The sequence below is a fragment of the Crinia signifera genome, chromosome 1 (assembly GCF_055691185.1).
Source record: "Crinia signifera chromosome 1, ASM5569118v1, whole genome shotgun sequence".
NCBI classification, from domain to species: Eukaryota; Metazoa; Chordata; class Amphibia; order Anura; family Myobatrachidae; genus Crinia; species Crinia signifera.
Genome location: NC_139217.1, coordinates 299,702,107 through 299,774,195, shown reverse-complemented (window position 1 = coordinate 299,774,195; position 72,089 = coordinate 299,702,107). Strand labels below are relative to the sequence as shown.

General features: G+C 44.1%; 1 long non-coding RNA gene across 1 annotated transcript; it reads right to left on the bottom strand.

Annotated features, from left to right (window-relative positions):
• Nucleotides 1–18,443: 18,443 nt before the first annotated feature.
• Nucleotides 18,444–36,863, bottom strand: LOC146028820 (uncharacterized). Its single transcript, XR_014455273.1, has 3 exons — nucleotides 36,765–36,863; nucleotides 28,204–28,268; nucleotides 18,444–18,726 (listed from the first exon to the last, which is right to left on the bottom strand). It is a non-coding gene; the product is annotated as an uncharacterized LOC146028820 (long non-coding RNA).
• Nucleotides 36,864–72,089: the final 35,226 nt, after the last annotated feature.

The following is a 72,089-nucleotide window of genomic DNA, read 5'->3' as shown; positions in this document are numbered from 1 at the left end:
ATTATTAGCATTTACTAGTGCTACTTCAAACTTACATCTCTTAATGTAACCTAGTGCATATACTACTATTCACTACAGTGGTAAAGCAAGCCCATGGGCTACCCATGAAGAGCTGAATGCATCTTTAAAATACTGCCAGCTGTTCACCCCAAAAAAGCTACCTTTTTTGGGGTGCATGTTGTGCAACTCAACAAAAACCCCAATTAGATTAAACTGCTCTATGATACCAACACTGCTTCCATAGGCGTGCGCATCTTAGGGGGTGCACCATTGGAGGGGCATGTCCATCACTACCTACTGGGCGTGTCCGTCATCGCCTATGCAACACACTGTGATGCCCATTAGACATAATGCCACGCACAAAAATGCCCATCACACATGCCACACACAGTAATGGCCATTCCACATTATGCCAGGGCTTAAATTTTTTTTTGGAAAACAGGGACAATAGGGACTACCAAAAATGTACACCGTAATATATATTACAGATCACACAGCCATTACATAGTATACCACATTCCTTAATGCCCATTACACGTTGCGCCTCACACTGTGATGCCCCTTACACCTCACACCGTGATGGCCATTACAGATTATGCCATGTGGGGGAAGGGGTGTGAATTGCTCTTTGCCAGGAGTCACATGCACCTTACCATGGGTTTCGTGCTCCCTGGGAAGGGGGTGGTTAAATGCTCGTTGACAAGGGGAGTTTCCTGCTCATTGCTGGGGGTGCGACCTGCACGCCAGCGCTCCCGGGAATCCGCACTTCTGGGTAGCGCTGGGTGCTCTTCTTATAAGATGCCCACCGGAGCCACAGCCTCCTTCCCTTTTGAGCCGCTGGCCGGATGCTGCACGCCGCACACTGAAGCTACTTTACTTGTCAGTGGCAGGCAGCATGCGGCCAGCGGCTCAAAAGGGAGGGAGGCTGTGGCAGACCGGGGACACTTGTACCCCAAGTACCCAGGGGCAAATGCCCCCCCCACACACACATAGTATACCTATACACAGCCCTCTATGCATGCACACACACAAACACATATATATACAGAGCCCCCACACACATAGTATATAGATATACACATACACACACAGCCTGCACACATACAGATGTAGTATATACATACAGAGCTCCCACACACATAGTATACATATATACAGCCCCCTACAGTATGCACACAAAATATATACAGTATATATATATATATATCCATACATACACACAGCCCCTCTATGCACACACACACACACACAGTATACATATACACAGTTATACACAGCCCACACATATACACATAGTATACATACAGGCACAGCATGCGCACACACAATGTACTGTAGTATACACAGAGCCCCCTCCCACACACATAGTATACATATACACAGCCCCCTATGCACACACACAGTATACTTACAAAAAGCTTACACACACACCTTTATGACATAACAAAAAAAGCAGCCAGCATTATTAAAGATGGGAGGAGATTCTGAGGGCAGTGTGTGGTTTTTTTAGGGCCACTCACAGCCGACAGGTACTGGCGCTTAGTATTGGGGTATAATAAAAATATCAATAATTGAAATATGTTGTACCAACGCTGCTGCAGATGAAAAAAAATGAGTTAGCTAGAACTCAATATAGGGAAAGAAAAAAACTTGGGGAGTTTTTATCACCTTGCGCTGTCAGGTGGTTCTATACTCTGAGAGAAATACCTCTGAACAAAATGAACACCGGACACACCTTATGGATTGAAATATTTATATAGATTGCATGAAAAAAGATTATTTAATATTTACATGAACTAAAAAATGAATGTACAATATAACAATTCTAAAATCAACACATAAAAACTTATCAAGCACTAGTAATATGTGACATCATGTAAGTATGGTAGTCTCCGTGAATGAAGTTTGGGGAGAGGGGGGGGGGGGGGTTAGTAGCAGCCAGTAAGCAATTAGTGGGGGTAAGCTTGTTAGACCAAACCAGTAGGGAGTCAGTCAAAGTCGCCAAGCATATGCACAAAAAGCCGTTTTTAGCATGTGAGCTTAACACGCATAGGAAAGTCAATGGCAGTAGCACAGTCTCATGGCAACAATAATCTCACCCTTTTTAGAGTTGGTTGTGGCTTTGGTTTTTTGAAGCTGGGGAGCCGGATGATCCGATGGCTCAACCCTCCTGATAGTAGCGGGAGCCCGAATGTGAAGCTCTGGGTGGGCGGAATCAATGTGGCCGGAGGCTTGGTAACACACTCGGTTAGTGTGTCCGCTGGCAGGGTTTACAGAGCGAAAGATTATCCGGGTTTGCTGGATCCAATAGCGGGACGGGCAGGTGGCTGCATCTCGGAGGTTGGGGGGTACAGCGTACAGCTGATTATGCGGCAGCTGGGAACACGGAGATCATGGACGTGATGTCATAGAAGCGGAAGTGACGGATGTCAACGCGTTTAGTTTCCAAGGTAACGAGAAACTTTTATTGCATATGCTTGGCGACTTTGACTGTCTCCCTACTGGTTTGGTCTAACACGCTTACCCCCCACTAATTGCTTACTGGCTGCTACTAAACCCCCCCCCCCCCCCTTCCTCTCCCCAAACTTCATTCACAGAATGTCACATATTACTAGTGCTTGATGTCACATATTACTAGTGCTTGATAAGTTTTTATGTGTTGATTTTAGAATTGTTATATTGTACATTGTACATTCATTTTTAGTTCATGTAAATATTAAATAATCTTTTTTCATGCAATCTATATAAATATTTCAATCCATAAGGTGTGTCCGGTGTTCATTTTGTTCAGAGGTATTTCTCTCAGATTATAGAACCACCTGACAGCGCAAGGTGATAAAAACTCCCCAAGCATTATTAAAGACCAATATACCTTCCCCCTCCCCCTCTAAAACAAAGTCATAGCCTCACATAACATACAAACCCCCCCTGTTCCAGCTCACCTGCAGCAGATTTTAAACACCAGGAAGTCCTCACTCCCGAGTCCTCACCCGGCCACTCGGCCGGGACTGTTAAGTAGGGATGGCCATCGGCCATCGATGATTCGAAATCATTGATGGTTCATGGCCGATGTCGAATACTTTAGCCATCGATGGGGGAGAACCAGATGGTTTCCCTCCATTGATTTTTTTTTTTAAGTGTCGGGGCAGCCAGGGTCCTCTCTACGATGTAGTGTATCCTGCTGCAGTTCTGATGCGTCTGTCTGCAGCCGGCTATTCAACTGTGATGTCGGACCTGGCTGCAATCGTGCGGGGGGGGGGGGGGGGTGCCTGTCGTTAGGAGGTGCCTGTGAACCCCCGCACCCCCCCTGCGCACGCCTATGACTGCTTCCATTCCATCCCTCACCTTCTGCATACCATTTGGCATCCAGATAGGGTAGACCCCAAGTCTGGTAAAGTACCCCAGGCAGATCCTCCATTTAAAGCGCTTATATATTCTTCATGCCTATATATCTATATGGGAGAACTTGGGTTTTTTGTAAGTCAAACATAGAAACTACACAAATAAGTAGTGATGAAGAAAAGCAACACATTGGAAACCTGGAGGAAATTAGATGTTTTGGAGCTATATGTTTTGGAGTCCACAGTAACTAAGGGACTATTTTGGACTAAAAAAGGTATGTCTATATGTCCCCTTTTTATGTATAGGCTGCAAATGTGTATGCAATTGGGAATGGGTGATGGCTCCCATGAGTGTCTCTTTTCATTCCTGAAACAGCAGCATCACTTGCACACATCATCAGTTCCGTAGCCTAGAAATCACTATTGCATTTACATACAAACACATATTAGTCCCTAGTATGTCAGGCAATCGGACAACTAAAATTTAACAGCATATCTGTTAATAATGACAGAGCATTGAAAATACAATGCATAAAATATTAAACTTGGAAAACATTTGATCTAGTGCATGAACTTTATAAACTGCATTTGATGTCAGCTACCACCAAAACTGCAATTATGTAAGATGACAGAGTGTGTTCTATATAGCCGGAAGCTGCAGCTCTTTAATGTTTCGGTGTTGAACTGACACATTCAGCTATATGGTGTTTGATCAAAGCCATCAACTTCTTATGGAAAAGCATAGGATTAGTAATACATAATGATGTGTATCCATAATAGGAAAAATATAGCACAGGAAACCCTTATCTCCCGGGTTTCACTAAGCCACATATTGGCAGACGAGCTCTGAATAAATCCAACAGGTAACAATAATAAACAGACATCCCATTCTCAACCCCCCCCCCCATCCCAACACACACACACACTAAAATAATGACGCAAATTAGATTGATGCTTAAAAGTTGCTCATTTATTAGATTAGGGGTGGCTAATGAAGTACTGTTAACTTAACCATCAGCACCATAGGAAAGTAAGATGTAATACAAGATGTACTTCGGCGACCATATGAACTGGATTACAAGGAAGGAAATACCTCCACTGGTACTTGTTTCCTAGAAGGGCGCCCATCGCGGGCATCGCATGCCATTATAATGGCCGCGGTTTTACATAGAAATGCATGGTAAAATGTAAATCGCGTCGGTCGCATCGCATGCGGCCAAAAAACCGCATGCGATGCGACCGACGCGATTACCGATTTTACATAGGGAACAGTGTTAAATGGCCCAATTGACCCAATTTTACATAGGGAACAATGTTAAATGGCCCACAGACCCCAAATAGTCACCCTGAAGTATGAAATGGCCCCCCCAATTGTTAACGCCACCCCACGATCAACGTCAACCCGAAGCGTGGCGAGCGCAGCGGTACGCGTCCTCCGACCTTTTCATACCCTCACTATCCACGTCGGCGTGGAGTTGAGAATAGAAAGTGTGGCAAGCGCAGCGAGCCACCGAGCCCGAAGCGTGGCGAGCGGACGCGGAATACGAGCCCGAAGCGTGGCGAGTGCAGAGAGCCCCGCGAGGGGACGCGGAATACATGTAAGTAATCCGTGTCCCCTCGTGGGGCTCGCTGCGCTCGCCACGCTTCGGGTTGACGTTGATCGTGGGGTGGCGTTAACAATTGGGGGGGCCATTTCACACTTCAGGGTGGGTATTTGGGGTCTGTGGGCCATTTAACATTGTTCCCTATGTAAAATCGCGGTAATCGCGTCGGTCGCATCGCATGCGATTTTTTTTGGCCGCATGCGATGCGACCAACGCGATTTACATTTTACCATGCATTTCTATGTAAAATCGCGGCCATTATAATGGCATGCGATGCCCGCGATGGGCGCCCTTCTAGGAAACAAGTACCAGTGGAGGTATTTCCTTGCGATGCCTAAGATCAAAATCGTGGGCGCCCTTCTAGGAAACAAGTATCCCTCCACTTACTGGACTAGACTGAAATATTCTCCAGTCTCATCTCAAGAACAGAATCACTCTGTTTACTTCAGACTGAGAACATCTTAGAATTCTGGCCAATGAAAAGCAATGCTATCCCACCAAAACCTAGGTTTAAAAAATAATCCCCATACCCAAATGATCTAAAACAGCCAAAAAGTTAAACACACCAAATCAGCTTCATCAAATGGCTTGATCAAGCCAACATCAACAAAAGACAAGAACATACAGATGGAGCTGGCTTTATCTTTGCAGGGGCTGGCGATTCTATCAAAGATAAGGCCGGCTCCATCTGTATGATAAATAGCCACACCCAACAGCTGATTCACAGCCTCTACAGCCTCATCATTGAGAACAGAACCATGTGGATACCTTCATACTAGCCTGGAAACAAAGTCAGGCCATATGATTCACACCTTACCCACTGTCAAAGAAACACAGGTTTAAGTAAATGTGAAAGATGTTCTCTATGCTTTCTATTTAAATAGACAAACAGCAATGCAGTCATACCATGGTAGGTAGCTATTGCTGACACACCAGGCCCTAGAAAACTAGCAATCCTTCCAAATGAGTACTTTCAAACATCCCTCCACTAAAGTGATCCATAAAGATATAAAGCTACAAATTATCAATGAACATTGACCTCTTAGCAATGAGCATTGATCCGTGACAACAAGCATTATCCCCTGGCATTGAGAATTTATCCCTGGCAATGAGCTAGTAATTTAAATTGTATTCAAAGCCTTACTGTGGGGCACAGTGTGCAGAAAATTGTGTCAGGAGCAATGTGGTGTGCAGCATATTGAGTCAGGGGTGCTGCAGTGTGTGGCATATTGTACCGGGGCATTACATTACATTTCGGTGTGTATTATAAATTAGTAAGCAGATTTTATTTTTGTAAAATGTTAGTAGCTCTTCAGAAGGTTTATTTTGTCTCGAGTAGCTAATGCCCAGTTGAGGTTGGACTGGAGACCACCGGGCTAAACCAGAGCTGAATTATGGGGGGGCCCAAAGGGACAAAATCCCCAGGCCCCCTCTCTCAAAGCCCCCCCCCAGACAGATCTGCTCTCATTCTCACCTGATTCTAGCCTCCACCGCAGACAGAAGCTCTCCTGGCAGCAGCGGATGCTGGAGATTTGCCTCCAGGCACCTGCTGTTTAATGGGACATTAAAGAGCAGGGACCTGGGGATCACCGCCTGCACCTACGACACAACAGTTATCATTTGCATCCTGAGCAGCACACACCTTGTCCTGCTGTTATAATGTTGCCTGAACCATGACTTTAGGGGATGCAGCAGTATGATATCATAGGTCACACAGCCATCTTCTGTCCCACCCATGCACAGTGTGCCGGGGATACCTTGAGGATGTAGGCAAAGGCTGATAGAGAGCATATCAAGGAGGGACTGATATTTTTTATGGCTTGGCAATTAATGCATATATGTTATTTATTTTTATTTTGATGTGTTTATTTTTCTATAGTGGATGTGTTTGTTTTTCTGTAGGGTATAATGTATTACTATATATAATGAAGATACTATATGCTTTTTTTTTTTTTATGTGGTAGTTTTTTTTTTTCCTATGGGGATGATGCCGTTTATTTGTAGGGGAAAAGGTATTGCTATCCCGTCGAGTTTAAAGTGTTTTTTTTTCTTCTTTGTAGTGGATACTGTAATGTGCATTATATTTTATTTGAAGGGAATAATATATGGTTTTTTTTTGTGAGGGATAATATTCTTTTTTTTATGCTTTATATAGGGGTAGTGGCCGTAGTGTACTTCATTGCGGCCAGCTCCCATTAATAAAGATTTGTTTATTTGCACTGTTTGTTGAGAAAGGGGACTTGTCCTCAAGGTCACTAAAGAGTAATGTGAGGCAATCTGCCTGCTTCAGACCATGATCCCCTCTCCCTGGTCAACAAGAAATTACAGACTACTGTGCATGAGACCTGTTGCCGTAACTGCCCAGTACTGATAGGGCTATTTCACACGCTCCAACTGACCCCGGACAGCGAAACTTTGCACGGCCAAGAAGCTGTGTCTTTCACAGTAGTTTACAATGGTCGATATGGCCACAGACCGTCCTTTCCAGTGGTGGCATCCGACTGCAACCGTGCGGCTGGTCCTTGACCGTCCCATTTGAATGTACACCATGCTGTCCATTGTTAACTACTGTGTACTTGCGAGGTTTCGCCGCCCAGTGTCAGCCGGAGTGTGTGAAACATCCCTTAGTGAGTGCGCCGCACAGCTGGGGGCATCTGTCTTGAGTGCCCCAGGCCCCACGAGGGCTTAATCCAGCCCTGGGATAAACCCTTATTGATTTGATTGTACTAAAAACCTTATTGATTGTACTAGATACCATGATCTTGTCGCATATGTCCTTTCCAAATGCCTCTCCTATGTAACATGTAATATTTTATAATGTACTGTATATCACATTTCTTCAGATTATTATCCTGTAGATGATATACATCATTGTGCTACTGTACATCTTTGTTATGTTTGTTTCTGTTCTAACAAGCAGATGCTATAGACGTTTAGTACTGTGTTCTGCAATTTAATACATAAAAACTAAGCTGATTATTATTTATAATAATCCTCAAAAACAAACAAAATGAAATGTTGCTAAGACATAAGTAATTGCATCTGCTGTATAATTTCATATCTTTTGACCCAAAGGATTGTAGCAAGAGTGAAAGCAAGATAAATGAATTTCATTACAATATTAAGGCTGTTTAGTAATCTATAGTTCCCATGAAGCCTGCAATAAAATCACTTCACTTGTGTTTTGCATAATAATATTATACAATTGGTACTTGTTTAGTTTCACGGCGGCCGATATATCGGATGTGATATTGGGCGATATATCGGCTAATCCGATGCGATTTTTTACCTGTTCATAACCCCACTATCTACTACGCATGGAGTTGATTTTATATAGTGTGGCGAGCATAGCGAGCCACAGAGCCCGAAGCGTGTTGAGCGGACGCGGATTACTGCGCTCGCCACACTATATAAAATCAACTCCATGCGCAGTGGATAGTAGGGTTATTAACAGGTAAAAAAATTGCATCGGATCGATTGTCTATCAGTTACAGTCTGAATCCATCCTCCATCTCAGGGGCGCCGATTTCCTTTTTTACCGGTGGGTGCTCCCACAGACTATCACCCCCCCCCCCACTGCTCACCGTCGGGGGGATCCTGACAGCGGCAGTGCCGCAGCGGGTTCCCAGCAGCGGATATGCCGTCAGCAGCAGGGTCCCTTCGGAAGATGGGAACTAGCAGCTGTGTTAATACTGCTACTAGTTCCCATCCGCTGCAGGGACCCCCGCTGGACCCCCGCTGCTGACGGCATATTCGCTGCTGGGACCCTGCTGCTGTGGCCCGTGCCGTGGGTGCTCCTCACTTTCCGTGGGTGCTCGGGCCCTGGGGCACCCACGGTTTCGGCGCCTATGCTCCATCTACATCTGAATGAAGACCATAGTGCACAAGCTTGCCGCTTCCACAGCCTCATGCACACATCAGGTGGAAGTGTTGCATTCCCTGCCTGCTTTTATCTAGCCACAAGTAGTACCCAAAGATAGGACTGTCCCACCAAATCAACATGGTTGCTGGGAAAGGGATGCGGTCAACATCCCGGCTCTTATGATGCCAACCTTTAATATACCATCGCTGGTATCCCGATTGCAGTCAGAAGACCGGTGCGAGAACCTCAAATAGGATCAGAATGATGGCACCAGAATATCAGCTGGCATCCCGATCACTAAGTATGTGGGGGCGGGTTAGCGTGTGGCAGGGGAAGGGGGTAGGTTTTAGGTACTAATGGGGGACTTAAGCTGCAGGGAGAAGGTTAGGCTTACCTGGTCATTACCATGGAGGTTGCATGCTTGTTGCCAAGGAAGTTTCATGCTTGTTGCCCCTTGTTGCCAAGGGGGTTTCATGCTTGTTGCCAAGGGGATTTACATGCTCATTGCCACGGGGGAGCCAGCGTCAGTGGGGTCTGCAGTGGGCACATTGAAAAACTGAAGCAGTCTGACAGCCGTGCAGAGAGCGGTGGCCTGCCTTACTGTCCATGGCTATGTTAAATCTTGCGCCGGATCGCATGCCAATCAAGAGCCACCACTGCCTCTCCTGATTGGCTGCCGGACCGCAAGCTCCTATTTGCTGGCGGCCCAGCACAAGATTTCAAATAGCTGTGGACCCGCTCTGAAGACAGTTGGGTAGCCCAACACTCTCTGCCCAGCTGTCATACTGTTTCAACTCTGCTGGTCGGGTTTTCTAATGTGCCTGCTGTAGACCAGGCCGGCTTCAGGTATATTGTGGAGCAAAATGGCGTGCCCTTTAGGCCGCTGCTATGGAATGTGCCTCGAGCCGGCCCTACACTGGCCGACTACTGGCCGACTGGGTTAACTGCTGTATAGGCAGTGTGTACAGTACCTACTCAGGTCTCCTCCCCTCCCTGCTTTCACATGCCTTGCTGCAACACTGAGAGTACAGTGCAGTGCAGCTCTGCCCCAGGCCCTGCCCCTCCCCTCTTCCTTGCAGTTTAAACAGATATTACTGCAGATGTTACTAAAGTTAGTGGGCCCCCATAGGAGCAGGTTAGGTACCCCCTCAGCCCCCTGGTCTTATTCTGTCTCTGTCCAGGCTTCATCAGTACTATTGTTAAAGACCAGTTCCGGTATATTCCTTTGTCTTATGCTACTTTTATTCTACTTGGTTAAATAAAAGTAAGACCTGGTTAAGTTACACCACATGCACCAAACAACTGTGTAACATATTAAAAACCTTTGCACTCTCTGAATTTTCTACCACCTATAACTTTTTCAGATCGCACTAAAAACCCAGATTATCAGGGTTGCTGCCATATCAACCCAGGTCAAGGTGCCTTGCATCATTATAGCCCCGCCCCTTCTCAGAAGACCCGCAAATAGCAGCGTTTGCCTTGGTGGCAAAAGCGTGGCTCTGGGAGAATGCAGGAGACTTAGCTACCTTCCCAGGGGAGCCTCTTGGCTGTTCCTGGAGGGTAGGCAAGTATGATTGTATCTTTCACACCTGTTTTTACAAATATTCATGTATTATGTAACTTTCTTTAATTGTGTGAATTCTGAAAACCAGCCTGCAGAGACATTACGGTGTATATGGAATTTCTATACTTATGGGATAATTTGAAAAGCTGAATGACAAATTACTCACAGGGAGAACACAAATGCTCCTTTTTTGTGTAACTGAATGGCATTTCTGTCCGCATGACAGCTAAACACTGCATGTACAATTCCTCTTATTTTCTTACTGATCAGCTGTGAATCACAGTCTGAATGAAGTGCTACTGTAGCAGCTTGCTTTTATACTTTTGGAAGTATACTGTATCAATGATTTTTACTTAAAAGCCTGTAAATAAACACTGATCTACTGTATATTGCATGTGTATACATATTTAATATTTTATAAATTACAGCAGCATGTTCACTTTGCAGAAATGATGGATATTCTAGCCTGAACGCATAAAGAACATAGTGTTTCAGTGCGGCCATTTTTTGACTTTTGACATCCCTGAAAGCACACATACTTGCTGTTACATAATAGACCTCATTCAGAGTTGGACATAAACACAAGTTGTGTGTTTTTCTCCTGCAATTTGCTTTTTCTTTCCTGCTGATACATTCATTCACAGTAACTAAAGTTATGACAAATAGTCCATTTCATCTCATGGCATCAGGTCCCGGATGACTCAGCCGCACGAAAAGACTTTCTCACTTAAAATGTGCATCTTATTCGCGTTAATAAAACGACTGAGCTGCATAAGCTTCTGTTTATGGTGTGTGTCTTTTCTCTTTCAATTCGTCTGCATGTAACAGATGCTGTTCCCTATGTGAGGGGGTTGAGCTGGGGGTGAGAGGAGGCATATAGACATGGCCAACATACATTAATGACATGACAAGCCAAATGATCGCCCCATCTGACAAAGTCAGATTAACATCCATTGAGGCCCAAGGCAAGTTAATGGTTCAGCCCCCAACATTGACATGTCCCAGCATAGTGGCAATTTTAAACATAAATACATTTATTTTTTGTAAAATATGTGTACATAAAAATGCTTTACATAAAGATACAAATCATTTGAAATGTTTCTAATAGAGAACACCAAATCTCCTATTGAGAGTGAGCTAGTAAACTAGTGATAGTGTGATTTATGTGCACCTTATCATTCAGCTAGATCCCTCTGTATTTAATGCACACATGTTTCAGCTATTCATACTTGAGATGTGAACCCTTAACCTACTACATTGCTGTCAGACACATAACTGATACGCTATCAGCTAACACCCCCCCCCCCCCTTCCTTCATGTTGTGTTCCTGCAGATAATACATCTCTGCCTTTGCCATCTGATACTATATGCTGAATACCCCTGGCTTCCCATATACAGATAGATATTTTAAACAATATGGCCATTTTTCGACCAGTTGGAATGATCTGTGAGTGTGTACATGATAAGGATGCAATGCGTGTACTCGCCGGTCGTTCACCTTGCTTGCTGATCCCATCAGCATGCAGAAAGATAATGACCTGTCTTTCACGATTTAGCACACATCGTTCCATGTGTAGTCATGATGAACGATGCGACAATTATGTTTTAATGATTAGCAGTTGTTAAATGACCCAACAAATCCTCTGATTCTTTACACAATCGTTCTGTGTGTGTGTATGATTTTGTTTGGCCAGTAGTGTTCTGGATTTCATAAAAATGTGCCGTGTGTGGGCACCACTAAAACTACCCTGGAAGTCTAGTATGCTCTCTATCCTCAGGTGCTGGATGTATTTAAATGCTTTGGTAATTGATCATTCTGCACACTGCTTTAGATATCAGAAATGTGTTTTTGACAAACTTAATTTTGCAAATTAAAAAGCAAATCTCTGTTGCCTATGTGAAGGGAGGAATATCTTATAACTAATGACACATGCTATCTTGGAATGCATGGATGTTTATGTAAGCCCCTTTTATTACCATTCATTGTAGTAGGGGGATTGGGTGGGGAAAGTCCAATTAATGAGTGTAGATGCATTAAAAGATCATTACATAGGCTGTGGCCGAATAGGCTGTGTGCATGGTTTAGCTGTGTGCATAATAGTTTTGAAGTGCATCATTTTTAAAGTGCGGCATAATTTAAATATAACTGTCGCGTTATACTGGCGTTACACTGAAGTGAAACAGAAGGACAGAAATAACAACTGAGAAAACCAAAGACTGCTTTGAGTGAGTTCAATTTATTCTCACGACATACAACTCCTGGCTACTTAATCTGGCTATTCAACCATAACATCATCATTTTTACATCTGCAAACAACTTTTACTATCACTGTTAATAATTGTATTTGCACTGTCAGTTTTGAAAATGCCCAGCTGTACCTCTAATGACTTCACCTGTCCTGCTCTTCCATTGATTTTAGGTGTCCCCCAAAATTTTATTCTTGACCCTCTTCTTCTCTATCTTTATACGTCCTCTATGGGTGAGCTTATTTGCTCACTCGACTTCCACTATCACCTCTATGCTGATAATACTGAAATCTACCGCTCCTTTCCTGACCGCTCTCCCTCTATCCTCACTCATATCTCCAACTGTCTCTCTGCTGTCTACTCTTGGATGACCCAGCTCTTTTTCAGACTTAAAATATCAAAGACTAAGCTGTCATCTTCCCACCCTCCTGCATAAAACCCGACCATCTCTCATCCTAACCTACTGTTTATGCTCACCTCTTTCCCTTCTGTGTCACCCCTGTCTGTCTAACCCTCCCTTTTTAGAATGTAAGCTCTCACGAGCAGGGCCCTCTCTCCTCATGTGCCTTTCTTAGAATATATAAACCTCTGCCACCCTGTTGATTGCTTCAGTGTCCTGTCCCCTGATGCAACTATCCATATTAACCATGTACTTGTCCTAAACTGTCTTGTACTGTAATTTGTTATGTGTTTTTGCTAATAACTATACTCTGTAAAGCGCTGCGGAATATGTATACGCTATATAAGAAACTGTTAATAAATAAATAAATAAACAGGGCTTCTGAATTATTGTGGGAGGGACTTATATCGGATCCAAGACACGCAAGACCCAATGCCAGGAAGATGACATATTGCCTCTTTTGAAAACCGAACCTGGAAAGCGAAGCTTGGGTCTGCTCAGTTTTCAGAAAACCAAGCCCACACATCTATAGTTATAAATGCTGCAGTTGCAGATAATAACAGGATTTTGGTGCACTTAATACTCATTTTCAAAAAAGAGAACATTATTCATGCATTGTTTAGGAAGAGGATGCTGCTGGTATGTTTATCAAGTATGATTAGATAAATAAATAAATTCCTTTGTGTCCATCCCCAATCCTAAACAAATGTATTTATCTGTGATAAAGCCAAACTGGTGCTGTATTTCTTGGTAGCTGCCCCGCCCCATGGGTCAGCCATTTTATTGCAAACACTGTGTGGATCAATCCTGGGTTTACTGTATTCCTACTGAATTTATGAAAAGACAGACCATGTGATCAAAAATAGTTAAATAGTTTTTTGTGTCTGACTTCTAAATCTGTACATAAAATGTTTATATGCACTAAAAGCCATTTCTTAGTCATTGCTTTTATTACCACATATTCTGTAGGACAGTTTGTTGGACAGAGATGCATCTTGGAAGATTACCACTGGTTTAGATTTTGTAAATCCCATATGACCTATGCACCAAGTGGCTAAGGGGTTCACTTAATTTAGTCATTTAAATTATATGGTACATAACCATTATCGACACAGGTTGATACAGTAGATTCACCTGTATTATGTGTTACATAAGGGTTATCATTGAGTGGTACAGTAGTCACCTGTATTATACGGTACTGTACATAAGGATTATTGGCACAGGATGATACAGTAGAGTCACCTGTATTGTGTTACATAAGGGTTATCATTGAGTGGTACAGTAGTCACCTGTATTATACGGTACTGTACATAAGGATTATTGGCACAGGATGATACAGTAGAGTCACCAGAATTATGTGTAACATAAGGGTTACTTATCAGCAACGAGTGGTACAATAGTCACCTGTGTTATATGGTACATAAGGATTATTGGCACAGGATGATACAGCAGTCACCTGTATTGTACATAAGAGTCTTCAGCGCAGGGTGATACTATAGTTGCCTATACTGTTGTCTACACTGTAGTGTTACTAATACTATAAAGCAGGGGTGACCAAACCTGTCCTCAAGATCTACCAACAGTGCATGTTTTCCAGGCAACCTGTGGATCTATAGTAGGAATGAATGCAGCATGGTTTAAAATGTGACAGTTAGTAATGACTACAGCTGTGCACCAGCTAGGTAACCGGGAAAACGTGGACCGTTGGTAGATCTCGAGGACCGGTTTGGCCACCCCTGCTATAAAGGTACAACAGAGATAAATAAGTTATGACATTACCATGTAATATGTTTCTGCTTTGTTAAATGTATATTATGTGTTGCATATAACCTAAAGAGGCTTTTAAATCAAATAAATCTTTTTCTTTTTTTGTCTGGACTGTGAAATCATATTTTAAATAACTTTTATAGCTTGCACTGTGAGGTGTAAAATGCAAAAATGTTTTTCATTACCGCCTGTGCTTTAGAATCAATCTTAATAATTAAGGGCGTTTTGTCACACTGGGAAAATAGTAAAAGAGATTTTTCAGTGAAAGAGAATATTGCTTCAGAACTCTACCCACTGCATTTTCAATATTGCTCTTTGCAACGCTATTTGAATTAAACTTTTATTTTTATGAGCAGAATATTAATCTATATGCAAAGAGTAACTGAAGATGTTGTCTTAATTGCTTCATAATTTACCTCTTGAAGAATTACTACAACAATTCCTCTCAAGTATGCTGAGTTTGTTGACAGAAATCCCAGCTACAGTAGTTCATGTAATGAGTCTATGTAAGATGGATGGGACAAAGCCTGGAGCACTTACTAGGCCCTGCCACCAGACAGACACTAGCACAGTACCCCAGCTTATTTATAAATGGCTTTATGTTGTTTGTTTTATTATTATTATTATTTTTTTGCTAAGAGCAACTTATTTTCTGCATCGTTGAACTATTATGTAACATAAAACACTAATATATAATGTATATATTATTAGAGATGTGCAGGTTCGGATTTACCCGGATCTCAAAACAGGATCTTATTGGCTATCCAGCTGTCACATGTTTTGGAGCAAAAACATGTGACAGCATATAGCCAATAAGATCCCGTTTTGAGATCCGGGTAAATTCGGACCTGCACATCTCTATATATTATGTGTTCCCACTGCTTTCAGTGTTTCTTTTAATTTTACATTGGACCATCTGCAAATTAGGACATTCAATGAATGTAGTGCAGTGGCACATGTGGGTGGGAGTTTTGAGAACCCAGTACCAGTCCTGGGAAACTATTTTATTTTCACAATAGCGATGTGTTGCATATTAAGGCTAGATGTATGAGGGGTATGGGTCATAGGGTTGACTAAATTAAGGTCGACATACAGTAGGTCGACCCCTGAAGGTCGACATGGCTTAGGTCAACACCAAAAATAGGTTGACATGGCTAAGGTCGACAGACAGAGTTGGAAGGTCAACATAAGCATTCAGTCGACAATGGGAAGGTCGGCAGTCAAAGGGTCGACGTGACTGTCACATTTGTGTGTCCCAGATGTCGACATAGTCGACATGGACACCGTCTAAGTGTACCGCACTCGCCATGCACACTATTATATTCTGTTTAGTAACCGCAGTGAAAAGGCACAAATATACCATATCAAATTGTTTTGCCACAAATATGGCCCCGTCGTTATGTATCAATTTTAGAACAAATGTATTTATAATCCTAAGTACATTTTGTTTTGTGTAAGAGCAGCTGTTCTACAAGTCCAATCACTGTCACTTTCATGCATCGATATGCCATATGGCGCTAGTATGACACTCAGTGTGTCTGAGATGTTGAGAGGTGGAATGTACTGTTTTTTTGTTGCATGTAACTTTTTTAATAAAAAAAATATAATAGTATCACATCATGAAAGCAACAACACAGGTAGATAGGAGATGTGTTCAGCATCCCAGCAGTATGGAAGTGGGTGTTTACAATACCGACGCCAGCACCCTGACTATTGGGCGGAATCCCGACATCAATTCAGATGCCGGTGCCATAATCCCAACTGCCAGAATGACAAAGGTAAGTATATGACCTGCGTTAGGGTTAGGAAGGGGGGATAGGTTTAGGCACTATGAGGACGGACAGTTAGATTTGGGGGAGGGGTTATTTTCTGTGGCAGTCTGCACATTTGATGATTTATGTGTGGTGCCATCTTTTTGATTTGCAGGTCTTCACCACAAGAAACACCAGCACTCTCCGTGTCCAAACCTCTGCTGGCATAGCTGTAGATGTTTGGTGGCACAGCTGGGGTGGTAGTGCTTGTTCCTAGAGTAATAGACAGGCAACAGTGGCTTTAATAGCCATCTTGTGTAGGGGGATCTCTAAATGCACAGCAGGCCAAATCATGAAGTGTCTGGCATCATTAGCAGATCATACCTGGTCAGTCTACTGTCTTCTAAGAACAATAAACTGAGGACACAACAACTACATCACAATGGGACAGTTGAAAATTGGAGACATTTTGCTTTATCCAACAAATCTTGATTTTTTCGGCAAAATCAGAATTTAAGAATTTAATAAACATCACGAATCCTTTGGTTCACCACAGGCTACCTGAGTATTATTGATGACTATCATTTAATGTCCACAGTCTACCCATCTTATAATAGTTACTTCCAGCATTATAATGACCATTGAGAAGAATTAGCCAGAATGGAAGGCAGAAGGGAGCGTGAAATTAAGGGAGGTATTCAATCTGGCGTCACGACTGTCAGGCTAGCCCGACAGTCATGACCGGTCCCCTTCTCTAATGGGTGCTTACAATGTTAAATGCACCCCCACGCCACCCCCACTATCAACGTGAACCCGAAGCGTGGCGAGGGGCAGCGGTAAACGTCTTCCAACCTTTTCATACCCCCACTATCCACGTCGGAGCGGAGTTGATTTTAGATAGTGCAGCGAGCCACCGAGCCCGAAGCGTGGCGAGTGCACTTGTATTACTTTACACGTATTCCCCGTCCCCTTGCGGGACTCGCCACACTTCGGGCTCGCTGCGCTCGCCACACTATCTAAAATCAACTCCACGCCAACGTGGATAGTGGGGGTATGAAAAGGTGGGAGGACCCATACCACCGCCCCTCGCGGTCTCGCTGCGCTCACCACGCTTCGGGTTGGTGTTGATAGTGTGGGGGGGGGGGGGGTATTTAACATTGTAAGGACCCATCAGGGTGCTTGTACAATAAAAAATTGCATACCATTGCATTGTATGCCATTGTATTGCATACGATGCCATACGATTTTTTATTGTACAACATCGCGTCGCATCGCATACAATCGTATACCTTATTTAGTCTTATGGTATACGATGCGATGGGCGCCGTGCTAGGAAACAAGTACCTTCTTTTCTGTAATTCCCATTGATAAGCTGCTCAGCTGACATGATTTCTGACACTCTTTTAGTAATATGAAGCTATTTGTATTTTTTAGTAAGCCCATTATGTGTGAAGAACCAGGTATTTTGATTACTATGAGTTTATTGCACTTCCTCTGTTCATCTCTCTCCTGGTTATTATACAGTAATGGTGGAATGGTTTTCAGACGCATTCGATGCGCAACCCTGCGGCATCGAAATCAAATAGAAAAATAGACTGTGCAGGCAAGACTATATAGTATAAATTTGTACAGTACAAATCTGTACTATATAGTCTAAATCAAATGTGTACACGGCGCCGTTCGATTTGATCCCGATCAAATTTTTTTGAATAGAAAATGAATTGCACAAAGTGTATCGGGCTTCATAGGTCTATGTACTTGGAGCAACCTCCTAATTGCCATATCTCAGGCTGGGTTTGAAAAATGACAGTTAGGAGTGTATGTCTCTCAAACGCTTAGTACATAGACCCCTTAATCTAAATACATTCAACTATTTGTGTCATTGAAAAATACATGTACCAAAAAAATATTTTCTAAACAGTTTATTTATTTCCCAAGTAATGGCAATGAAACTGTGCGTAATATTACGCTCTTATTTCTACATTCTGTATCCTATAAATTCTTGATTGAGGTCCACTCACAGGAACAGCATCCAATTTGGTTCATGGGGATATTGTCTGTAAACACATGACGTTGCTGCTGGGATTTCCTCAATCTTCATACTGCTCTCTGGAGACAGTACAGTGAATGCACAAGTCCTGACCTAAGCATTTTGGCAGGAAACATCAGAGCAGGATCTTGCTTTGTTGCCTGGTAACGACAGAATATAAACCAAAAATACACTGAAATGCCATTTTAGATGTTGAATTTCTGGTTCTGTTACATGAAGATAAAATAATGGACATTTCTCCATATATTCAGATATTTAGAAAGTAAGATGTATATTTTTGGCATGTTCAGATGAACAGCAAGAGTGATGAGCCAGTGAGGTCCTGTCTGAAAAAATAATGATCCTATTTTCCTCAATGTTACTCTGCCTTCTGATTGGTCAGAAATGTTACTAAGCAAATGTTTCTACATACTCCACACATTCTTAAATGTTGCTAGGCAGCTGCCAGAATTCATTAGGTAAAAGCCTAAACATATAAAGCATTGAACACAAGTGAACCATACTACAGACTGTGACTCAAGATAATAAAGGACTCACATACAGTGAATAAAATAGACGTTTTCTCATACACTGTTGCTTCAAATCATCAAAAAGGCCCTCTTAGCATACCATTTCCTGGGTAACTCAGCTAAGCATAGCGTCTCCCAAAATATGTGTCTTATTCACATAAATATAGCAACTGGAAATTACTCCGATAGTTTACACCCCGTGGTGTATCTAATCATACCTGCCTCCTTTTTATAACACCTCTCTGGGAGAAACCCAGAGAGGAGTGAAAGGGGGCGGGACGAGGCTACATTTTGGGGGCGGGATGAGGCTGATGTCACCAAGCCCTGTCCCCATGACAGCCAGCAGCGGTAATTTGCGGGTCCGTGGATTGGGAAAGGGGCTAAAATTTACACAAAATGATGCGATTTGCATAATTTTAGCCCATTATTTCAATTTTCCAGAATCCAGCGGTACCATGGAAGCCGTGCAAACTCATCAGTGGCCATTTTCCTAGAGTTTTGCACATGTGCAAATGAGAATAATCACTGTGAAAATGGCCGCTGCACATGCACAATAGACTCTATAACTACTGGAGTCTACTAGTGCATGGTGCCATTATAGTGACTACACTGCCTGGCTACCGGTGAGAGACAGGAGGGGGATCCTGCTGGAGAGTGAACATGGGCCCTCTGCTCTCATAAAATGCCAATCATTACACTGATGAATTTGTGACATTTGTAAATCTGTGTACGAATGAGTCTGCATCTGTTTACAAAGTTATGTGATACTGTGGCCATGTTTTTTTTTCCTCACACCAAGTTTTGCTTTATGTGCCACTTTGTACTTGTGTTAACCTAATTCCTGGCAGTTACAATTACAGGTCAGTGTCTCTAGCATACATTTAGCTGTGTTTCGCTGTATCTGTGATGTGAATAAGGCAATTTTCTTTGACAGAAATCGTGGTACACTACATGCTGGGCATCCCATTGTATACCAATTCATATTTTGTGAAGAACAGAACTCAACGTAAAACAGATTTCTATGAGCCAATACAGTAACAGTCACATAGCTAGACCATGAAAGGCAGCTGCACAGGACCTAGGTCATTCCATGAAGCTACAATATAATGGATGTACTGTATTTCCATTCCCTTTTCTTTCCAGGTCCGTTTGTGTGGACCAGTGCTGGGGCTCACAGAGGAATGAGAAAAAAAACAGACAGCGCAGCTAATGATAGCAATATCTATTTGCTATTGTACTGTAGATCTCTGCTCTGTATATTGGATATCAAAGATATTGTGCATTGTGGTATCCAGATGATAGATTAGCAATGTCTAGCTAGACAGTCAATAGGTTAGCACTACACAGTCAACATGCATTGGGTCAACAGGTAAAAAAAGATCAACAGTGCTTAACCCCTTCACTAGTAATCCCGGAAATTTTCTAGGCTCTGCGCCAGTGCTAACACTGGCATTCCCAGAAAATCTCCAGCATTGCCACTGTCTCCCCCTCCTTGCGCTGGGCATCACCACTGAGCTGAGCAATGAGCTCAGCTTCAGCCACTGCCCGACTGCAGCTGTCCATCCCTAGCTCATTCCTCCTGGCTGTGTACTTACCTTGCTAATGTCACGCGGGGCGGCGGGGGACGCGAAGAGAAGCCCATAAGCTTCCATGGGGTTACGCCATATAGAACTGGCGTAACCCCCCGCAGTGAAGCCCCGGCGGTGGGGCTTTGCTGCATATGGAAATGCGGTAAAAACCCGAAAATTGGGTTTTTACAGCATTTTCAGTTTGGTGAATCTTGCCCATAATGGTTACCTCTTCCCTTTTGTTATGAATGCCCTCTTCTTCTCACATTTCACTTACAGCTCTCTCCTGCACTTACATCTAAGCTGGTGTGTGTACTGAATTGTGGTGCCTGTACTCTATTTTGTTATTTATTTACTGTAATGTTAAATTCTGTCTCCCTGTACCGGTATATGGTATGCAATTTGTATGGCTCTGTAAAACACATGTGGCACCTTATAAATAAAATGTAATAGTAATAGTAATAATAATAATTATACCCAAACCATTGTTGACCTTTTATCTATCAACATTGAATACCCGTTGACCTAATGCATGTCAACCATAGGTTGCTGATCTATTGACTGTCTACCCAGAGATTATAGTTTTATAGTAACCCACTAACCCATGCACTGTACTCTGGTCATGTGGATATTGGAGGTTATTCTGATTGTTCGGGGGGGGGGGGGGGGCAATGTTTTGCGCATGTGCAGACGCTGTATGCAATTGTCAGGGACTCCAGTTCTCGCTCTGCTCACGTACGGCACTTACCGGCACACTAGGGTATTCTGCACCGCAGATGAGCCATTAGTGCACTCCGCAGTCCCTGGCATGATGTCTCGGTGTCACAAATCCTGTCCTCTGCCACATGATCTAGAAAACTCCAGGGGCGAAATGTAATGGGAGGCGATTTTTTTTTTTTGCGTTTTTTTTTCCGCAAAATATGCCGTTTTCGGGCATTTCCCGAAAATCGCATATTTTATAGGGTGCGATTTGCGGGGAAAAAAATCACATTTTTTAAAGGTGCGATTTTTAAAAATCGCATCCAGATGTTTTCCCATTAAAAAGTATAGAACTCGCATATTTAATGGATTGCGATTTTTAGTAAAGGTTACTAAAAATCGCAAAAAGAAAATAGACCAGGTTCTGACTGGCGATTTTATCAGAAACATGCACAGATCATTGAGATCTGTGCATGGTTCTGTTGTAAAAAAATAGTTAAAACAAAAAAAAAAGAAAAAAAACGGCGCGCGGTCCCCCCTCCTAAGCATAACCAGCCCCGGGCTCAAAAAGCCGGTGCTGGTATCATAAAATCAGAGGGACAAACAAATAGGGGTTCCCTTGATTTAATGAAACCAGCACCAGGCTCAAGGTCCAGCGCTGGTTCCAAAATACGGGGGACAAAATGACTAGGGGTCCCCCGTATTTTAAGAACCAGCACCAGACCCAACCAGCCAGCAGGGTAATGCCACAGCCGGGGGACACTTATTATATAAGGTCCCACGGCCAAAGCATTAACCCCGTGGCTGGTCAGCATGGGCAGGGGTCCTGGGGAAGTGGGGACCCCCCCAATGAAGGGGTCCCCCCCCTCCAGGACTTACCAGCCCATGCTGAAAGTCCGGGGCTGTCCCCGATGCCCCTGGGCGGTGGGCATCGGGCTGATGAAAAGTGTAAAAAAAAGAATAAAAACTATTGTCTTATACTGTAAAACTATGAGTCCCAGCAAGCCTACCCCGCATGCTGGGACTTGGAGAACCACAAGTCCCAGCATGCGGGGCATTAAAGGGCCCGCTGGCACTTGTAGTTCCACAGTACAAAAAATAGTTAAATAAAACACACTGACACCCAGAAAAATAAAGTTTAATACATCCACAGCCCACACATACTGATACTTACCTACCTTGAGCCCGTAGGTCGTCCCTGGATCCTGGGTCCGGGGCTCCTGGACTGAAGAGTCCGGTTCCGGGGCCTTGGTCCTGGTTCCGGGGCTGGTCCGGGGTCCTGGGCTCCTGGGCTGAAGAGTCTGGTTCCGGGGCCTTGGTCCTGGTTCCCGGGGCTGGTCCGGGGTCCTGGGCTCCTGGGCTGAAGAGTCCGGTTCCGGGGCCTTGGTCCTGGTTCCGGGGCCTTGGTCCTGGTTCCGGGGCTGGTCCGGGGTCCGGGGCTGATGTCTCCGGGGTCCAGAATCCGAAGTAATCCAAAAGGGGTACCTGAGGAAGGAAATCCTACTCACCTGGTCCCCGGCGACGACCCCGACATCTTCTCCGGCAGACGCGCTGCTCCCGGCTGGTACCCGCTCACGGACTGGAGAGGCGCAGAGATGTTTCATCTTCCGCGCCTCTCCTCAGAATGATTCCATTGGCCGCCTAGCGGCCATTCAGGAGCCGAGAAAGTGCTTAGGAGGGGGGACGCGTTTTTTTTTCAAGACACCGCACAGTACTGAAAATGTGCCGATTTTCATGACTGAAAATCGCACATTTTCAGGACTTAAAAATCGCCCGAAATCGCACCATATCGCACTTTTTTGCCGCATTACATATGCGAATTCGCGGCAAAAAACGCGATTTGTAAATTTCGCCCCTCGTGTATTTCCTGTTCTGCGTATGCTGCTGCTGCAGCAAGTCACATGATCCAGGTAAACTCAATGGTTCTGTGTGCTGCTACTGCAAGCTGCAGCCAATTAGCAGCCACCTGGGGGAATATAAGCCAGCTTCCCAGAGTCCTCCTTGCCTTGAACAAACTTGTCAGTTTCCCTGCAAATTCTCCAGCGTCAGCTCTCAAAGGCTCCTGGCTTGCTCCAGAGATCAGTTACCAGTGTCCTGCTGTTACCTGCTGCTTACCTGGTTATTCCACTGCTGCCAGAAGACTCCACTATTCTATCTCTAATGTGATCCAGCTCTCGGAGTTCAGCTCAGGGTTATCAGCATAGTCTCCGGATACCTGTCAGTTCCCATACCGATTACCTTACTGGCTCCCAGGCCGCATCATTGGTACCCAGTCCTACTCCGGGTGTTCACATGCAAATCGCCCGGTGATGCGGGTGCGAGGAGTGCGCAGGTGACATCAGCATATGTCATCTGCCGGCCTACTTCCCGAACAGGGCGCTCACACATTACAGACCATAGGAATGTCACTGATCTGTGTGCACTGAAGAAATCATTCCCTGGTCGCCAAAGGCTGCGAATGGATGATTATGCAAATCATCCATTCACAGCCGTGCGGGGGATCACAGCGTGCAAGAGGGGGTGGCAGCGGCAACTGGGGTCAACCAGAATAAGGGTTATTGTAAGAAGATCAGGGTAGGGAAGCCCTCTCCTGTGGTAGATGGACAACTCCAAACACACAGCAGCCAAGAAAACAGCACACCATTCCAGGCAATATAGTAGTGGCTAGTTTTATAGTGCAGTATATAAAACAAAACATAAAAATAAGTATAGCCCATCTGGGCACTAATTAAACATAATAGATTCCTTAATGCCTCTACCACAAATACAGGCATATACACAGTACTTATGGCCTGATTCAGACCTGTTCGCTAGGGTGCATATATTTGGTCGACGACCATCGAATAATTTTTCTCTTCTTCAGAAATAAAAGGACTGCGAAATATGACAAACAACATAAAACATCAAACAAGTGGATACAGTGCTTGAAAATACTTATTTGCCCTGAGGAAGATCTGCGAAGCTTACGCCGGCCAACCAAGCCGTGCGGACATCTTCAGATCACTGTCTTATATCTTTGTCTGTGTATACCAGTCCTTATCAGGACTCTAATGTATTTTTGTATTTACTAAAAACGCTGCCTTCACCCGACTTATAGCCGTCAGGCTGCCTCGCGGCTGACACGCTCCTGATAGGAGAGACGCAGCCGACGGCAGCCACCTGCCTAGAACTAACATTAAAAGCGGTGACCCCAACCGCAACAAATGTATATTACCACCGCTGTATATCAATTGTGACTATTATAGCCAATGCAGTGTATAGGAATTAATACATTTGTGTCAATCTGTAACTCGAGTGAATTGTTTCTCAGTTATATATTAACACCCATGCCTGCTTGTCTACAGCAATATCTCCTGAATTTATGTAAGGGTTTAGTATCAGTACACTCATTGGTGCTGCTGCACTGTGAGGAACTGTAATAACCCAGATTACGTATATCGGAGGAATAGTGTGATATGCTGTTTGATTGAACCGATTTGGTAATACCATAAACACATTCATATCAACAACAGACTACCGGTGTAATCTTTAGACAACCAGTATCTAACAGCAATTTGTAAAATTAATACACAGACCTCAGAAACTATTTGGTGACACTTTCCTTAAACATTAAAATTAAATAATTGAACAAGGAATATCTCCAAGTGTCCCTCATACATTGCCATAGGCACATACTTGTACTGTGACAGTAGATCTAAGACTCCGCACGTGCATCTTTTAATGCACTGTATTCACTTGTTTGATGTTTTATGTTGTTTGTCATATTTCGCAGTCCTTTTTAAAAACTTAAATAATAAAAGGTATATTTTATGATCTCTTTCTTGTTAACTGGTGCACCGCAAAAGACAAACCTTTACCCTCCCCAATATTTAAACTGCCAATCCATTTTTGTCTGTGGTAGCACACCCCTGTGATCTATTGTCATGTCTCATTAATCACATGACAGGGGGCCATCCAGATCAAACAATTGAGTCTCCCCATCTTGTGCAACGAAACCCCCCAATCCCCCAACTACCCTTCAGGGGAATGGCCAGCGTTTTCATAGGGATGCCCATAAAACGCTGGGCGTTGCTCAGATCCAGCCCTGTGTCTGCCAGGGGACTGTGAAACCCACAGCAGCCATTTGTTCCCAGGATTTGCAAACCCAAAACATCTTGGGCTGAAAGCCGAAAGACATGAAATGGGCCCTGTGTTCCCTTTCACATCCACACCCAAGGAACCCCCAGTGGCGTAACTATAGCACCGCAGCCCCCGCGACCGCGGGGGGGGGGGGGGGCGCTATGCATGTGCGGGCGCCGGGGGCTGCAGTGTTATAGTTACACCCCGCCGCCCGCCGCACCAACCCCCGCAAACCCCCCCCATCCCCAGTCTTCAGTACGCGCTGGTCCCGGCTCCCTTCTTCTGCTATGAGGACCACCACAAAATGTCCGCCCCCATTTAGCAGACAGTTCTCTGAAACTGTCTGCTGTATGGGGGCGGACATTTTGTGGTGGTCCTCATAGCAGAAGAAGGGAGCCGGGACCAGCGCATACTGAACCTAGGTAAGACTGCGGGGGGTTTGAGGGGGTTGGTGCGGCGGGTGGATGGCGGAGGGGCGGGTGAGTGGCTGGGCACCCTCCCTTTAACGGCGGGGGGGGGCGCCCAAAATGTAGTTACGCCGCTGGGAACCCCTATCCGGCTTTAAAAAGACAATATCTCCCATTTATCACTTTACTAGTGCTTCTGTCACAATAAGGTGGAACTATCCTTTGTGCAGCAGGGCCCCTGAGGACTAAGGGAGCCACTGTTGCCCCATCACCCTCTTTCTGTTACACACTGTTTTACCCTGTCACACTCTGTGCCCCCTGCCTCTCCCTGTCATCAATAAACTCTCCTTGTTGCCCACTTGCATGGTGCATATTGTAAACTTGGGTTGGGGTGGAGGAGAGGGGCCCAAAATTATATTTTTGCACCTGGGCTCACTGCCCACAAGTTCCGTCACCGCACAATATGTATCTGATTATAGCTCTAACTGTAATTGTAATTTCATTTCACAGACATATTGTAAATTGCTGACTACTGGTGGCTAAATGCACTCAGCTGTAAAGCAATGGTGCACGGACTTGCATGAGTTCCTTGTTGGAATCCTACTGTGAGCTTGAAACTGCATAAGTTCATAAGAAAATTACAAAGAGAATTCCAATTTAATTTTAGTCGTAAATTAGTTATTTCCCATAAAACTTTAATTTTTCCAGACTAATCTGCTTCGTTTCCTTGTTCCCTTTGCAGCAAATATTACTTTTTTAATTCATTAAGGAAACATATTTTTGAGTAAAGCAGCAATAACTGTTGTAGGGAATGAGTAACAGATATTTGTTTTGTATAAAGAGCTGTTTCTTTTACTTTTAGTTGTTAAACTACATAAATGATTATGTTCTGTGTAAAATACATAAGGTACTAGGTCTGAATCAGTCAGATTACATTTCTATAACAAGAACCATTTCATTTTTTTTCTGACGTACTTTGCAGTCATGCACATTGTATTCAAGCAATGTCAACACAGCACTTAATCCTGGTTTGGCACCTCTGGTATATTACATGACTTATAAACACTGTGCTACCAAGCCTGGGATTTCTCTAATAAATCAGCCAACTGGAAGCATCATGGTTATTTAAACTGCATAGAGTTTGATTTAGAGATGGAAGCAGTAAGCACCACAGGCGCCGATTGAGAACCCACGGAAATTCAAGAGCACCCGCTGTCCGCCATCCGAGTCCTGCTTGCCACTGCTGGGCTGCTGCAGGTGGTACTAGTGCTGTTCACTGCCACGGCAGACTGCAGTGCTGAATAAAAACAAATCAAATCAAACCAACACCACCTAACCTGCCGCGGCCGCTCTACTTTTCTTCCGCCCGACCCTGCCTGTGCAGTCCACGCCACGCGCACTCTCTTACGCGATGCACGTCATGCATCACACGCTCACTGTCACAAACGCCACCTGGTGCCATCTCCAACCTCCCCCTCCCGGCTCCCTCTCCTCCTCGCGCAAACACAGCGCGCCCAGCCACCTGCAGACCATTGCGAGGAGGAGGCAGCAGCAGGCAGCTTACCCGGCCATCCCGGACCCCAACAGCATCAAAGTGAGTCCACCACTCCTGTAACAGTCGTTAAATATGAGCAGAGGCTGAGCCTGAGGTGTGTGTGTGTCATATGGCTCACCTCACCTGTACTTGCATATGCTTAGCTCCAAAGTAGTGGTGGCTCAGGGATGGACTGGCCGCAGGACTATTGGGGGCTGCAACCTGGGGGAGTTCACAGCCACAGCCACAGGCACCCCGCTGGCACTGTTTAGTCTGTCAGTATGTTCAAGCAGATTTATAAAAAAATTTAGGCTTCATTAATAGAGCTGCTTTTACATAGGAAGTGCAATTGGATGCACTATTCCCCAATTACATTGTAGTTAATGTCTAATAACAAAGGAGTTTGCTGCAGAAAAATTAAATCATCCTATAACATGAGCACCAGGAGGTCACATGTGTCACATGCATTTGTGCTGTAAAAAGGGGGACTCTGCTGCTGCAATGTGTTAAAAGGGCAACTCTGCTGCTGTAATTTGAATATTGGAGACAACTGTGCTGCGTAATATAAATTGGTATTATTTTGTGGCCACGCCCCTTCCCCATGAAGCCACTCCCCTATAGTTTTGGCTTGAGCACCCACCAGCAAAATGATAAATCGGCACCTATGGTAAGCACAGCAGATGCAGCTGCCTTGTGAAAATATGCTAATGTTGAGGGAGGAGTCTAGCGTTAATACTTGCTTGGGACAATGCCCCTGTAACGAACCGGTAAAAGATGGCACCTGAGTCTGGATCTGATGACGGCAACAGCTTCTGAGGTCTTCACGGCCCTTTCAGTGAAGAGATCCTATGGAAGGAGATGAAACACCCCGGAAGAGGCCCACAAAAGAGTAACACGTTTAGCAATGACAAATATTTATTTGAGGACACAAGGACTGGTCGCTGCAATGCATTTACGCACATGTACGAGTAGCAAGAAAAAGGTTCAACATGCAAAACAGTCACTTTATATCATTCAATAGATAAAGCAGTAAATAATCAATGACCACATTAAAGAGAGAACAATTTCACAATAAATGACATCACATCAATAACAATATGATAGAGCAGAACATTTAAAGAGAATGATTTTACGTTACTAAGGCATTTACTGCACAAGTGACACTGTACCACAAAATGTCAGCCAGGTGGCACTACGCACCCTGTATACACTAAACTGTAGTCCCTGGTGCAATCAAAGGAGTTACTGAACTTGAAGAAAAAGGTCCCATGAAGGCAGATTCTCCTAAGAAAGATTTGGGCCCTATCTTAGGGCCTTATTCTGGTTGGTGCGGGCGGCCCGTACGCGTACGTTCGGGGGGTTTTTGTGATCTGCGCATGCGTACCATCTCCAATGCGCAGGCGCGAACACTCCACAACGCTTACGGACGGGTCTCTCCGTGCGAAAAAACCTGTACGCGAGAGTACGGGCATTGGGGGCGGCATAGGGGCGTGATGAGGGGAGCGGCCGAAATAATGAGGGAAAATGGGCGTAAATATGGGCGTACACGGGGGTGTGCACCAAAAATGAACGGTGCTACTACCGCACGATCGGCTAAAGCACCGTTCATTTCGGACACAAAACAGGCGCCCGCCAACCGCCAGCTCAGACCACCCCTACAGATACCGCATGCCAGCGTGCGCCTGGGTTTGCTAATTAACGCTGATTACTACTCAAACACATACACCTGAATGTAATAAGCAATGCTGCAGTCTATTAAGTCCAAACCATGATTTCACTACCTGCAAGCCACACACAGCACTCAAACACATTGGAAGCTTATCTTTCTATACTTCTCGACATTTAAAGGTTTGTTTAATTTAAGGTAAGAATCTTTTTAAGACCTGCTTATATATGCTAAGGTAGGTATTTGTTAAACAGTTATACACATTCACTACGTGCTTTCATAGACTTTACACAGTAGCACACTCAATCTACACAAGTCGACATGTGTCAACGTGTTCACTCTAATACAAACATAGGTTTTGTATTTATGATACAATAACATAAACCACATCTAACACCTACAAAGGATGTTTCAGCAATGTTTTAAGCCCATGCCCACTATTTTGCACACAATCTTTGTATAGTACCCAAAATACAGACCTGTACCACTATCTGATCTGCTATGAATTGGATTTTACTACACTCTGGATGTAAGATGCCACCAATCACATTATTGCACTCACATCTCTCTAACAAAGGATTCCTACATCTGCTTATGACACTGTAAAATCATATATATGTACAAAGTTAAACATGTTTGTCCACAAGCAATTTTATCATGTTTGGCCGATTCACACATCTTTTTTTAGGGAGGACACATATGCATTCCTACACAAATGTACCTTTTGACCCTTGTTTGTCTACCTCACCCACTCCATGAGGAAAGCATTGTTCTGGACCTGCTTTTACCTACTAATGTAGGAGCTACCTCACCTGCACACAAACTGCTTTCTCACCTATTAAGTTGCTCTGCACATGTGCTGACACAAACTAATTAGCAGGGAAAAGTTGGATAGGAACATGTGAATGGGCATGGAGAGGGTTACACATGGGAAACTTCTACCACACTTCAACAAATGTTCAAAAATACCCTGGTCAGTAAGTACACATAAATGTAGTATTTGTTTCACACAAGAAGTTACACATACAACAATTTTGTTTTAATTGGTAAAATAAATTTATTTGCTGTTCAGCATCACAGCTTATTTGACACTTTAATGTCATAAATCAAATAAACAAATAAAATATAGACAAAAATAAAAAAACAGCCAGAACAAGAGGTTGCATATCTCCAAACATGTGTTACCCTGCAAATGCAATGGTGAAAGAAATGGGGACACCAGAATACGTACTGCAACAACCAGGGTGAATACTAAGCAAGATACACACCACCAAAAATTTATCCTGCATTTGTAGAGGTCAAAATAAGAACTTTAATGCCCATGGCACGAAAATGGATCGATGGCCAACTCAGGAAGTGGATGTCCAGTGCAATTTAAACATTTGGGGTCCAACCACAGAGGAAGTGAACCAGGTCTCATTATTTGGGCCCTTTTTTCCCCTTTTTAGATGGGGCCTTGGGGACAGGGGCCTTTGGCTCAGATGGCTTGCGGCGTCTTCCCTTAGGGGACACAGGAGGGTCAGCAGAGGTGGAAGGTTGGGGAGCAGCTTGGGGTGGGCCAGCAGATGGGGGATTGTCCCTTAGGGACCTGGCGGTGGTCAGCAGCTCCGCAAGAATTTCATTCTGGCGGCTGAGGTGTTGGCCAATGCTTTGCATGCCAGCCGCCAGAGTGTCATTCATGCGGTTGAAGGCCTCACACTGCTGCCTGGTTGTGGCCTGCCAATCCGCCAGAATTTCCACAACCTGCTGCTGACGGGCCGCAGCATCCTCCCCTTGCTTCTCGATCCTCTCCAGCGTCACCATCAAGCTGGCATCCCATGTGTCCTGTGTCTGGGGGTGTCGTCTTGGTGAAGGCTGGACCACTTGCTCCACCTGTGGCTCTGCAGAGAAAGATGCTGCCGGTTCATCCTGGGTTTCTGCTTGTTCTAGGATAATAATTGAAAACAATGTCACCATCACATACGCACTAAAAAATATCTTTCCAAATACAATGCATTACTGTGACTTACCATCAAAATCAGCAGCAAAGATCTCCACCGGGAGCTCACTATCCACATTGGATATCCCCCTGACCTCGGCCACATCAATGACATCCAAGGCATCCTGCTCCAGGGGGGTATATTCCAAGGTGTCTGGCATAGGCCCCCTCCCGGTGGACATGCTGTGGTTGTACTGGTCAGTCATCTTCCTCTTCAGTGTCGTTTTGAAGTCTGTCCACCTACAAGTTTAAACATACAAATATCACCATGAGATATGTGCACCACTGTGCTAGTGAACATCATGACTACGTTACATTTCCTAGTGTGGGTGATCTTATGTTTTTTAGCCATATGTATCCCACACACACATTAATGTCTCCATTAGGAGGCATTTCAGTGTCTCATCTCATTCATTAGGCCACTAAATGCACATACATAGATCACTATGCAGAAATGACATCATCCATGGCCAAATTATGCACCTCCACCTGTTGTGAAACTACACATTCCACCATAGCTTGACAGTGTGGTTATTATGGAGTAATTTAACTATGGGATGGCATACTGGGATGTGTAGTTTCTCACCAGCTACATGTGCACAGTTTGGTCATTCTTGTTTCAGTAGCATCATATGGAACATGTTACAACAACTCTTTCAAAAACACACTTTCTCTTGTCCCATCACATACTTCACATACTTCACATGAGCAGTACTGTGCCCATAACCTCACATCACACCAATGGTGCATGTTTCATATATAAATGTGGGTTATTAGACATGGTTGTGTTCACATGTGACATTGAAGTGTAGCACTATCTACAAACACACCTTTCTATTATTCTCAAAACATACATGTAACATATGTACACACATATGACATTATCAGGGGGACAAACACACTTGCCTTTTCTTCACCGCTAGCCAATCTCTGACCACTGGTGACACCTGGTTCCCTTCCTCTGTGATCTTCTCCCAAAGGTTTCTCCTTGCACTGGCACCCGGCTTCCTGGTTGGCAATTCGATCCATTCGCGTGCTCTGGGCACTAAAATTCGCAATTCTGCCTCTACAAATGCAGGGTTTCTCTTTTTGGTGGTGGTATCCTGCTCAGTCCTCACCCTAGATGTTGCAGCTCGTTTTCTGGTGGCCCCAGTTCTCTCACCATGCACCTGCTGGGTCACACCTGTTTGGAGAGATGCAACCTCTTGTTCTGGCTGGTTGCTTGGCCCTTGTGGAGCTGGTGGAGGTTGAACAGGGCCTGTTAGTGAGGGGCCCGCTTGGTCTTGCAGGCTACTTCTCTCTTGGGCCCTCCTTCTCCGCTCCTGTTCCCTCTTCTGCAAAGCTTCAAGCAGGGATTCTGCTGTAGCTCTCTGTAGAGCGTCCTCAGCTGCGGAATCGTCTGAGCTAGACATGTTTGCAGCAATTCTGGCCTGCATCTGACTGAATATTTATATGTTAATCTCCCGCCATGAACAAGGGGGCGTATATTTTTCCCCGCAATGTAGTTGCTAATTTACGCTAATATTTCCCGCCGATAATTGCCGCTCAAATTACGCAGGTCTCAACGCACCTGATCATTCACCTGTATATGCACATACATAGGTTGTGGAGCATTGTGTGCTACATCGTGAAATGTGTGCACCTGTCATTCCAATGATGAGTGTTGTCAGCTGGTATCTGTTGGAGTTCGTGTATGCTTTCTGAGTCACATTTCAAAACATCACGTTATAATGCTTTCCTTACATATGTAATGAGTATGAAATTGTCATACACCAACATGTTGCATTGGGCCTTTTTTAGCAGCGTATTTATTAGTAGACGGTTGCGTGTATTCTTTTCAGCACACTGTATATACAGTGCGTCTCTCCATGGAAATCGGTGTATTGTGCCCTTTTAGCAGCGTATTTATTAGTAGACGGTTGCGTGTATTATTTTCAGCACACTGTATATACAGTACGTCTCGCTATACATTGAAAGCATGCTGTTGGTTATGGTGTGTGTATATCAGAATGGTCCGCGTAAGTTTCTATTCGCATCCAGTTTGTTAATGTAAGAAGGATTAATAAAGTTAATACTAAACAAACAATTTTTTTACACCAATCAGCAAGCACCAAAAGTGATATATGTACCTGCAATTAATAACTGCGCCATTGCCAATATGACTTCAACCAGGGCTAGGGCGTTTTCTACCCAGGAGCTGTTGGCCTTGGTTGAGGTCATGGACCGGCGCCTGGGGCCCAGGGGCCCATATGTGTCCAACATGGACAAGCGGCGGGCATATAATGCTGCCCGCCGGCTAATCTACGCCCGGACCGGCGTCCGCAGAAGCCTGGCCCAAGTTGAGCGGCGCTGGTCTGACCTGCGCCGGCGGCAGCCAGTGTTGCTTTCTACACTTCGCCGCCATATTGCCCGATGTAAGTTTTTATTTACTAGTATGTCTGCGTTTTTTTTTCAATGATTTCTGTAATTTTTATAAATATGTTCATGAGTATGTGGGTGTATAGGGGGTGTATATGGGTGTATAGGGGGTGTATATGGGGTGTATAGGGGGTGTATAGGGGGTGTATATGGGTGTATAGGGGGTGTATATGGGTGTATATGGGGTGTATAGGGGGTGTATAGGGGGTGTATAGGGGGTGTATAGGGGGTGTATATGGGTGTATAGGGGGTGTATATGGGTGTATAGGGGGTGTATATGGGGTGTATAGGGGGTGTATATGGGTGTATAGGGGGTGTATATGGGTGTATAGGGGGTGTATAGGGGGTGTATAAGGGGGTGTATAGGGGGTGTATAGGGGGTGTATAGGGGGGGTATAAGTAGTCGCTCTGTTTTTGGGTGTAGCATAGCAATTAGTTCGCATGATAAATGTCTGAAATATAACAGCAATGATAATTTGTAAGGTTATGAGCATGACTAATGTGACTTTTTCTTTCCCCCATTTTTATGAAACCCAACCTTCGATTTCTATGCCATCAACATGAAAATTTCAGCACGGGCAAGGGCACGCATGGAAGCCCGGGAGGAGGCAGCCCGGGAGCAGACAGGAAGAGGAAGAGGAGGAGGAAGAGGAGGAGGAAGAGGAGGAGGAAGAGGAGGAGACTATGGGTTCTGCTGGTGACCACCAAATTTCCACATCCCCTTCCACCAGCCACTCCCCTACCCCCACCCACACCCCTACCCCCACCCACACCCCTACCCCCACCCCCTCCCCTACCCCCACCCACACCCCTACCCCCACCCACACCCCTACCCCCACCCACACCCCTACCCCCACCCCCTCCCCTACCCCCACCCACACCCCTACCCCCACCCCCTCCCCTACCCCCACCCCCTCCCCTACCCACACCCCCTCCCCACCCCATTTCCAACCCCCCTACACCTCTCCACCACCCACCCCCAAACCTCTCCAATCCCCACTCCAACCCACTACCAGTATCCCAAGTCCTATCCCATCCCCCTTGCTCCTGACCCCCCCAACCACCGGACACCCAACCAGCGGCGAGCAGGATGGCTCAACTAGCCGTAAGTAAATAATGTGTCTAATGTTTACCTACACATTTCTACACATAAACAATCACAACAACCACATATGTGTATCCAACATCAACATTAGTTGCAACATATCACTGCAGGGCGACCATGAGGTGTGGCCTGTCCTTCTCCAGGAACAAGGGTCCCCTTGGTGGTTTTTTGGAGTGTGGCCATGGCTCACCCCTTGAATAATTGACATAACAGTACATCCAATGAGATATCCGACATTAGTGGTGTTGTAGTTATGTGGGTCCAGGTGTTGGGTAACTCCACTTCCCAGCATGATGTGCAACATTAATTTATAGATTGTTTTGTTAATAGTGTGTGAGGCCATGCGGATGCATGCTTTACAAACATAGCTTTAGGCCTATAATTTGTACAGCAATGTCCTAAATTTAAAATAGTAAGGAGTGCTTAAGCCACAACAATGTCATAACCCTTAAATAGCACAGCCTAATTGTGAGGTTAGAGGTGAGTCCCCCAAAACAAAACTACCAATTGGGATACAGCATACATCCATCCAAGAAGGAGTAATTAATTTAATGTTATGTAATATGTACAGTATGTGTGTGTCAACAGAATAGTATTTTGGACCGTGTTTACAGCAGACACATCTTCAATGTAGTTGTAAAATGTATGTGGCCTTCACAGTTAACTCCCAAATTCATATTATGTTACAATGCAACAAACATTTGTGTATATGATATATTAAAATATACTGTAATGTTTTTTTTCCCTTCACTACAGACACAGAACAGCACCAGGATGATGTGGAGGAAATTCTGCGGGAAATCTTCCTGACATTATTTTATTTCACTATTCTTTTTGGCCGACTGGAGGCCCTCCTTTAATTTTTTTTTCCCCCCCTTACTCTGTTTTGTTGAAATAAATGTTTTTGAAAAGTTAGAAGTTTCCTGTGTTTTTAATCATAAATATGTGAGAGGGTTTGTAAGAGCAGGTACATACAGATGTGTAATGTAAGTTAGATTGGTAATTTGAGGTGAGGGGTAACAATTGATGTGTGAATTTGTGTGTTTTTGAGTTAAATAACACATAGTGAAAATGCATGAATTTTTAATGTTGTTAGATTAAAACATCACACATAACATCAGGGTAGGTATACATGTTACACATTTTGGACAAACCAATTATGGACATAATTTAGTACATACACACAAACACCAACATAAATTTATTTAAAAGTAAAAGCAATGTGGGGACACATAGATAGTGATTAAAATGCAACATTAGAACATAACAAATATACATGTAATGAGGGTTAAAATGTTGAGTTATTAGGGTCTTTATTAAGATAGACAATTGAGTTAATAAAAAACAATAATTGAATAACAATTTGATTAATTAATTAATTGCCTTAATTATAGTTGAAAGGCAAGATTTGCAGGTCCATACATGTGAAGGGTATGCCAGCGTACACGGACGTACGCTCACTCTCACGAGCGGTGACATAAGCTGAGTTTTCCATTGAAAACAATAGCGACCCATCCGTGCAAGCTGGCGTACGCTCAGATTTCCGCAAGAAGTTGGCGGGAAGACGGACGAGAGACGTCCGTAAACGGTGGCGTACGCTCTGTTGTACGCCAGTTGTCGGAGTCATGGGGCTGATCCGTCCGTGTACGTTGGCGTACGCTCAATTGTACGCCACTCCCCTTAGACGTTGTTTCTGGCCGTACGTATGCGGCTGATTTGTGGGTGGACTTAACCCCAACGGCCGCGTACGGAGAGCGTACGTTAATAGGGAACGTACGCACGTTTGGCCGCTCCGATCAGAATAACCTCCTTAGTGTGCACACTAGCTCAGGCAGAACCACAAACGGCATACTACAAAACGGTCCTCACGGAGGGACAGGCAGGGTCCCATACCTTAGAGTAACCTCCTGAGATATATGCTGGCCATGCTGCAGGGGTAGCTGCAAGAATGAGTGGGCCTAACAGACAACGGGCCTGGGTAGTAGGGACCCCACAATTTTCCTTCTTTTTGGGTAGCCAGCAATGCAATAGTTGAGGTAGCGGTCACTGGAATGGCAGCGGTCTAGTGAAGGGGCGAATGACGGTGAGGAGAGCAGTGAAGGGGAAGCACAGGTGGGGCATTAATGGCTGCCCTGGTTGGGACAGGATACAGAGGTGCGAGTTTGCAGGGAGTACCTTAATGAGCTCCTGCTAGTAACGACTCCCTGGACCGGACAGGCTGGATCCTTTTCAGTTGTAGCGGGCGCCTCAGGGGGTTTCCAGTGTCGCACCCCACGTGGTGGCCCCACTTGATGCGGTAGAGGCCTCCCTTCACTGCCACCATCTGTCCCCAGCCCTGCTGCCCACCGAAATCAGGGGCAGATTTATTAAGCTTGAAGAAGAGATAAACTGGAGATAAAGCGGAGAAAAGGTAAAAGGAGATAAAGCACCAGCCAATCAACTCCCAACTGTCTTTTTCAAACACAGCTGATTGGCTGGTGCTTTATCTCCTTTTACCTTTTCTCCGCTTTATCTCCAGTTTATCTCTTCTCCAAGCTTAATAAATCTGCCCCTCAGCCTCTTATCTATGTCGCAGCTCCCGCTGTGCGCCGGCTGTCAATTACCGCCGCAGCCACTGAAGCGCCGCTATTCTCTCAGGCTCCCGGGATGCTGACCTCTGGCTGCACACTTTTCCCCCATGCTGCAGGATACTCACTGCCGGGCTCCTCTCTCTTGCGCACCTCTCTCCTCACACATGCCACCCGACCCCTTCCTCCGGCACATCACGCTGTCCTCCTCTGTCACCCCTGACCTCCTCTTTGGCGCCACTGAGACAGACAATCCCCAGAGTGCTGGGCTCTCCTCCTGCAGCACGGTAAAGTCACCTCCTGGGTCCTAGTACCCGGCTCTTGTTAAACCTTCATGCCCCAGTCAATGGGTAAAAGGGTTGGTTTAAGCAGCGCTGGCTGCAATTTGCAGAGGGGCAAGGGGTATAGGAGGTACCTCCTGGAGGGGGGCACCACACATACTTGTCTATTCTGGGGAATGGCCTCCCTAATAGAGGGTATAGTGTTCCTGAAGAGCTCACCACTTGAAGGCCAAGAGATGTCAGGCATTCTGGTCAGGTGCTCCAGACCTCAGTCACCAGTCTTCTGGGTAGGTTTCTAATTAAGGAATATGGCGTCTGCACCCAGCTCTATCTCTCGCGACCATGTTACCGTACAGCCACGGCATGAAACCGCAGGAGATTTGCAGGGGATCTGGGATTCCAATAGAGGACAATAGCCAATATTCCCAGCCGGTCCCAGGAGGAATTCAGCAGGCAAACCCAAACGCCCCAGCCCAGGGGACGCAAGGACAAGATGGCGCCGGCACTCTCCACGCGGACAGCGGCAGCACCTCTCAGCCAAGGTCGCTTCCCACTCACACCTCCCAATACTACAGAGTGCAACCGATGCTTGTCTCTCCAGCCCACTGCAGCACCCGGGAGAGAGGTGCCAGGTCAAGCCCCAGCTAGACAGCAGGAGATCAGCGGCTTCCGGAGCTCAGCACAGCTGCAGGCCGCAGCTGCTGATTTCCAGAATCCGACAGCCGAATGTTCCAGGGGGCACACCAGCAGAAGAGCAGGGCGGTGAGTGGGATAGCCCACACCTGTTATAGAGGTAAGGGTCCTTGGCGGCAGCAGAATAGGATGGGTTTTAGGATATATGGAGGGAGCACAGGGAATCTGCTGCCTACTCCATTCACGGCCAAGCCACAATCATTAAGCAGTCTTTTTATTAACTTTGATAAGATATGTATTTTATTGTATTGTTTGCTGAGATAGTCTCTTATAGTAAGTCAATTCTGTTTTCTGATTTGCTCAGGATGACCTCTGACCACGTCATGCTGCAAAGAGGTGGGGAGTTTAACTGGGGCAGTACACCTGTCAAACCGTAATGTAGGGGTCCTAAGGCAAGCTCAGAGAGGACAGATATCTCCCGTGGAACAGCTAGCCAACATCTGAGCAGGTGCTCAGACGCTGCCAGCATTAGACTGTGCATGCACAATCTAATCCTGATTTTATGGGATCACTGTGTGCAAAGATGTTGCACTTGATCATTCTGTGTTAACAACCATTATCTGAGTAATTATCAGGTTACTCAGGGTGGCTGAGGAATTCACACTGCAGTGGCCAGAAGATCAGACTCACCTCAGCACTCCCACAACATAGAGGTCAAATGCCTCCATTTTAGGAAATGCTCTCTGTTGCACATCTTCAAAGTGCTACAGCCTGCCAATCTGGGTGTCTCTTAGCTGGCACTGCATCTGACAAATTCAGGACCCGGTCTGTACAGTGCAACTAACAGTTTGTGTACATCTCTGAATGAGATATATATGAGATATTACCAATCAGATTATATTAAGGGTTCTCCTCTTTCACAGTTCCTCAAAGGAATAATAGTACCAAATCAACAACAAATATTGGCAAAACAGAAATAATGTATTATAAACATGCTTGCCTACCCTCCCGCATTCAGCGGGAGGCTCCCCACTTTCACAGGCTCACACTTTCACAGCCGATCCGCATACCCCTCTCTTAAAGGAGCCAGTTGACCCACATGCCACCTCCCACAGGAGCCGGCCGACTTGCATGCCATATTTTCAGGGGGCCAGGACTCACATCGGGAGCCGAGACACATCCGTGGGACATTGGGCACCTTTCCCCCTTTTTACGGGGATCCAGTGACATTGAGAAGGTAATGTGGATATGAAAGCTGCTCTCCTGCACCAAAGCTCTCTCTTCTCTCCCTCTTTCTCACACTGACCCCCCACTCTCCCCTCTCTCTTTCTCTCACTCTCTCTCCCCTCTCTCTTTCTCTCACCCTCTCTCCCCCTTTTTCCATCACACTCTATCCCTGTCTGTCTGTCTCTCTCCCTCTCTGTCTCACTAAGAGACTCTCTTTTTATCCCTCAAACTCTCTCCCTGTAATGCACATTTCCTCTCTTTCTCTGCCACATCTGTGTCTCTCACATAACCCCCCTCTGTTTCTTACACATGCATTTTCTCTCTCTCTCTCTCTCTCTCTCTCTCTCTCTCTCTCTCTCTCTCTCTCTTGTCTTCTCTCTATGGTAAGCCCATAGGGGGGGTTAGACACGCCCTCTGGGTGGAGCATGGCACACCCTCTCAATGGCATAGCGCATTGTATTAGCAGCTAAAATCTCCCTGAGACTAGTTTTCAAAAGGAGGCAAGTATGATTATAAACCGTGATAAGTAAAATATTCGAAGAGCAAGGTTAGTCCTCTGTTAGTCCATAATCTTTCATTATATCAGTTCATTTCTTGTGTTCTTCTAGTTCCAATGTTTGATAAATTGTCTATGAAATGGTATCCTGTCACCTTCTAACAGTAAATACTGGCCTCCTCTCCCTCCCACCTTGTTTATTTTACAAGGTGGAATTAATAGGATGACAAGTTATAAAAAGAAATATATATATAACAAGTATAAAAATGTATGATATAGATATATGAGAATTTAAGATGCACATCATTAATGATATTGAGTGTACATCCAAGTTGATATAGTAAAAGATATCACTCAGAAAGCCATTTCTGAGTGATATCTTTAACTATATCCTGTAGTGTGTATGGGGCTTTCATTTCATAGACAGAGCAAGCTTTCTGGAATCCTTATCACACAGTAATATTTATAAAGGATTTTTGTCATTTCCTAATCAGATAGATTCTACGTCAAGAAAAGTCTGTGATATCACTTAAGGGGCGTACACATTGAGCGATATTGTGCTCTTTTCTAAGCGATCTAACTACTGTAGGTCGCTTAGAAAGTAATCACAAATCACACTGTGTACGCTCCCGAGCGATGACGTTCCATGGCCCTGCACGGCGCTATCGTCCACTAATTAAGACAGTGCATGCAGTCAAAATCGAAATCACCTACCCGCAATAGCTTAGCAAAATCACTTAGCACACATCTCTACTGTACAAATGTATGTCCCTTTAGATTTACATATACTAGACAGTGAAAGCAGGAAGGATTACAATTAAATACATTTTCTGTATACACATAGTGAACACATGAGGGAGCTAACCTTTTAGTGTTAGTTAGCAGTGAATCTGTATGCTGTATGCTGTCCGTGCTGTACCAGGCAGAAGTGTTGTCAGAGAACAGAAGCAAAATGAGCACTTGCAAGACAAATACTAATCTAATGCACGGATATTATGCCAATAAGCAAGTTCCAAGTTGCCAATTTGCCAAACCAATATAAGCCTAGGTAAATTTACTGCTTTTAGATGTTCTCCAGTAGTAATGTCAAACCTACTCTCCCAGATCCTGCGGGGGACTCAATTGTAGGGAAAGTCCCCAGCAGCACCGTAAGAGTGCCCACCCCTACCACATTCTGACAATCTACAGTATATATAGTGACCATATAGTGTACTAATTACCCGGTCCCAGGCTTCTAGAAGGTGAGTGTTTCACTTGTCATTGCATGAGTCTAAAGCCATTGCTATGTACATCTGAAGAATAAGACTACAGTGATTTGCCTATTGAAGCAGGTTGATTTTTTGTGAAAAAAAAATGGTTGGCAGATTATTTTTTATAAGGTTTACATGCATTAACTACTAATGATAATTAACTATTGCCACTTATCCCTGGGGAAAGTAATATACAATCATTTGTGTCTGGATATCCACCCATAATATACACTTAAAGTTACAAAATGGAAAATGTACCCCTTGAATATTGGGCCTACCAGGGTTTCTCAAATCATTGTAAGGTCTCACAAGCAGGGCCCTCTCTCCTCATGTACTTTCTTAGTATATATATATATATATATATATATATATATATATATATCACTGCAACCATGATAATTGCATCATTGTCCTGTCTTCTGATGCAACTATATTTATTTAGAATGTACTTGTCCTAAATTGCATTGTACTGTAATTCGTTATTTTCTTGTTTTTTGCTCACTTATGTATTGTTAGGTGCTGCGGAACCCTTGTGGCGACATATAAATAAATGATGATAATAATAGTAACTATCTTCACAAATTGCCAACATATATCATGTTTCACTGCTCATGACTCTTATCAATACTTTTACTTCTGATAATTCTCCTGCAGCAAGAAATCATGAAACTCATTTTGGACTCACAAATTTCTTGCAGTTTGTCCATTAGTAAGTACAGGCCACAAGAAAGATGTTGGAAAAAAATAAATGATCTCCATGTGCTGCCACTGTTATTTCTTTTCATAGGAAATAGCAGACGTAGCAAGTACTTATTGGATCAGGGAATATTATACATGGAGGCTTATATTAGCTGACTCTACCTGACTGTCTCTATGGTCTACTGATAATTCTTTCTAGGGAAGGGCACAGCTCTCCTCACATCTTATACTCGTGGTCATGTGATCACAGACATCACACATTTTGAAACCTATGTCTATGTATATGTAAAAAAAAAATGGTTGCCAGAGTACTAGGCTTCACTCCTGGCCTGGGGTAAATTTGTCAGGTTTGAAACCACTGAATATTACTTGCAGTTTGACGCACTAACTCACTGCTATTCAGCAGTTTTGATTGGGTGCAGATTACTACCGTATATACCCATCAGCTTTCAAATGCCCAAACCACTGGTGTCTTGGTCAAGATCATAGAAAAAAATACCACAGAACCACTTTAAAGCTGCTTCATCTGGACAATAAAAGGCAGAGTAATCACAATATACTTATAAGGACAATCATATATAGAATAAGGATGCAAATAAAATTTACAGTTCTCTAATTGAGGAAAATTTTTCATTAACATAGCAGGCGGATAACTAATTTTATTTTATTAAAACAGGAACATTTTTTATTTAATGCCTGTAGAAGTGGAGCTCACATCATACAATTAATAGATGTTGACCCAGCATAAAAACATTCTTAATATCACCAATGAACAAATAATTAATATTGCCGCTTTAATAAAAGATACTGTAGTTTGGGATATCTCGACTTTCACAACCACCTCATTTTTCGGCAGTTTTGGTGGCAGCTTTTCAATGTTTTGTAAAAAAAAAAGCTGCTTGATTTATTTTGTTGTTTCTGTCCTACTCTGTTCTTCATATGTAAAAAAGAATCAGGAGAGCCATATTTAGTGTCATCTTCTAAACTGGTGTTTTTTCTGCTTTTTTTGTTTTAGTAAATCTGAGGTTTGCACAACGACTGTAAAATCCACCAATAATTGCCTGTTTTACAAAATTGATGATTAGTAAATAATATAACCCCTAATCTCCAGCAAATCTGTGGCTTCCTGCTTCTGAGTATATGGATGACTTGGCTTGTCCTTACCTGCTCATTTCTTGTCTCTGCTCTATTACTGGGGGTTATTCTAGTCCATTCTTTCTGTTAAAATCCTTCTTAGATGGACAAAACCATGTGCACTGCGGGTGGGGCAGATGTAACTTGTGCAGAGAGAATTAGATTTGGGTGGGGTTTTTCTTTAAAGTGAGATCTATATTGAAGTGTAAAATCATGCAGTCAGTATTTTCCCTGCACAGAAACAAAATAACTCACCCAAATCTAATTCTCTCTGCACATGTTACATCTGCCCCCCTGCAGTGCACATGGTTTTGTCCATCTAAGAAGGATTTTGTCAGAAAGAATGAACTAGAATAAACCCCACTGTGACTTCTGTGTATGACCTTAACTTTTCTTCCGCATTGCTCTACTTAATGCCTTTTGGCTTTGACGTGTCTGCTCTGACTACCAAGTCCTGCATTCTGGCTATTCTCTGGTCTGCTAGGAGCCAACACAGAAGTCTAAGCTGAAAACTCTATTAAAAGATATCTGGTAAACTGTGCATGAAACGTTGCACCTCTGTTGTTGTTAATTATTACTTGCTGTACTGAAGCTAAAGTGCCCCTTCCCTCTCTGGGCACAAATAGGGGTAAGTGACCTCACCTTGCCGAGTGATATCATGCTGGTGATGCACTCACTCTGCATTAGACCCGTAATCTGTCTTCAGTCAGAATTTCTTAATTCAAGGATAAAGTATATGTATTACATGTACACAATGTAAAAGGTGTTGTAGACACCGAAATGCGTTGACAAGCACTGTGGAGAGTGAGCAGCCATCATCCTTTCCCCTCTGGATACCTTTTGGACCGATTGTATGTATTTTAGCAATTTTTAAAATATTTTTTTATTGTCTTTTTACTATTTTTTCTATTTTTGGGACTTGTACTATATTGGATGTATCGGGATCCTTCCATTGTTGGGATGGAGGATTTTTACTTGTTTCTTACCGTATAATAAAATATAAACTTTTGAAGAGATCACTGTTGGAGTATTTTAAAAGGAAAAGGAAAAATTTAAAACCTCAAGGGATCCCTATCTAAAGACAAAGATACCTTGATGGGCGGTGTAACATTGATAAAATTGTGAGTTGGGTACGCAAATTCTGAAGATCATAAAATCTCCTGGTATTGAGCCTTTTCAGTAACTACCACGAGGTGGAGGGAATCTATCTCTAAAGATACCTTTATGGGTGTTTATCTGCACTTTTTAGTGTGAGTTATGGTACGAGACCAGTACCTTCTAATCACTAGAAATAAATAAAACACAGCCACCTTTTGTCAATATATGCCTATTGCAAAAGAGGCATATTAATATTATGTCAATTTTCTGACACATTATTTTTTATTGTTCTATTCACTACCACATCTTGGGAGAAAACAATGGTCTGCTGATCGTAGTCTGATCCATCTAAAGAACCCGCTACGTGTTTAAGGATAACTTCTTTCCACGTGAGTTGGGGTACGTTTACCCATTGTTGACCTCCACATATAAAAATCACCTAGAAAAAGAAACCTTTATATGTGTACCTTGCTCTATCTCTTGGTGAGTAAGGTACGATCTGATATCACTGTCTACTGATTATTGATTTCACGGGGTCACCTTAGAAGAAAGGAGGCTTATTAATATTATGTCAATAATCTGACACACTACTTCTATTGTATTTGTTTTATTCACTATCAAATTCTGGGAGAAAACAATGGTCTGCTGACAGCAGTCGAATCCATCCAAAGAACCCGCTACGTGCTTTAAGACAACTTCTTTCCACGTGAGTTGGGGTACGTTTACCCATTGTTGACCTCCACATATAAAAAATCACCTAGAAAAAGAAACCTTTATATGTGTACCTTGCTCTATCTCTTGGTGAGTAAGGTACGACTCGATACCACTATCTACCGATTATTGATTTCACGGGGTCACCTTAGAAGAAAGGAGGCTTATTAATATTATGTCAATAATCTGACACACTACTTCTATTGTATTTGTTTTATTCACTATCAAATTCTGGGAGAAAACAATGGTCTGCTGACAGCAGTCGAATCCATCCAAAGAACCCGCTACATGCTTTAAGACAACTTCTTTCCACGTGAGTTGGGGTACGTTTACCCATTGTTGACCTCCACATATGAAAATCACTTAGAAAAAGAAACCTTTATATGTGTAACTTGCTCTATCTCTTGGTGAGTAAGGTATGACTCGATACCACTATCTACCGATTATTGAGTTCACGGGGGCACCTTTGAAGAAATATAATCAACATAGTACATATCCATGTATTGATTCTGTGTATATATCTTTTTTGCACATCCATCCACGTTGAGAAAAAAACTTACCTTGAAAAGGACAACATCAGAAGAAAATAAAGAAACCGCTACGAGCCTATACACTGCCCTACTTACCGTAAGTGGGGTACGCCCAAGTTTTTTTCATATATCCACTTCCTTATCTCTAAAATTTGGGAGAACCACATCTAACCGTCACTACTCTTCTCTAACTCCTCCCACATATCGGCGGAGTGACAACTTTTGAAGATCGTTGAGAAAAAACATAAGAAGATATAGACATCTTTATCCCCCTCTGCGCCAGTGATTGGAAATTCCCATTTTTGTGATTGTATGGTATTGTAAAGGTTATTTGGTGATAGCCAGGGTTAAGTACAGTTCACAGGCAGCAGGGCGCCATTTCAGGTCATATCCTATAAATTTCTACAGATGTACATGTATAGATTCGCTAAATACTGTAGAATAGTTGCAAAGGAAAATTTCACAATAACTTATATGTATCACATAATGTACAATTAGAAATAAATATGTAACAGGAACTCCTACTGACTCCAGAATGCTACTGAGGAGAAATTGGTCAGAATTAACAATTAGGCAACCAATGTACCATTCCATTGCAACCAATATAAAAGTCAATGGGGCAGATAAGATAAGAGATAAATGCAAGTGTGATAAGGAGAGATAACCGTCCAGCCAATCAACTCCTTACTGACTTTTTTCAAACACAGCCTGTAACATGACAGTTAGCAGGTGATTGGCTGGATGTTTATCTCTCTTTATCACCCTTGCATTTATCTCTTGTTAAGGCTTAATACATCTGCCCCAATGCTTGAGTTGTATGTGTATCTGTATGCTAGTTTTACTATTGTGAATGTTGATGTTGCAGGAAAACGCTAGATTGCATGTTCCTGCATCCTATTACACAGACCTTAATACATTTGGGCCCACTTTGTATAACGCTGTCTTCACTAATATTCCTTGAATAAGACCATACATGCCTCTACTGCTTTTCACTTCCTCATGACATCTTATTTTCCCAACTTGTATATTTCTGACAGGTGCAATGACAATAAGACAGAACGGTTTATATGTTTAAATGATACGCTTAAAGAAGTCTATTCTTCACTTCATTAGGTCTTTCTCCGTGTAGAGTTGTAGGAGAAATGAACTAATGACTGTCAGTTCTAAAATAAATATGCTAAACTCATTCCCAAAAATAGGTCAGCACCATATTGAATCTAGGGACTTATGAATATTTCATTCTGTCTCCGCTACATCAAGGCTGTCCAGATTGCCAGATGATACTAACAGCAACATATAAGGAGGGAATATGTATCCTTTTAACCTTTCCAAATGTGAACCATGCTTTTACTGTGCATCATAAAAATCCTATTACACAATAATACAAAAATAAAAGATAAATGTTTGATTAAACTTAAGAGCTGCTTGTTACATAGCTTATTAATTTACATATTAAATAGTATAAGAAATTATTTTCTACAGTATAAATTTTTTTAAATGAAACTTCTGTCAATGAAAATGTATCTAATTTAAAGGGGACATAGTAGTATATATGTACATTAGCTAAATGGGATCCAAGGGAGGAGAAAAGGAATAAGGAAAAGTTATGTTCCTAACTGTTGTGATCAGACGTAAGGTGCCCACACACGCACCGTTGCGATGCTGTACGATGGGGTGCGCGCTCGTACAGTACAAAATGGGTGTGCACGCTCGTACAGTACAAAAAGTATGTGCTGCAGATGAGGGCGCTGTCGGGCCACGCCCTCGTTTTTCGCCCTCTGCGTCGCTGAATAGACGCTGTGGGGGATGAGATCATCCCAAAAAACCAGGACAGTCCCATGGAAAACTGGATAGTTGGGAGGTATGCAATGCACATACTGCCAGAGGCAGAGTTAGACTTCATGGGGCCCTAGGCAAGATACCAGTTTGGGGCCCCCCTCCCTTAAACAATCGATAGCAGTATATTTTTTTCCTGATTGGAGGTGGCATCACTACCTTGGCACATACACAGATTACTGCTAAATGCTCAGCTGTATGAACATTGGCATTGCGTACCAATCTGAATAAGGCTATAGGTCTTTTGGAAACTGACTTAATGCCTTTGTCTTATTTAACCCTTTGAGTGCCAATGTTGCTGTGAGAGATGTGCAAAATATCCGCTACAAATGCCAGGGCTGTAGTCGATAAACATGAATCACTTTAATTATTGCTGGCAAATGATCTGTAGTCTGAACCTCTTTAGTGGTATGCCCAGAAATGTACCCGAAAATATCTGGGCATACCACCAATATGAAGGTGTGCACCAGTGGTGCCTGTTATTAAGTCCAATGATTCACATACTTTTTCCATCCTGCACTGTAAATGTTTACATGGTGCACTCAATAAAGACATCAGGACAGATAATTGTTTGTAGTACCCTTTTCAGACTATACTGTAAGTCAAATACCCATTTTTTGTTTTTGTGAATGTGCATTGTCCCATATCAGGCTTATATCTAAAAGATCTACCCAGGATTATAGTCTCAGGTACTGTGACCCTCCAGGGTTATTTCCAGTACTAGCAATCCGGGTCAGTGCCCCAGCTCTTATCTGAAAGTATGCCTTTTGATTATACCCCCTTTCAAAGGGCATTTGACAACATCCATGCAGGTTCTTATCTAAAACGTATTGCTTGCTTAAAATTAAAAAGAAACTATTTCATTGCTGAAAAGGATTTGATGGCTATGAAACTAGCCTAAGAGGAGCAGAGAAATCTTTGGGAGGGAGTTCAGTTCCCCTTAACTATATTCCCTGTCTACAATAATCTCCTGTATCTCAAGTTATCCCAGTGTATAAATCACCAGACGAGATGGTCATTATTTTTCTCTCAATTTGATTTGACCATATGCAGTATGCTTCCATCTGGCATGTGAGAATGACAAGGCAGATGCCCTCTTGTTCTACAGTATGGGATAAGAAGACATCAAATATAGATTCTCGAAGCAGCTACTTGTACCAGCTCTCCGCTTATAATATCCTGCTTTTACATCCTGAGGGTGCTCACTTGCCTTACAATCCCCGCAGGAGCGTGGGAAGCTATCAGGCACATTTCTGTCTGCCTGTGGGAGCTCCGACATTAGGGGACATGGAGGAGAAGCTCTGTTGTTGCACTGGTCACGGACGGAGGCCCTGGACTGCACACGCGCCATCTTGTGGCCTAAGGAATCCGGCAAAGATACGAGCCGGGTTGCTGCGCTCCGGCTCTTATGCGCTCCGTGCGGCGCCTTGCTCCTGAGTGTCAGGTGAGCTGCGGTGGTACGCGCTGGTGGCCTCTCCGGAGTGAGTAGTGGAGAAGGCAGGAAGCGGTCTCTGCTGAGACACGCTGCCGCCGTCCGCACGGAGGGGTCCTGCGCCATCTTGCCCCGCTCACCCGTTTACTGGACTGGGGTGCTTTGAAGCTTGGGACGGCTGGCTGGGGTCTGAGTGACTTGGAGCTCCTGTTTGCTTTATGACACTTCCCGGTGAGGCAGCCTGACAATTCTTCAGCAGTGAGTGGTGTCTGATGTGAGACACCTGGTGGCCCAGTAACGTTGTACCTGTTTGGATACCTGGTCAGGATTCTGCTGACAGTGGTCTGCTTTTGGACTCCCTGAATTACATACATCCTGAAACTATACTGGCACTGCCCTTCGCGGTTATTGGTCTCCTGTATGCACTTGGTGGCGTGCTAGCCGCCATCAGTGTATTTTGTGTTTATCCTACTGCTGCCAGTCTGCCTTTTGGATAGTCCTATAAATCCTGCTCCGTGTGATTTTTATACATGACCATGGAACCATCTCTACACCAGATACTAGGAGCAATTCATGGAACTACTATCAGACTGCTTCGCCAGCTAGATGATATACGGGGGAATGTCCCAGTCTCTACCTATAACATTGAACAGTGCGATCCAGATTTACCTGTGCCTATTGATCCTTTGACCTTGCCTGCTCCTGCACTGGACACTGCTCTGGCCATACACTTCTCCGTTGCAGAGGGCAGTGTGCCTGTATCCTCTACACCTGTGGTACCTGCCACCCCTATGCCAGTTCACACTTCTGCCATCTATTTCTCTATGAATCTGCATACAGCACAGTTTAATTGCTGTCCCGATCCTGAAGATTGCCAATATGATGCTATGATCCATTCACAACTTTCCCATGCCTTCCGAATTGAGGACTATGGGAATATTCAACATCCTTGTGTTCCTAGCACCTGCTCAGGATTGCCCTACTTGTATATGCTATACTCCGCATTGGGCTGGATATGGTCCCATTACTACTGTGGAACTTATCCTGATATCCCTCTTGCTGTTGGCGAGGACCCTGTTCCAATGACTGCTTCTCTTCCTGACTTTGAAGAATGGCCAGACTAACACTGTGTACTAAATTACAATTTGTGTTATCCCTTCCTGTTTTTCTTTTTCCTTAAGTATATCCTGACTCTCTTGTTGTCTGTTCATATAGACGCCAATTATCATATATGCTCTTTAACCTATAACTCTTTGGGAGGCAATTTGACCTCACCTATATGGTCCCACACCATAAGTTAATATACCTGCATTACCCTGTAGTGTACAGTATATAATATTTATGCCATTGCCCCAATATATCTATGTTCCAATATCCTGTTATTGGAGGGGGGGGGTTTGCTTAGATTAGTCTAGCTTAGGGTAGGTTTAGGGGGTAGTTAATGGGGATCCAGGTACGCCTTAGTTGGGGGTGGGTTGTACAGGGTGGGGGGTTATTTGGGAGGTTTGCTTTGGGTTTTTGGGTGGTTTATTTTATAGTTTTGCCCCCGCTGAATATCCATCTTATATCCTTTATATGGGGAAGGGGGGAATATTAGATAGTTAGCATAGGTGTTAGGGGGGGGGGGGGGGGGTAGTTGAATTAAGGGATCCAGGTATGCCTAGGTTGGGGTTAGGTTATACAGGGTGGGGGGTTATGGGAGGTTTACTTTGGGTTTTGGGGGCGGGTTACTTTGCTAATTTAGGGTGGTTAGTTTAGTAAGGATATAATAGTTATTTTATTTTGTGTTTGTGTGGACTGGCAGTCGGCCTGACAATATTTTCTTTTTTGGTTTACCCCCTTGACATGCTACAATATATTTGTCTAGCTGTGTTCTGATTATATGCACATCAATAATGGCATTTCCAGATATCTCTCCACATGTTCTAACACTTAGGCTGTTTTACCTGAAAGGCGCCTTCGGGTATTTGTAATAATTATATCCTTGTTGTGGAGTATTGGGATACACTTTTTGCCTAGTATGTTGTCCATATATATTGCTCACCAGTGGGTGTATATGTTAATGCCAGATGACTGTGTGTTACTATCCTTTATATGCATGTTATCATATTTGTCATGTCCGATTGCTGTATGTTCACCTAAAAATCTTAATAAAAAATACTTAATTTAAAAAAAAAAATATAGATTCTCAATCTAGAATTTGTGGTAACTGTTATCCACATTTATAATTATCCTTAGGGTAAGGCTTTCATTTCTCAAACACTCTATGGAAACTCCTTTATTGGACATACTACTCTTCATCTGATGAACATGCTGGGGTTCGAAAGACACAGGAACTGTTTATATGGAATAATTAGTGGCTCATACACAGTCAGGAAACAATTAATCACAAAGTGTCTGGGGAACCACTAGTGCCATGACATGCCCCCTTGTGTGCACACCACAGGTTTGAGAAGGAGGATATGATCCCTGCATCTCAATCTTTGCTCTTTAGGGTCCTTCAGAAATATGATGCTGTCCAAAGCCTAATGGAGCCAACACACGCACCGTTGCCGGCAGTGCGATGCTGTACGATGGGCACCTCATCGTACAGTACAAAAAGTATGTGCTGCACATACTTTTTGTACTAGCTTTTTCTAGCATAGCATCGCATCGTATGCACAAGGCATACGATGTGATACTATGTGTGCTAGTTAAGCCCACAACGCACGCCGGGATCGGTGCGTGTGTGGGCTCCATTAAACCAGCTCTAGGACAGGTTGTTAATACTGGCTTTTGATTAGTATTACATACCCTCCAACCTGGCAAGGCTCTGTCATACCATATACATCAGGACTGCATTATCCTGAATGGCTGAGTAGTAAGGGAGCTAAGTTCCATTGATGATATGTACAACAGTGGTGAATGTGCTTTGAAAATAAATGGATGTGGCTGGAAGAGTGATGGGCCAGCTGGTCAGAAGTGTTGTTCACGTTTCCATGGTCCGTGAGCATACTGTAAGCTCTTATCAAGCACTAATGGGATGCGGTCATTTGGTCGAATGCATTATGGTCGAATGTCATTACATCGAATCCATTAGGTCGAATTGCTAAAAGGTCGACATGATTCTAGGTCGACATGGGAAAAGGTCGAAATGATTCTAGGTCGAAAGGTCATTAGTTCGACAGGTCATTAGGTTGACAAGGTCATTAGTTCGACATTGTCTAGGTCGACATTCACAAAGTCGACATGGGGTTTTTCACTGTTTTTTGAGCCGACATGTGCTGACAGGCGGTATTTCATGCCCTACCATCCACTAGGGCATGGTGGGAGAATAAAATAGTGTGCCGAGCGTAGCGAGGCACCGTGCCCGGCGCATTGCGAGCGCAGCGAGCGTTGCGAGGGGATGCAGTGCACTTTAAACTGTGTCCATGTCGACTGTGTTGACATTCAGGTAAAAAAACAGTGAAAAACCCCATGTCGACTTTGTGAATGTCGACCTAGACAATGTCGAACTAATGACCTTGTCGACCTAATGACCTGTCGAACTAATGACCTTTCGACCTAGAATCATTTCGACCTTTTCCCATGTCGACCTAGAATCATGTCGACCTTTTAGCAATTCGACCTAATGGATTCGATGTAATGACATTCGACCATAATGCATTCGACCAAACGATCCCAACCCGCACTAATACATAGGAATTTACATCAATGAAAGGGATATACAATGTATAATTATCTTAGAACAAAATAATCATATGTATATTAAATATTTACATTCTCCTGATGCAGTGCAGTATTGTAATGATTATTTTGGCCTGTGTGAATGAGCCTAGGCTTAAATGTCCACTCTGAGCTGGGCCCTGTAAATAAGAGAGGAATCAAACCATATGATTTTAAAACCAAAGCAAAGCAATCTGTCTCTATCAATTGGCGGCAATGAAAGAAAATGTTGGAAGTAACAGAGTCTAAATAATTTAATTACCCACCGGCCTAATTAATTTTTTCAAATAACAACAGTGCTTTATTAATATGCAAACAGATTATCTCAGTTTACTAGCAGTGTTTAAAACCGTTTAATATAGACCAATGATTTCTTTTACAAGGGGGCTTTTTAAAATATAATAAAATCACTTATTTTATTAAATGAATTAGGTATTAAAACAATGTAAGACTAAGGGACATATTTATCATTTGGTAAAAATCCTTAAGGCTGCCAAACACAAGTGTTTTCTATAGCACTAGGGGCCCACACAAGTAACTGCCAGCTAAAGCATGACAAAGCCTATGTAACAGGCATCCCAGCAGGACATGTTTTATCATCATCTCAATTAAAATATTCCTAGCTCTCCAAATAAAGTGTTCAATTGTATATTTGAAATCGGTTTAACGTATAATTTATTTTTTATTATTTTATTTTTCTCAGTGGATCTGATCCTCAGAAAAGCTGAAATTTACCTTTACCACTCACTGCCAATATCGCTGAGATGCTGGACCTTTTTCTGGTTCACTCGCAAAGGCAAATTCCTTCTCAAATGGACAAAACCATGCTGCACTGCAGGGGGGCAGATGTAACTTGTGCAGAGAGATTTGAGTGAGTTATTTTGTTTCTGTGCAGGGAAAATACTGACTGCTTTATTCTTACACTGCAATATAGATCTCACTTTGCAGTAAAATCCCACCCAAATCTAATTCTCTCTGCACAAGTAACATCTGCCCCAACTGCAGTGCACATGGTTTTGTCCATTTGAGAAGGATTTTGCCTTTGCAAGTGAACCAGAATAATGGCCGGTATCTGGTCAGATGGTCAATAGTAACCATGTTGACATTCATAATGTCAACGCCACAATGATTACATTATAATGTTGACATGGTCTAAACTGTCAACAGGCTCCATGATGATATCCTCAGAATGTCGACTTCTGAAATGACGCCATGTAAAATGTCAGCATCCTGATGGTGCCAGTGGTTAGAGTTGGGAACTAATGAAGGGTTAAGGTTAGGCTTCTGGGGAAGTTTAGGGTTAGACTGTAGGTGGAGGAAGGCATGGGGTTAGGCATTTTGGAGTGGTTAAGATATCTAGATTAATACTCACAGAAACATTGGAGTTGTGATTGTGAACTGCACCACACACCACCACTGGGAGTCAGTAGAAGAGGCTGGAATTGCTGCAACCGCCGGGAGACCAGAAGGGACAGTGTGTCCACAGTTCATCATGTCAACATATCATAGTCAGTCACTGCAAATCTATTCACAGCTGTGGAGGGCCTGATTCCTTCGGAGGGGCGCTCTCTCTGAGACAGCACAGGGCTGGCCAGAGGTCAGATGGTACCTACCAAGTTTCTGTTTATGAGCGTAAGTGCCAGAAATGAGATGGTGCCTGAGTCATTGGCATATTTTCAAACGTGTACTGTGAGCTGAATTGCAGCTGCGCATGCCACTTGCATAATTTGTTCAACCTATAATATACTGTGGTATAAATGACTCGGATGAGGTTACCATCTATACATTATAAACTGATGACCAAAGTAGCTGTCCAATCTGAGTCCACTATAGTACAACTATATAATAATTAATTATTATACCCCTGGATTATATCTTCTGTTAAAAATATGTCTAACTACTTTTTAATGGTATCAATTAAATCTGCCATCATAACCTTCTTTTGCAAAAGGTATTCTATATTTGAACTGCCCTTACTGTAAAGAACCCCTTCTTCATGCACCTCTGAATAAGGCCCATTACCTAGTCAATGTGATAGTAAAGGGATAATTATATTAAACGGACATGACATATATTGTTGGCAGAGTATATAGCGGTGCTTGTGGTGTTGTTAGATGACACACGTTTTGGAAGCTTAACCAGGGATTGTGGTTTATTTCAGTAATGAGGGGTTATTTAATTAGGGTTTATTTCAGGCATCAAAGGGTTGCAGATATGCAGTATAGCAGATATACTGTGTGACCTACCGGTAAGTATTTCCTCTTCGGATCCTTTCCTTTACAGATACTTCAACTCACAATAACATTTACAGTTTAAGACAGTAATTCACACCACAAATAAATAACAGCTATTTTATTTTTCAGGAACACTGCTTCTTCTCTTCTATGGAGAATAAGGGTTAATTGCATGCAAACAATTCATTGAATGATCAAAACATAACAATCACAGCACAACGACAAATCAACAGTTTATAGTAATGACCTCAACAATCACCTGAGGTTACTTAATGCATTAAGTATTATCCTAACTGCAGTGTAGAATAAAACCCTTCAGTAGGCAATTGCACTGTCTCTAGTTTATATGAGTTAAATACCTTTCCCAAGTCTCTGTCCTGAATTTATAGAAATAGTCCTCAACCGGAGGAAATGTTTTACAATATAAGGGAAATGCTGAGCAGTTCCGAGGAAAGGTTAAGCTCTTTGTGCGACTATGGTCCCCGTTATCAGTGCTTGTTCAGACTATCTGTCCCTTCCTTTACAGGCGTTCAGGTCCCTCGCAGAGACGTCTATACTGCTTGATATTTGTAATCCAAGAAGGAGGACAAGGTAACTTTGACTGAATAATGGCGTAACTCTGTGTATGAAAAGAATGGAGGATGGAATGAAGATAACACGGGGAATAAACTGTGCTGAAATGTCTACAACATTAATCCTCTGTATTCCAGCTGGGTCTCTCTGATGTTATAATGCCAAATCAGTTCCTATTCTCCTGAGACCTGGCTTTAGTGCCTGTCCCTGCTAATCTGCGGTGTTTAGTTGCAAAGTCTCCCTGTGATATCGGTAGTCTCAATAAAACTGTGCATACAGGGCTTACTGCTGAGAATACATATTTTTCCTACTGCTGACAGGCAACTTGGTAGCCCGGTGCTAGTGTTCACTCTGGGGAGATTTTATAGGTTTATCACTGTGACATGCAGCCTTCGTGTGACAAAGCAACTGGGTGCCTGTCTTATCTGTCCCTTAGACTTGCTAGAGCAACTAGGTGCACTGTGCAGGAGGTTGGGTTGAGGATATCAGGGACGGCCTTTTTGGGCTGGTTTGTTACTCACCACACCCCCTTGTCTGATCCTCGATTCTCCTAGCTGCCGCCCGGACACCGCCTCCAATGACGCCTCTCTGACGCCCCTCAAAATGGCGCCGCCTCCATCAGTGACGATGCTGCTCCCTGACTCTTCCCCGTCAGCCTGGAAATACCGTTCACCGCTGCGGAGGGGATGCGCCGGTCTGTCCGCTTCCCTGAAGCTGCTGAGGACTCTACCATACACCCGGTCAGTGTCCCGAAATGTCCCGGCACGCTATCTGCCTTCCTTAAGCTGCGTAGCTCTGCGGTGGAAATCCTCCTCAGGGAACTGCGCAACAGCCGTTGCTAGGTCCAGCTTTTTATAACTTCTTCCTCGCGCTTCCCCTGGATTCCCGCTGTCACCACGAGCGCAATAACTTTATTTACAGGTGTCCATAGCAAAAGTCTTATTTCCCCTCTGAACGGGGTATTTGAAGGGACCCAGCAGTTAATCCCTCTTCTGCTGGTTCAAACCATCTTCCCCTGGGAGGGGGGTTAAATTATAACAGTTATGCTTTCTGAGAAAGTTTCAATCACCTTCTATGAAGGTATTTATATACATTGCCATACGTACTTCCCCTGTGGGGATAAATTACACAACAAAACGTTAAGTAGCCTCTATGAGGCGTATATGGTACAGCGTTACATGCTTATAAATATTAGACACAATGGGGGTATGTATACCCTAACAGTGGCCATCACACACTTCCCCACTGAAATTTGCATGTCCCCATGCAATAACTCAAAGAAAATAAGCATTCTTATTCTTATAAAGGAGCTCCAAAGGAAAAAATAAATAAACAGTATTATATATGACTTAGTCAATAATACTTACAAACTTCTATCTTTAAATTCGGTACCTGAGAGGTAAGACGCCTTTAGTACTCCTGCTGGAGCGTCTTAACTCTGAGGTACTACAGGTTAGATCATCCGACAATCCAAGAGCATCATTACAGTCAAATGGCAATAACAGTGGATCATGAACCTCATCTACATTAGATGGTTTACCAGCAATTACAGGGCAAGGATACATGCAAGTATTCATTCCCGGCCAAAACATTCCCAGCATATCTTGAAAGGTGGCATTGGGGTCTGGACCTTCCATTAACTCAGAGTCTTCTCTTCCATGCTTAACCGGTACAGTTACTTCTGGCGGTGGACTATGGCATTTTTTTAACTGGTTCCGGTGCACGACCATTGTAGCCTCTTCTCCAACTTTGGAGATTTGATAAACATCTTGGCCAGGTTTAGGGATGCTTCGAATCACATAAGGTACGGTTTCCCAATGTGGATCAAGTTTGCTGTGTCGGTTATGCCGTTGCTTCCACACCACGTCACCAACTTGTAGGGGTTCGGCCATGGCTTTTTCATCGTAGTTATCTTTCTGTTTTTGCTGACACTGGTCTCTTCTCTGATCAACAAGTTGGTAAGCGTCCTTTAATCTGTCTCGATGTGCTTGAACCCACTCTGTGCTGATGTCGATATCTGGATCCAGGTCAGAGGGTACATCTAATTGTATGTCAGCGGGTAACTTTCCTTTCCTTCCAAACAAAAGGAAGTAGGGGGTGAAACCAGTGGTGGCATGTTCGGTATTGTTATACACAAAGGTTATTTCGGGCAGAAGAACAGGCCAGTCTTTTCTTGCATTTTCTGGTATGGCCTTTAGAATGTTGATCAGAGTCTGATTTAATCTCTCACATGCCCCATTGCATTGTGGGTGGTAGGCAGTGGTGTGGACTTTTTTACACTGGTACAAGGCACAGAGTTCATGAAACAATCTTGATTCGAACGCAGATCCCTGGTCTGTCAGAATTTTGTCAGGATACCCATAGGGTCTGATGAATGCCCTCCAAAGGATTTCAGCGGTGGTGCGTGCGGTGACATCTCTTACTGGAAGAATGACAGCAAACTTTGAGTAATGGTCGACTATCGTGATGGCATACTGGTAGCCACTTTTGCTAGTTTCTAGCTTCACATGATCTATCAGGAGCAATTCAAGCGGATGATGACTGAGAATTGGGTGTAGTGGTGCTTTTTGAGTGGAAGTGGGTCTCTTCTTTAGGGCACAATTACTACAATTTTGGCACCATAATTCCACATCTTTCCTAATGTTGATCCAGAAGAAACGTTGTCTAATGGTAGTTTCCAACTTCTCGATCCCCAGATGACCGGACTGGTCATGATATGCGTGCAATATTCTATTGACTTGCTGCCGGGGCACGATGATTTGTGTCACTTGTGCATGTGTCTTTGGGTTGACACTCCGACGGACAATCAGATCTCTCTGAACCCGAAGCCGATCTCTCTGTCTCCATAGCTGCCGGAACTCCTCGCTCTCAGACTGAACTTCTTCTTTTCGCAACGTTTCTTTGGACAGGAGCAAAGCTTTCAGTTTGGTCAATGTTGGGCTGGCTTTCTGGATTTGTAACCATTCATTGGACGACCCCACAACGGGTACCTCTGGCAGATGCTGGGCTTCATTCACTGATTGCATCTGGGTAGATACAGACTTTTGCTGAGTAAGCATGTCATAGAAGGTGGGCATCTCCACTTCCTCCCATTCATCTCCTGGGTCAGCTGCAAACTGTTCCTGGGGGATACGTGACAGGGCATCTGCATTGGTATTGCTCTTGCCAGCACGATATTTGATGGTAAAGGTGAAATTGGACAGTCTCGAATACCACCGCTGCTCCAGTGCTCCAAGTTGAGCCGTGTTGAGATGAGCCAATGGGTTGTTGTCTGTGAAGGCGGTGAAAGGTGTGGAGAACAAATAGTTACGGAATTTCTCTGTGACTGCCCATACTAGGGCCAGCAGCTCCAACTTAAACGCACTATAGTTGGCGTCGTTTCTTTCAGTCTTTTTTAAGTTTCTGCTGGCGAAAGCAATGACTCGCTCCTTTCCGTTCTGTTCTTGTGAGAGCACGGCCCCCAAGCCGCTAAAACTGGCGTCGGTATACAGGTTGAAAGGACGAGTGTAGTCGGGGTAGGCTAATATGGGCGTCTCTGTCATGAGTTTCTTCAGCTGGTCAAAGGCAGCTTGTTGTGGTTCCCCCCACTGTACTAGCAAACGTTTGTTCTGTTGACTGCGATTTATTCCTCGTAACAGTTCATGTAATGGGCTAGCAATCTGGGCAAAGTTTTGGATGAATCTCCTGTAATATCCAATGAAGCCGAGGAAGCTCCTCACGTCTCGGACAGTTCTAGGAATGGGCCAGTCTTTTACAGCGGAGATTTTATCCGGGTCTGGAGTGACACCCTGAGCACTGACAATGTGTCCTAGGTAGGCCACGCTGCTTTTTAGCAGGAAACACTTGGATGGTTTGAGTTTGAGCCCATATTCGGCTAGCTTTTGGAAGACTTCATGAAGGTGCTGGAGATGATCATGGTACGTTCCCGAATATATGATGATGTCATCTAAGTACAGTAATACAATTTCAAAATTTTGGTGCCCCAAGCAGTGCTCCATCAGTCTTTGAAACGTTCCGGGCGCATTACAAAGGCCGAAGGGCATGCGGTCGAACTCGTATAGCCCCATGGGCGTGGTGAAGGCCGTCTTCTCGCGGTCTGCATCAGACATTTGAATTTGCCAATAACCGCTCGTTAGATCAAGGGTTGAGAAGTAGGATGCTGATTTCAAGGCGGCCAGGGACTCCTCTATTCTTGGCAGGGGATAGGCGTCACGATGGGTAATTTGATTTAATTTTCTATAATCTACGCAGAAACGTAGGCTGCCATCTTTTTTTTTAACGATTACAATGGGGGCGGCCCAGGGGCTGAAACTTTCATGGATGACTCCGCTGGCTTTCATTTCTTCCAACATCTTTTTTACCGGTTGGTACAGTGCAGGGGCAAGTGGCCTATACCTTTCCTTTATTGGGGAAGCATTCCCGGTGGAGATATGATGACGGATCTTTTCAGCTTTTCCGAAGTCAGATGCATGCTTGCTGAAGGACTTTTCATTCTCTTTCACAACTTTTAGAACTCCTTCCACCAATTCTCTGGGGGTATCAGCTTCCCCGACATGCACCTCCGTCCACCACGGGCACCCTTCATCAGATGTTTCTGTCTGCGCAGTGACACCCACATTCAGGTCAACAGTTGTGTGTACATCCTCAAAGGTGACCCACGTCAGTCTTCCCATGGTGTGATTTTTGGTCAATCGGATGGAATAATCGTGAGGATTACACACCCGCACTGGAACTCGGCCATTCGCCACCGTGACTAGCGTTCTTGCCACAACGAAGTCGATTCGAGATGGCGCCTTGCAAGGTTCAATGATGGCATCGTAAGACATCCCAGACGGGCCGCATCTAGCTTTACACCACAGGATAGTCTCTGTGTTGGGACGTAGTGTGATAGCTTTATGATCCACAAACTTGACTTTCCCGACTTCGCCTGTTTCTCTCACAAATCTCTGTCGGTTTTGCAGCACTTGGACCACCTTGCCCAAAGCTTTCTGGCAATTCTGGGAAACACCCGGGAATTCATACTTCAAGGCTGTTAACAGTTCATCGGGGCAGTTCTGCAAGATATTCATACCAATTATGACGGAAGGGATGGTAGAGGCTTCGGTATGGGTGATAAGGCAACCTTGTCGGGTCAACAGGGTCTTTCCAATTTTTACATCGATTTCACAATAGCCTTCACACGAGATATCTAACCCATTGCTGGCCAACAGCCTCAGCCATGTGGGTGGAGGAGGTATAGGGCTCTTCTGACTCCAGAGTTGGCAGAAGATCTTGTAGTCAATTGTGGTTACCTGGGAGCCAGTGTCTAAGGTGGCTAACACTTGAATGTCGTCAATATGTACAGGCAGTACAGGGCATTCTCCAACATACCGCGGGCACCACTCTTCAGGGGTAGGACCTATTCTTGGTAATTCCCCCGGGGAGCGCCCTCTGTCCCCGGGGTCTTGACGTTTAAAGGACTTGCATCTTCATCCCGACAAGCACGTTCCACATGACCACTGCGTCCACATCTGCGACAGATAGGGCGCCCTTGACTGTCAAATTCATCTGTGGGTCTCCGACCCCTCCTTTGACTATTGCCCCTCCAATCTCCACGAGGATAACGATTTCTGGATCTCCAATTTGATTCGTTTTGCTCGTTTGATTGGCGACTAGCAAGACGTTGGATCTCTCTCTGCATATTAGCCATGCTGGACACCAGATCTTCGATCTGTCCCTTTAATACGTATGAGATATCTTGCGAGGATGATTGGGCTCCTTGAGCAGCCATTTGTTGCGTTTTCACCTCTCTCGCTTCTGACTTGCCTTCTGATTCTTCCACCATACTATCCTGGTATCCTGGATACTCGGGGAACTTTACTTCTGGAGTCCGTTTGGGCCCGATTATTTTAATTGCGATGTCTTTAAAGTCGAGGAAAGAATCCTTCGCCTTTTGTAATCTGAGGAGTTTGAGTTGTGTCTTTATGCTGTCGTTGTAGACCCCCTCGATCAACCGATTAACCAAGGTTTGATTCATCTCGTCTACGTCGTGTTCTTCCGGGTCTAACTCTTGTATGTCCTTGTACATCTCCTGAAGGCTTATCGCAAAGTCTCTTAGCGTCTCCTCAGAGCCTTGCTTTCGAGCATAAAAACGTGACTTGAGTTCTGACAGTGTATCAACGTCAAAGGTAGCGGCCAACCGCTTGAATATGTGGTCTGCTGTTTCTCTCTCGGTCTCTGGCCAGGAATACACCTCGCGCAAAGCAGAGCCTTTCAATTGGCCTAACAGTATCTCTACTTGCTGCTGAATGGTCACTGGATACAGTTTATATATTGATTCCAATTTTTTCTTGAATGTCTTTAATGAACTGGAGTCTTTCCCGCCTTCTCCAGAGTACATCGGAATCCATGGTACTCCGAAGTAATATGGTAGTGTTATGGGGTTGCCTGCCACAGCCGGTTGTGCGGGTGCGGGTGTGGATGTTGATACACCCGTTCCTGATGATGATGCTGTATCCTCGCTTGACATCTTTCTTTTCTTGTTCCTATCCTGTTCGTGGGACGCCAATTGTTGTGTGACCTACCGGTAAGTATTTCCTCTTCGGATCCTTTCCTTTACAGATACTTCAACTCACAATAACATTTACAGTTTAAGACAGTAATTCACACCACAAATAAATAACAGCTATTTTATTTTTCAGGAACACTGCTTCTTCTCTTCTATGGAGAATAAGGGTTAATTGCATGCAAACAATTCATTGAATGATCAAAACATAACAATCACAGCACAACGACAAATCAACAGTTTATAGTAATGACCTCAACAATCACCTGAGGTTACTTAATGCATTAAGTATTATCCTAACTGCAGTGTAGAATAAAACCCTTCAGTAGGCAATTGCACTGTCTCTAGTTTATATGAGTTAAATACCTTTCCCAAGTCTCTGTCCTGAATTTATAGAAATAGTCCTCAACCGGAGGAAATGTTTTACAATATAAGGGAAATGCTGAGCAGTTCCGAGGAAAGGTTAAGCTCTTTGTGCGACTATGGTCCCCGTTATCAGTGCTTGTTCAGACTATCTGTCCCTTCCTTTACAGGCGTTCAGGTCCCTCGCAGAGACGTCTATACTGCTTGATATTTGTAATCCAAGAAGGAGGACAAGGTAACTTTGACTGAATAATGGCGTAACTCTGTGTATGAAAAGAATGGAGGATGGAATGAAGATAACACGGGGAATAAACTGTGCTGAAATGTCTACAACATTAATCCTCTGTATTCCAGCTGGGTCTCTCTGATGTTATAATGCCAAATCAGTTCCTATTCTCCTGAGACCTGGCTTTAGTGCCTGTCCCTGCTAATCTGCGGTGTTTAGTTGCAAAGTCTCCCTGTGATATCGGTAGTCTCAATAAAACTGTGCATACAGGGCTTACTGCTGAGAATACATATTTTTCCTACTGCTGACAGGCAACTTGGTAGCCCGGTGCTAGTGTTCACTCTGGGGAGATTTTATAGGTTTATCACTGTGACATGCAGCCTTCGTGTGACAAAGCAACTGGGTGCCTGTCTTATCTGTCCCTTAGACTTGCTAGAGCAACTAGGTGCACTGTGCAGGAGGTTGGGTTGAGGATATCAGGGACGGCCTTTTTGGGCTGGTTTGTTACTCACCACACCCCCTTGTCTGATCCTCGATTCTCCTAGCTGCCGCCCGGACACCGCCTCCAATGACGCCTCTCTGACGCCCCTCAAAATGGCGCCGCCTCCATCAGTGACGATGCTGCTCCCTGACTCTTCCCCGTCAGCCTGGAAATACCGTTCACCGCTGCGGAGGGGATGCGCCGGTCTGTCCGCTTCCCTGAAGCTGCTGAGGACTCTACCATACACCCGGTCAGTGTCCCGAAATGTCCCGGCACGCTATCTGCCTTCCTTAAGCTGCGTAGCTCTGCGGTGGAAATCCTCCTCAGGGAACTGCGCAACAGCCGTTGCTAGGTCCAGCTTTTTATAACTTCTTCCTCGCGCTTCCCCTGGATTCCCGCTGTCACCACGAGCGCAATAACTTTATTTACAGGTGTCCATAGCAAAAGTCTTATTTCCCCTCTGAACGGGGTATTTGAAGGGACCCAGCAGTTAATCCCTCTTCTGCTGGTTCAAACCATCTTCCCCTGGGAGGGGGGTTAAATTATAACAGTTATGCTTTCTGAGAAAGTTTCAATCACCTTCTATGAAGGTATTTATATACATTGCCATACGTACTTCCCCTGTGGGGATAAATTACACAACAAAACGTTAAGTAGCCTCTATGAGGCGTATATGGTACAGCGTTACATGCTTATAAATATTAGACACAATGGGGGTATGTATACCCTAACAGTGGCCATCACATACTGTATATAATAGGCAGGTGTAGACAGTGTATGGTGCAGGTACTTATCGCTATCCTGCAGCTGCAGTGGAGGGATAATGAAAGGAGAGCTCTCATGCAGGGATATCTGCACAGCTGTGCAGATATTTAAGCTGTGGGTCTGTGAGATGATTGACAGCGGGGCTAGCACTGTTGGGCGCTGTATGCAGGGAACTCTCCGAGTGGTGATTGACAGCTGGCTTCCTCCCGGCGGGGTTTACTGCTGGGGCTCAGGGACACTGAAGACATGCTGACACCTCTCTGGCACACAGCATGGCACTCCCTCACAACACAGCAGGCACGCTGACTGTCTCTTTGAAGGGCATGCTGACATACACTATACTCCTCACAGGTAAGGGCACGCTCATTCCAACAGATACACACAGCATGCAGGGACAGGGGGACATCCACTGCAGGGGACAGGGAGCGCAGAGGGCCAGCATCAGCCTGGAGGCTGATGCTGCTGCTGCTGCCACTTAAAGGAGATGGTTGCAGAGTGCACCTCTCAACATATATTACCATAGACTTTACTTAGATTAAAGATCCATACACAATGGGCGATTTTGCCCAGCATGTATGGACAGCGATGACCAGTGTCATATCTGGGGGGAAAGCTGCTCAGTGCATACTTATGAGTAGCTTTCCCCCTGCCCAGTACTGTCGGCAGGAGGGGCAGTGCCGTAGCTACTGTAAGGCTGACCCCGTTGCCACTTGGGGGAGCAAGTGCCAGCAGGGTCTGTGTGGGCGCCGGCGCACTGATATTAACCTTTGCTGCCACTGCCCACTGGCTGAGCTGACACAGGAGGACAAGTCAGCCGCGGTGGTGGTGCAGCCATGACACAACGTGAATCCCCACTGATTGAAATGTAAACAGACCCTATTGGCTACTGTTTACAGGATGGGAGGCGGAGGCGGGCTGGGACAGACGGGAAGCAGCAGACTGCTGGTCTCCCTCTGGGTTCTCCATTATGCGTGTGACGCAGCGCAATGCAAAGCAGTCCACAAAGCCGCTTAACTGCTGGTAATACCAACAGATGAATGGCTTTCCCGGCGATGATGCTGAAGCGCACATCACCACTCATCGCCGGGCTGTACACACTGGGCGGCTTTAAACAGAAAGCCGCTTGAGCTGAAAGCCGCTCAAAACGCCAAGTGTGTATGGGCCTTAACATATTAGTTTAGATTAACATGTCATACAGTTATGGAGCTCTACACATGAGTCATTGATCAGCATAACACAAGGGGCCTAATTCAGACCTGGTCGCAGGACAAATTTGTTCTCAAAATGGACAAAACCGTGTACACTGCAGGTGGAGCAAATGTAATATGTGCACAGAGAGTTAGATTTTGAGTTATTTTGTTTCTGTGCAGGGCAAATACTGGCTGCTTTATTTTTACACTGCAATTTACATATCAGTTTGAACACACCCCACCCAGATCTAACTCTTTTTCCTATGGAAACATTTAGATTTAACAGCAGCCAGAAACCTTGAAAATAATGAAACTAATCTTATTCTCACATTTGTAATATTGTCTAAATAAACAGTATTGCTTAAAGGGTAGTTTTAAATATTTTATTTAGAGGGCTTGTAAAGACCCAGGAATGGGTTATAATTACAGGACAGACAGGGACTCTTGTAACTATAGCAACAACATTTATGTCCCAGTCATCTCTCAATCACAGTAATCTGTTCTCAAGCCCCAACTCATGCAAGTCAACACATCTTACAGATGAAGTGCTTATTGTTTTCTGTGGGGAATTCCACAGCAGTGTGAACTGTCTAAAATCAATATATCACTGGTAAGTATGAATATACTTTTTGAAATATTTATTTTACAGACCTCTTTCTCATTGCTATCAATCTGTCTCTGTGGGGCATAGAGAAAAAAGTATATATATATATATATATATATATATATATATATATATATAAACTCCCTTTTAGAAAGGGGGTTTATACAAAACATATACATCAGGGACAGCTCAGAAGCAGTCAGGACACCTGTACTTTTTTCCTTTGATGGCCATTCGCTAGGTGATTGACAGGAAGCCAACGTCTGGGGGTGGTAGCCAGTCATTTAGTTTGCATGCAAAGGAAAAAGCAGGAGTGCCCAACAGATTTAGGGAAGGGTGTGTGATGCCACCTCCAGGCCAGATATGCCTGTATTCGTCGCAGCTGTCGAGTAAGTCCCTGGCTACTCCAATCTTGCGTTGTCTGTTGTCCAATGGAAATTAATTAGAAGGTGAGCAGCTTGCGACGGGTTTTGGACATCTTCGCTTTTCTGTGAATTATTCTCTAACTCAAGGGATGCTTTTGTCAAGGATTTCAAAACTAAAAACAGATTCTAAATTGGTTTAGTTGGTCTGGTATGAGGTACTGTAACAGTAAGATTATTTACTCCTTAATTTAACATTCAAACAAGATTGCTATAAGAGTCTTACTTCTTATAATGCTGTCAGCATAGGAGTGCGAAGCACATTTTATTAGGTGGTGCACCCTCAAAGGGGTGTGCTAGCACCACCTATTGGGCATGTCTAACAATATAGACATCTCTTTCTCTCTGGGCGGTATGTACTAAGCTAAAAATGCGGTAAAACCCCCATTTTACCGCATTTTCTAATGTATGAAAAACCATCCGCCACGTCACCACATAGCAGGGTATCGCCACCTGTGGGTGTCAAATCCTATAGAAGCCTATGGGCTTCTTATCAACGCCTGCCATCTCCGCCACTGCCTCCGCCAACCCCCCTGTCCCCCTCCCTCTGGCTTACCTTGCTGCAGGTCCTACTGGACCCAGAAGGTAAATTCCTCCTCACCCTAGCAACGTAGCTGGATGTACTTCCGGCTGCAAGGGGAGGAGGAGGCGCCAGGGACAGCCTGCTTAGCTGTCCCGGTGTGAGGGGGGAGGGGAGGTGACGGAGACACCTCCCCCCCACACCACATTACAGGTATCGCGGGGGCCTCCATCAACTTGATTTATCACTGTTGTTTCCAATTGCAACAGCATATGCTGCTCTGTATAGGAAATTAGAATCGCTATTTTTGCTTGTCTATTTTGAATTTTACCCTATCAAATATCATAGCTTTCAATTGCATATTGTGGCGATGCGATGTACGAGTAATTAAATGGGAAGAACAGGAAATCTCTAGAAGCAGTTTCTATTCTTCTATATAAGTATTCTCCATGGATGCAGGACACCACTACAATCCTAGCGATGGGCTTCAGAAACAGTATAGTGATACCTTATTCTGTGATTTACAGGGTAGTGTTGCTAATTACAGTATGTCCCTGTGTGTGGGAGGAAAGTGTTTTTTGATTAAATTGTTTTATTATGCTACATAGAGTTCAGTCGAATGGTTTAACCTTTTTAAAAACATGGGATTTAGCAAACATTTCAATGCAAAGTATTTATGATAATACACGACATCAATGATTGATTGACATGAATTATATTGAAATTCATCCATCTGCTCAACATATTAAATTATATTAGGTAGTCAAAAACAAACTTTTGGGCAAAATGTAATAGGGTGCGATTTTTAGACATGTGCGATTTTTTTTTTTAGACAGAAATTGCCAAACTTGCACGATTTGTAGAAATCGCACATGTAATAGGGTGCGAATTGCAATTTAGTTTGCACATTTTATAATAAATTGCACATTTTAACATGTCCAAAAAATGGCAAATTACAAATATCATCCAGATGTTTTCTTATAGAAAACATCAACATCACAAATGTAACGGTGTGATTACCAAAAATCGCACACAAAATAGACCAGGTCCAGGCTGGCAAGTTTGACAGAACCATGCCCAGTTGGTACTTATATGTTAGTTGGGAGCCCACTAAGCTATTTGCTTAGTAGGCTATTCTGCGTAGGGAAACCGCATTGCATCGCATGGGCCATTTTAAAGGCCATACGACGCGATGCGATTTTCCTATGTAATTTATTCACTGCTCTCTTAGCCCCGGGGGATCGCATCGCACCTCCCGCAAAATCTAATGCGATGCGATTTTATAGGGTGTACAATGCCATGACATAAGGTATACAATAATAGCATTGTATGACATACAATGATGTTTTAGGCACCCCCCACTATCCACGCCACCCCGAAGCGTGGCGAGCGCAGCAAGCCCCGCGAGGGGCAGCGGGACGCGTCCTCTGACCTTTTCATACCACCACTATCCACGTCGGCGTGGAGTTGTTTTTATATAGTGTGGCGAGCGTAGCGAGCCACCGAGCCCGAAACGGGGACGCGGAATACATGTATAGCAATCCGCGTCCCCTCGCAGGGCTCGATTTCCCTAAGTAACCATACGTATGCTAATTGATATTTATAAGTACCGCCCAGTTTAGTGAACTGTCCTGTCTAAAAAAGCCTGTACAAATTAAAAAAATGGTGTGGGGTACCCGCTTTTGGAAGAGAGGGCTGCTGACGTCATCAGCTGCCTCCATCTACCCACGGCCTTCGCAGTGATGAATGAGTTCTGGCTCACTCAGTGCTGTGAGCAGGGGGAAAAATCATTCGCTGATGAATGAATTTTTCCCCCTGCTCACCACACTGAGTGAGCCAGAACTCACTCATCACTGCGAAGGCCGTGGGGAGATGGAGGCAGCTGATGACGTCAGCAGCCCTCTCTTCCAATAGCGGGGAAACGCAGGGGATATGGCACCAAATGCCAGCAGGGTGTCAAACACTCTGCGAGCAGCAGATGAAGGTTAGCCTTTGCTCACTGCCTTCGGCTAGACAGCTCGCGCATGCACACTGCGTACCGGCGAATGGGTCTGAATGACCACCATAATCCATGTTTAAATGAAAAGTGGGCTTAATGCATGTGCAATGTCATCCAGCAATGAAATCCTGCTTGCTTCTTTTTTTGATCGCTAGCCAATTGCAAGGTAATTGACAGGAAGCTGGTGATTGGGGGGGTGGTAACCGGCTTTTTATGGGAGTGGCAGAAAAAATGCAGGCCTTCCTAAGGAAAATGCAGGCGTGCCCAAGCGTTTTAGGGTAGGGTGTGTTATGTGCTACTCAGATCCTACACACCTGCACACCCTGGGAAAATCATTCAATGGTGCATGACTGCAATTAGATTCACAAGCCATGCACATCTATGTGCAAGGCGGGATATCACTGTGCATGTGTTAGAGGAATTAGTCACAAAGTGAGTAACAGGAAGGCAATGTTTGAGGGTAGTAAAAGGAAATGATTGGAAAACCACAGGCATGTAATGGACATTCAGGCATAAATTAGCAATTGCGATCTTACTTGCTATTGGAGATCCTTCTGCATTCTAAGGGGGTTAATCTAATTGGTTCACTCCCCTGTGCATTCATGCATGGGGGTGCAATGTTTAGCGTCTGCACATGCGCATTTATATGCATGTGGAGATGCTTGGTGCGAGCTGGCATGGCAACCTGCCTGTTTGCACCTAGCAGTGTGGACGGGGACGTGGGTTGGTGGCAACGGGCTACGCCTATGTTCCATGAAAACAGTAGGTTTTCCCATGGTGATTACCTGATGACGCAGGTGCGGGGGGTGGGCAGCTGACGTTAACGGATGTCAGCTGCCCGGTCACTTCCCGTACAGGGTGCCCGCAGACCTAAGACACCACAGAGGTGTCTTAGGTCTATGAGCACTGTAGAAATCATTTGATGGTCAGCAACCATCAAATGATTTCCTCCCTGCAAACGGGGGAACTGGACGTGTGAAGGGCGGTATTTGTGCAGGTGGCGGGCGGTGTTTAATCCACACGCAAGGCTGCTAATTTCACTAATTAGCTAATACTGGGGCCTTAACCTGTCTTCTTCAGCGGCTCGGCTTGTGACCGACAGACTGTGGGGACATCGCAATCCATGCAGCCGCCTAACCATTCTAATGCACGTGCTGCCGATGGCAGTGAGGAAGCCACTCACAGCTCCTGCAGCCTGCCTGCCCATCCTCCGACAACAGGGGTTGCAGATGGAGTGTGCTCTCCGCCATCTACCCGCTCTTAAACTGGAGATCGGTAACACCAGAATGAATCCCGTGTGTACACAAGCCCACGGGTGGTGAAATAGCTGTACCATACCCCTCGAGACTGTGATTGAGAGAATGGGAAATTCCCGGTGGTAGCAACCTAGTGCTGCAGAGTGCAGGTCCTTGCATGTGGAAATGATATACTAATTATCCAAGACCGGAAAATTACACCTCAGGCCCTGGTGTATTATAACAACAGAAAACAGGGACACATAAATTCAGGTGAGCTCACCTTTTCATACATTAAAATTTTACCACTAGCCAAATATTTTTCTGCCATACTGCCCAGTGGATTAGAATATTCACTCTAAAATTAACCATTAGGTGATCAGGTACTTGTGTACTATCACGGCGCCCACGATATTTGGTCGCACGACATATAATCGCATCGCATGGCATACACCCGATGCAATGCGATGCGATTTAAAATTGTATAAGCCCCCTATACGATGTTTAATTGTATAAGTACCCTAATGGGGGCTTACAATGTTAAATACACCCCCACGCCACCTCCACTATGAACGTGAACCTGAAGCGTGGCGAGCACAGCGAACCAGCGAGGGGCGGCGGTACGCGTCCTACGACCTTTTCATACCCCCACTATCCATATCGGCGTGGAGTTGATTTTATGCAGCGAGCCACCGAGCCCGAAGCATGGTTTATTTTACATGTATTCCGCGTCCCCTCGTGGGGCTCCCTGCACTCCCCACGCTTCGGGCTCGGTGGCTCGCTGTGCTCGCCACACTATATAAAATCAACTCCACGCCGACATGGATAGTGGGGGTATGAAAAGGTCGTAGGATGCGTACCGTTGCCCCTCGCGGGCTCGCTGCGCTTCGGGTTGGCATTGATAGTGGGGGTGCCGTTGGGGGTGCTTTTAACATATTAAGCACCCAACACGTTTAATTAACTTATAGGGGCCACTTTTAACATGGGAAAACCCATTAGGGTGCTTATACAATTTTAAATCGCATACCATTGTATATGCGATAAATGGCATACAATGCCATACAATTCGATGGTATACAATTTAAAATTGTATACCATTGCATCGCATCGCATCGCATCGCATACCATCGCATGCCTTATGGTCTGCGATGCGATGGGTGCCATGCTAGTACACAAGTACCAGTGATCATGTGAACATCCTCCCTATCTAAAAAGAACAATCGTTTCCTTAAAACAGGACATTTTATGAACTTCAGTCCTCAACAAAAAGGACATAAATTATATGTGTAATTGAGGAATTATTTTTTATTCTAATTATCTTCAAACATACATTATAATTTAGTTTGTAAGAAATTCCTTTAATAAATATATTCTTTTTTATCAATATTTTTGTTTAAGTAATTGCGACTCATCTTGTGACTGTATTTAAGCGCCTTATATGTGTGTTTTTAAAATATAGAAACAGCTTCCACAATCCAGGGAGCCATAACAACTACCACCAATTCCAAACTGACTCACTGGAAGTTGGTGTGGTTCCCCTATTTGAATTTTGGAATGTGCTACAGCCTCTCCTCTATAGCCGCTACTGCAGACCAGTATGTCTAGAAAGGGTCTAGCCAGCCCATGGAGTAAAAACATTGTGTCGCTGCTTATACTGCATTTTGGGCCATGTTGGCAGTTATTTTATATGTTACTAAACATAAACTGGTTCTACTATGATTACGAAACATCAAGAATGGAAGTTGATGAAAAACTGTACCATACATGAGCTCAAGCTAATCAATTCCTAATAACAGTAACAGTCCCTGATCATTTACATTACTCATTAAGGGTGAACAGTACCGAAGTACAGCTGTCATTTTGTATAGTATTAATCCGTGGAGGAACTTGGGTGGGTGGTGGCCCCAGGTGCAAAAATAGAATTTGGACCCCCATCCTACACCTCAAACCAAGTTCACGGTATGCAACATGACAGTGGGTGTCAGGGATAAGCATGGAGAGACAGAGTGTGTCAGGGAAAACAGTGGGTGACAGGGGCAGCAGTGGGCACTTGCTGCACCAATGGTAGTTCTGTCTCTGGTATTAATAAAAAGTAATCTAGCCATGTTCTGCTGCCTGCTGTAATACCTCAGCTTGGACTACACTGCAAAGAAGGGTTTAGAACATTTGGCCAGAACTTGAAAATAAAAATGAACTATCCTAAAATTAAAAAGTTATATTTTTTTGTGTGTGTGTGTGTGTGTGTGTGTGTGTGTGTGTGTGTGTGTGTGTGTGTGTGTGTGTGTGTGTGTGTGTGTCAGTCAGTGGGTGTGTCAGTGGGTGTGTTTATGTACTGTATGCAATTTATGTATCTCATATGAAAAGCAACAACTTAAATCCTGTTATCAATTCTATTTGCAAGCATCCATATGTACAATATTTAACAAAGTGTTAAGCACTGTATAATACTGTGTAATACTGTACACAAAATGGATCATGTTCTGGCTCAGGTTGGCAATGAAGATTTCACAGACAGGTGTTCACTGTGTAACCAATATATGCTAGACAGCAGCAAGGCCACAGACATTTTGTGTGTGATTTAGCTCTGATCCTGAAATAACTCTCTGTACAGATAAGTGTTGCACTGATTCAGACTGTGTATTGTGATAGTAAAACTCTCCCTGCTTGTGCTCATAAATAAATGTACTCAGTAATAGGCATAAAATGAATTGGCACAAAATGTATTATTTTGCATTTGAAAAGAAA